The sequence below is a fragment of the Hyla sarda genome, chromosome 3 (genome assembly GCF_029499605.1).
Source record: "Hyla sarda isolate aHylSar1 chromosome 3, aHylSar1.hap1, whole genome shotgun sequence".
Taxonomy (NCBI): Eukaryota; Metazoa; Chordata; class Amphibia; order Anura; family Hylidae; genus Hyla; species Hyla sarda.
The window spans coordinates 433,874,940-433,944,884 of NC_079191.1; the positions used below are offsets into that span (position 1 = coordinate 433,874,940).

At 45.7% G+C, this 69,945-nt stretch overlaps 5 protein-coding genes across 7 annotated transcripts; 2 read left to right on the forward strand and 3 right to left on the reverse strand.

The window, feature by feature from the left end:
- Positions 1–3,625: 3,625 nt before the first annotated feature.
- On the reverse strand, positions 3,626–11,562 carry LOC130360884 (hemoglobin heart muscle subunit alpha-type-like). 2 transcript variants are annotated; one of them, XM_056563429.1, is made up of 3 exons: positions 11,448–11,562; positions 6,833–7,037; positions 3,626–3,809 (listed from the first exon to the last, which is right to left on the reverse strand). In XM_056563429.1, exons 1-3 carry the CDS (start codon positions 11,486–11,488, stop codon positions 3,687–3,689), a joined length of 369 nt encoding a protein of 122 aa, XP_056419404.1. In that variant the 5' UTR covers positions 11,489–11,562; the 3' UTR covers positions 3,626–3,686. The 2 variants fall into 2 exon arrangements, with proteins under 2 accessions (XP_056419404.1, XP_056419403.1); XM_056563428.1 differs by lacking the exon at positions 11,448–11,562 and adding an exon at positions 8,979–9,261.
- A 5,884-nt stretch (positions 11,563–17,446) lies between these two features.
- On the reverse strand, positions 17,447–24,934 carry LOC130360885 (hemoglobin heart muscle subunit alpha-type-like). 2 transcript variants are annotated; one of them, XM_056563431.1, is made up of 3 exons: positions 24,872–24,934; positions 17,974–18,178; positions 17,447–17,600 (listed from the first exon to the last, which is right to left on the reverse strand). In XM_056563431.1, the coding sequence occupies exons 1-3, from the start codon at positions 24,901–24,903 to the stop codon at positions 17,478–17,480; spliced, it is 360 nt and encodes a 119-aa protein (XP_056419406.1). In that variant the 5' UTR covers positions 24,904–24,934; the 3' UTR covers positions 17,447–17,477. The 2 variants fall into 2 exon arrangements, with proteins under 2 accessions (XP_056419406.1, XP_056419405.1); XM_056563430.1 differs by lacking the exon at positions 24,872–24,934 and adding an exon at positions 22,110–22,399.
- A 2,955-nt stretch (positions 24,935–27,889) lies between these two features.
- Positions 27,890–29,639, forward strand: LOC130360886 (hemoglobin heart muscle subunit alpha-type-like). Its single transcript, XM_056563433.1, has 3 exons — positions 27,890–28,039; positions 28,927–29,131; positions 29,505–29,639. The coding sequence occupies exons 1-3, from the start codon at positions 27,945–27,947 to the stop codon at positions 29,625–29,627; spliced, it is 423 nt and encodes a 140-aa protein (XP_056419408.1). The 5' UTR covers positions 27,890–27,944; the 3' UTR covers positions 29,628–29,639.
- Positions 29,640–40,153: 10,514 nt separating this feature from the next.
- Positions 40,154–43,253, forward strand: LOC130360887 (hemoglobin heart muscle subunit alpha-type-like). The gene is made up of 3 exons (XM_056563434.1): positions 40,154–40,311; positions 42,490–42,694; positions 43,068–43,253. Exons 1-3 carry the CDS (start codon positions 40,217–40,219, stop codon positions 43,188–43,190), a joined length of 423 nt encoding a protein of 140 aa, XP_056419409.1. The 5' UTR covers positions 40,154–40,216; the 3' UTR covers positions 43,191–43,253.
- Positions 43,254–58,326: 15,073 nt separating this feature from the next.
- Positions 58,327–60,130, reverse strand: LOC130360888 (hemoglobin heart muscle subunit alpha-type-like). Its single transcript, XM_056563435.1, has 3 exons — positions 59,981–60,130; positions 58,896–59,100; positions 58,327–58,522 (listed from the first exon to the last, which is right to left on the reverse strand). The coding sequence occupies exons 1-3, from the start codon at positions 60,073–60,075 to the stop codon at positions 58,400–58,402; spliced, it is 423 nt and encodes a 140-aa protein (XP_056419410.1). The 5' UTR covers positions 60,076–60,130; the 3' UTR covers positions 58,327–58,399.
- Between the last annotated feature and the right edge of the window lie 9,815 nt (positions 60,131–69,945).

Here is a 69,945-nt window from a genome sequence, read left to right on the forward strand (position 1 = left end):
TTGTTACAGTTAAATTGTTATTTATATAAGTAATTTTATAAATAAAGCTGTGGCCGATCCCCACCCATAAAAAGTTAAATTGTTGTTGTGTCAGTTATTATTTAAGTATTTATTGTAGTAAGGGGGAGGGGTAGTTATAGCCTGCTAGGAGCTAATTGGGTCTCAGCAGTCTGCGGAACAGCCAGTATAAAATAGCAATAAAAAGACAGCGTGGACACGTTTTGGGGAAAACCTTTCGTCTATGCACACAGAGGCCCTCATTTACTATTCTAAACCTGACTACTTTTGTCGGGTTTTTTTTATCGCATCTTTGTCTGCGCCAGTCTGCGACACTATGCGACATTTTTTCCCGACGGACCCGATGTGGATTCTCCCAAACCCGAAAAAGGGGCGTAACCCGACATTTCTGAGCTTTCCCACGTATTTATAAAGGTTTCCAACCCGAATTTGTTGAATTGTTGTGGATTTTTTCCTGACAGCTCAGAGGAGTTGGAAACCAAAACCAACAAAACCCACGTACGACAAACAGGATGCGACATAATAAATACCAGGGGGAAAAAAGCAGTCGGGTAAGAAAGCAAGATAGACTAACAACCCGATTTTCTTAGTAAATGAGGGCCAGAGTCTTCGGTACAGTCAGGTATATATAAGTAGTATAGGTCAGCGGTTCCCAACCAGAGCACCTCCAGCTGTCGCAAAACTACAACTCCCAGCATGCCAACTGCTGTCCGGGCATGCTGGGAGTTGTAGTTTTGCAACAGTTGGAGGCAGGACCGTTTGAAGGAATTTGGGGGCCCCCCCAGCAAAATGGGCATGGAGGCACAATTTCCCCCTGTATATGTTTATCCTTTGATGTTATGCATATATAAATGGATATGCAAATTAGCATGGCTGGTATTTTATTTATTTTTTGCAAGAAAGGTGGCAACCCTAGCCCCACTGCAAGACCCAAAATAAAGCTTCCTACACTATGGTGTGTGGCAGAAGGGTATTTGGGCCCCGTGGCTGTAATATCTGGGCCCTGTACAAAGGTGATGCAGCAGAAAAACCACCAGCATCCTGCTATACCATATTTGAGACTTTTGCACTTGAAGACCACCATTTTTGGATTCATAGGGGGGGGGGGACATCAAAACCAGTCCAGAAGAAAAGTTGCCCATAGCAACCAGATCGCTTCTTTCATTTTTCAGAGGCCTTGTTAAAAGTGAAAGAAGCAATCTGATTGGTTGCTATGGGCAACTCAGCAACTGACAGGTTTTGATAAATCTTCCCCATTGACTCCACGACCATTGCCCATGACCTGTGAGTAAAGAAGAACATAGGGAGAGATTTCTCAAAACCTTTTGAGAGGAAAAGTGGCCGAGTTGCCCATAGCAACCAATCAGATCGCTTCTTTCATTTTCCAGAGGCCTCCTTAAAAAATGAAAGTAGTGATCTGACTGGTTGCTATGGGCAACTGAGCTTTTTTTCTGGACAGGTTTTGATAGATCTCCCCCATAGGGCCTCAGGAACAGTCTAGCAAAGGCAACTATCTGCCCTTTGAACTACATCTCCCATGATGCTCCTACATCCAAAGCATCATGGGAAATGTAGTCAAACATCTGTAGAGCTGAAGGTTGGCTAAGCCTTGTCTAGTAGCTCCATGCAGTGCCATATGTATCCATGAGCTGCAAGAGTTGGGTTCAGTAGACTTGGGGTATGTTCACACTACAGAGAGGGAACGGAATCTCTTCGCCGAATTCAGTGAGCGGAGATTCAGATTGGCAGCCGGCGGTAGGACCGCGCGGCACTGCGCCTTCACCATTGATGGATATACAGTGCTCGCGGACTTCTGTGCAAAGAATGAACATTCTTTGCGCGGAACAATTTCAGCAGCGGAATTGTCAGCAGTGTGAACTGGTCTTGCGGAAGACCCATTCACACTGATTGTAATGTTCACTGTGCGGACTTTTACTCGCGGAATTCTGCAGTGTGAACTTACCCTTAGGGTAATAGTGTATATCCTTGAGACCTCCAAAATAGTGCATGGAGTCTTACAAGCTGTGCAATGCCCTATGGGAAAACATGCAAACTAGCTGTGGTAGAGGGTGTGATGCAAAGGGCAGGTGGAATTACCCCTAGGGGCAGATGGCATTAACCCTTTGTATTTGTGACACCAGGGCATAGTTTATCCTCAATACCGCTGGATCCTGGGCTTGGCATGGAGGCAATATTGACTCCGACGCCAAGTTACTGACAATGGTAGCTTTACTGAGGGTAGACAGGTGAAGAAGTCTACACAGTTCAGCCAAGGCCCCAAGGAGGTGACCAGTGTCTCAGACTTTAAGGGCTTGCTGGGACTTGTAGGTATGTAGCTTTCCTACAATCAGTGTATGACCCTTAAAGGGGTACTCCGGTGAAAACCTTTTTTCTTTTAAATCAACTGATGGCAGAAAGTTAAACATATTTGTAAATTCCTTCTATTAAAAAATCTTAATCATTCCTGTACTTATTAGCTGCTGAATACTACAGAAGAAATTCTTTTTTGGAATGCTCTGACAACATCACGAGCACAGTTCTCTCTGCTGACATTATTATAATAATGCTTTATTTATTGTGGTCCTTAGTGGGATTTGAACCCAAGTCCCCAGCACTGCAAGGCAGCAGTGCTAACCACTGAGCCACCATGCTGCCCTTAGCATACATTTGCTATGCATGGTTGCTAAAATGGACAGAGATGTCAGCAGAGAGCACTGTGCTCGTGATGTCATCAGTGTTCCAAAAAGAAAGGAATTTCCTCTGTAGCATTCAGCAGCTTATAAGTACTGGAAGGATTAAGATGTTTTAATAGCAGTAATTTACAAATATGTTGAACTTTCTGCCACCAGTTGATTTATAAGAAAAAAAGGTTTTCACCGGAGTACCCCTTTAAAACATGATTGGGGATTATATGCCAAGCAAGAATCGGCTCCACTTGAAGGAAATTCTGAGGTAGCATACAATCCCCAATCATGTTTTAAAGGGGTACTCTGGTGGAATTTTTTTTTTTTAAATCAACTGGTGATAGAAGTCATTTACAGATCTGTTCAACTTTATTAAAAACCATCTTTACTCTTCCAGTACTTTTTAGCAGCTGTATGCTACAGAGGAAATTCCTCTTTTTGAGTTTCTTTATTGTTTTGTCCACAGTCCTCCCTGCTGACCCCTGTCTGTATCAGGAACTGTCCAGAGCAGGAGAAAATCCCCATAGCAAACTTCTACTGCTCTTTACAGTTCCTGACATGGACATGTGTCAGCAGAGAGCACTGGACAAGGCAAAAAAAAAAATTTCCTCTGTAGCATACAGCTGCTAAAAATTACTGGAAGGTGAAAGATTTTTTTATAGGATAATTTACAAATCTAACTTTCTGGCATCAGTTAATTTAAAAAAATTAAAAGATTTCCATCGGAGTACCCCTTTAAGGCTGTTGGGAGTCAGCTGCCTTCAGTAGGTGGGTCTATAGAGAAAATTATTTGCCTTCTGGGAAGGAGCGACTTTGTATGTTCAGTAGAATTGTACTAATGGGATCAGATGTAACTCCCAATACAGGGACACCACATCCATTCACTGGAAAGAAGCAGAGAGAGTTCTTGAAATTTCTGCGGCTTAGTTTATTCAGACATTTCAAAAAATTTACACTCGATGAAGCCTCAGGTATTGTCCCAGCTCAGCTGGAGGTCAGGACACTGGCGACCTCACAGAAGTACTTGTCACAAGCCGCCCGGGTGTCCTCATTGAAGTCACTGGGGAAGGTCTCTCCGATGAGGTCTCGAATATCATCCAGCAGCCACTAGAAGAGACAAGAGTCCATGTTGTATTAGACAGAATTCCATCTATATAGGGCTTAAAGGGGTTATCCAGGAATTTTTTGTTTTGTTTTTTTATTATATATCAACTGGCTCCAGAAAGTTAAACATATTTGTAAATTACTTCTATTAAAAAATCTTAATCCTTTCAGTACTTATGAGTTGCTGAAGTTGAGTTGTACTTTTCTGACAAGTACTGAAAGGATTAAGATTTTTTAATAGAGGTGTGGTAGCCCTTGGGGTGGTGGTGTATGGTATCGGTATATGAGGGGTTAATGTTACCCCTATAGTTCGTGACGCCAGGCTGAGGGCTAGTATGCTGAATCAATGTTCCGGCCTATCGCAGCCCTTCCCAGTAACGATAGGTGCATGAAATGACTGAAGGTCCAAAAAGAGATTTAACTTGAACGTGAATAACTTTACTGAAGTGCTTGCAATATCCACGGCACAGTAACAGTCTCCTATAAACAGTCCTTAGGTTACTTAGTGACTGACAGTTGTTGCGGACCTTGAGTTAGTGATACAGTCTGAATTTAGGGAGAGATTTGCAGATCTGTCCGGATTTAGGGAGTTATTAGGTTCGGTGATGCTGCAGAGTGTTTGGGAATTGATACACTCTATAATTAGACTTGTTCAGCCATCGCCGCAAGGCTCGGGCCTAACTCAATGCGTCAGTTGCTGTACAGGTCTTGTTTGCCCAGGAACAAGAGAGCGAGAAGATGGCCGCCGCTCCCTTATATGGGCAGGGGGCGGAGCGAATCTGATTGGTCCGAACATCTGCCATTCACCATTACATGGTGTAATGGGATTGCTTACGTCACAGGGCCTCCAAAGGTCCTTAAGCTTAATACCATAGAGTTCACCTAGTCACATGACCCACAGGTCCTGCAACACTATGGAAACAAGTAATTAACCGTTTATTTACAAATCCATTACATTTACATTATTTCTACTAGTAGACCAGTGGTCTATATAAAGGTTAGAGGCGACAAGGGGTAAACTGGATGAAAGGGATCCCTAAGTCCTAGGGACTCTGGCTATGGGGACCCATACATAAATAGGTACTGTATAGAATGCGGTACCGGGACACCACAGAGGTAATCAGTTTACCTTTCTGGAGCCAGTTGATCTATAAAAAAAAATAAAAATAAAAAAAAAACTCATGGAATACCGCTTTAATGGACAGAGCAGGGCCTGATACACAGGACTAGAGATGAGCGAACTTACAGTAAATTCGATTCATCACGAACTTCTCGGCTCGGCAGTTGATGACTTTTCCTGCATAAATTAGTTCAGCCTTCAGGTGCTCCAGTGGGCTGGAAAAGGTGGATACAGTCCTAGGAAAGAGTCTCCTAGGACTGTATCCACCTTTTCCAGCCCACCGGAGCACCGGAAAGCTGAACTAATTTATGCAGGAAAAGTCATCAACTGCCGCGCCAAGAAGTTCGTGATGAATCGAATTTACTGTAAGTTCGCTCATCTCTACACAGGACAGCTAGGAGTCATGTGTTAAAGTAATGGCTGTCAAGATATTTGATAGTGGGCATCATGTGCCAAGAGCCCTTGTCGCCACAACTGTCCAAAATCTGATAGGACATGCTCTCCAATAAAACTAACATTATGATTGGATTACCAAAGGATATATGGGAAATTGGTCAATTGGGCACCATCGGACCTTATGGTAAGAAGACTATGGGGGTATACAGGGAATCTTGGCTATGATGGCAACCATTTCACAGCAGCAAAGAACTGTCAGGTAAAAGGTTCCTCTCTATGTATCACAGCAACTGAATTTAACCTTTTTCTAAAACATATATACTTTAATGATATGCCTTAAAATACGAATAACTAAAGCAAAGAAAATTAATAAACTATAATTAGTGACCTATAGGTGAATAAATAAGTCAAAAAACGGGAGACACAGGTCCTATTCATAAATGGGCAGCCCCCTATGAGAGAAGCAATGTACCACAAGCATCGATCACTAAGGATATATCAGTGGCCTAATTAGATACATTCTCATATATGTACAATGGTGCTGCTCATTACTTAGGACCTCTCCCCACACCACGTGAGAAAAGTGATAAGATAAATATTACAATTTGGTATCCGTTCCGACGCGTTTCCCCCCAACTTGTGGGGTTTCTCAAGGAACTAATGGGATACAATCATCAGTCATAAAAATCGTCTCTGGTGTTTTAGATTGTCTCTGATGCAATAGGTGCCAAAACTTGATTGACACCACTCTCAAGGCAGATAACTTATGGACAATGTATTGTACTGCATCTCCAAAGTAGAAACACGATCTTATGCCCGCCTTGTACCAACGATGGATACCTAGCGCCAAGATGAGCGCACTGTTTAAACACAGGCGGCCTGTGTTTAAACAGTGCGCTCATCTTGGCGCTAGGTATCCATCGTTGGTACAAGGCGGGCATAAGATCGTGTTTCTACTTTGGAGATGCAGTACAATACATTGTCCATAAGTTATCTGCCTTGAGAGTGGTGTCAATCAAGTTTTGGCACCTATTGCATCAGAGACAATCTAAAACACCAGAGACGATTTTTATGACTGATGATTGTATCCCATTAGTTCCTTGAGAAACCCCACAAGTTGGGGGGAAACGCGTCGGAACGGATACCAAATTGTAATATTTATCTTATCACTTTTCTCACGTGGTGTGGGGAGAGGTCCTAAGTAATGAGCAGCACCATTGTACATATATGAGAATGTATCTAATTAGGCCACTGATATATCCTTAGTGATCGATGCTTGTGGTACATTGCTTCTCTCATAGGGGGCTGCCCATTTATGAATAGGACCTGTGTCTCCCGTTTTTTGACTTATTTATTCACCTATAGGTCACTAATTATAGTTTATTAATTTTCTTTGCTTTAGTTATTCGTATTTTAAGGCATATCATTAAAGTATATATGTTTTAGAAAAAGGTTAAATTCAGTTGCTGTGATACATATGATGGCAACCACCAAGACCCTAGTGCCTCACCTTGATCTGTTCTTTGCTCAGTTTCAGCGTGTTGGTGTGCTGGTCTTGGAGCTTGGCCATGTGCTCTTTGAGGCTGTCCGCATGGTTTACTTCATTTACTAGTGCTTGGCAGTACTTTCCTCCATGAGTCTTCAGATCCTGAGAACCAGGAGTCAGGTCCATGTGACTAAAGTGGGACTTCAATTCCTCATGGTCCTTCAGGAGCCTGAGATACAAACATGGGGAGTCACATCAGTCCCGCACATTTATAGAGACGGCCGCACATCCACATTTATTCATTGATCTACTGCTCCTCAGTTTACAGGACATGAGGTCGGTCATGTGGTGGCCCAGTACGGTAGGTGTTCCCAGTGCTCCTGCTGTCCTGTCAGGCAGCCTCCAGAGTCCCCAAGGCCCCCTGCACACCCCCCCCCCTCCCTGCTAGTCTCCCCATATAAACCCTGGGTGGAGCTTCTCTCTTCTGCTGAGGTCCAGTGCAGTCACCTAGTGTGTGTCCAAAGTGTTGTAGCCACCATCAAGTCAAGAAATATAAAGTCACAGCTTTACGAGTCAAGTCAGTCCCTGTCATCTGTCAAGTCAGTGTGGTCTGCATTCAGTTGTCCAGTATACCTTCGGGTGGTTATAGGCTAAACCACGCCCTGGCACCACTAATACAAGGGGTTAATGCCATCTGCCCTACACCACATAGTCACTTCTACAATCTGATCAAGATCTTTCACTTCTCAGCTGCCTCATTCAGCCAAAGGCTGTCCAGGCATGCTGGGAGTTGTAGTTTTGCAACAGCTGGAGGCACCCTGGTTGGGGAAAAACTGCTAAAGGTATAGTGCTACATGATGACCACCACCACTACACCACCAGCATCCACAGGGGGAGCCACCCAGTCACTAGGCAACTGCTGCCAGACCAAGTTACTTATTACCCCACCCATGAGGAACCCAGTCAAGTTTGACATTACCAGCTAATGGATAACAAGGACAAAGCAGAACCCTAGAATAGAGTTCAAAAGGTTAGGAATTAGGTCTGCACTCTATTGTAGTTTAAAGGAGATCTGCGAAAATAGAATTTCCCCCTAACCACAGGATAGGTGATATAAGTAGCTGATTGTGGGGGGTTTGGGGGCCCCCCAGCTATCAGCTACTTACATCACCTATTCTTTGGGGGAGGGGGGGGGGATTTTCGGAGGAGATCCTTTAAAACTACAAGGGACCCCATGCTCAGTGAAGACCATATGCTGCAGCCGTCACACGTTCCATTCATTCCTATGGAAGCACTGAAGAGACCGGAGTACAGCTCTCAGGAATCAGCACAGGTGTCCTCTACCATTACACACACCTGACTTGGAGTACTGGGGGTCCTGTCCCAGTGATTGCAGGGGGCCCCAGCAGAGTACTCCTTTAAGACCCTTCATTACTTCTAGACACCCCCCCAGTCCAATCATACAATGTAATGGCTGACAGGATAGAGGTCTGTGAACCTTCAGACAACAAGGGTCTCCATGTGGTCATCCGTCCTCTCACCAAGTATATACACAGTGCAGAAATAGGTAAGTACAACCACCACATGGAGAATGCACCAACAGACTGGAGAACCAGCTCCACCATGGAAATCCTTATCACTAATGGACATCACTGGAGGAGGCACCAGATTCATAGCATGTGGTGGTTTTTGTCTAGGACCAAAGCCATAGACTTATTTTAGCCTCATTCATAGAATCTCAGTCCTCCCCAAGACTAAACACTACGACCACTACGTGGGCCATTATTGGCCAAACAGATATAGCAGAGCCAAGGTTGTCATTTGGTTCAAGTCATGACACTAAGCTACAGGGTTATACACAGGGCTCAAGTCCTGAAGGAACACAAGGGAACTGCATTCCTGCACTTTTTCCACAGCAGGAACACCATTCCCATTAGCAAGAGTCCTGCAGGAGCAGCCCTTGAGTGGAAATCTAGGGCGAGTTCCCACACTTTATATCAGGACTTGACCCCTAGTTATACATTAACCAATCAAACTAGCCAAAACAGACCTAGTAGTGACTCAGCTCTGCTATATCTGCACATAACATCAATAATCAGAAATATACAAATAAAAGATTTTAGTCCTAAACTCCCAAACCTAAACCCTCCCCCCAGTGAAGTCTTCTCACCTGGTGATGGCCTCAGATCCAATGTCCTCCTTCTTCTCTGCTACTTTGGCCATCACAGCAGACAACAAAGCCTTCTCCCCTTCTGATAGCCCCATCCTGCCTGATACTGAGACCCTACTGATGCCCCCAGACTCTATGAGCCCCTTTATATAGGTAGTAATGGGGGAGGATCATGTGACCAGCGCACCTGGGATCATACAGGATCCCCCCATAACCCGGCCTGGCTGACATCTCCCGGGACCGGAGTCTGGACATGACCATTAGATAACCAGCGAGGGGTCATGTGATGTCCTGTCATACAAGTGCGCGGCGGAGACACTCGATTGCCTTCAATAATCACCAAACGTACAATTTTGTTGTTTTTTTTGCAATCATGAAATTGTGGACATGTGACCTCGTACGTGATGTAATGCGATTTGAATGGCACATTCCGTATCACGTTAGGCTGCGTTCACACGGTGCTGCAGAAAACTGGAGAATTGTGAGGCAGTTTGGTAATAATTTTGACAATTGGCCAAGATTTAACCGCACTGTGTGAACGCGCCCTAAAGGTTCTGCATGAAATCCTGTACAGTGACCCCCTCGACCTATGATGGCCCCGACATACGATCATTTCAGCATACGATCACTCTCAGAGGCCATCGCAGGGTGAAGGCAGCATCAATATACGATGCTTTTGTATGTCGGGGCCATCGCATAAACGGCTATCCGGCAGCTCAGACTACTTCTGCTGCCCCCGGATAGCCGTTTACGGTGCCCCGTGTGGTCCGCTGACGATCACTTACCTGTCCTCGGGGCTCCGGCGCGTCCTCTTCGGGATCCCCTGCATCGTCGGCGCTCTCCATGGTCGTCATCACGTCGCTGTGCACGCCGTCCCGTCATCTAATAGGAGCGGTGTGCGTAGCGACGTGATGGCAGCGACGGAGTGTGCGGATGCTGGGGAAGCAGAGGCCTTGCCGGAGCGTCGGGGACACCTCGGGGATGCGGCGACAGCGATGGACGGCGACATCCAGGGCAGCGGTGACGAGCGGTGACGGTCTGGAGCGGCGGGGACAGGTGAGTACAACTTCCTCTAACAGTGGTCTTCAACCTGCGGACCTCCAGATGTCGCAAAACTACAACACCCAGCATGCCCGGACAGCCAACGGCTGTCCGGGCATGCTGGGTGTTGTAGTTTTGCAACATCTGGAGGTCCGCAGGTTGTAGACCACTGTCCTATACTTTACATTGCACGGATCCCTCAACATGCGATGGTTTCAACAAACGATGGTCCATTTGGAACGGATTACCATCGTATGTTGAGGGACCACTGTATATTTGATGTTATAATGTGGGAGATCAAATACACAAAACATCCAGGAATATATTTATATTTTTAATTATTATTATTATTATTAATATACCGGTATATATATTTTTTTAAATCAGATATCAAATGTAATCTTTATGTTATCAGGATTTAACACAATCGCAATGAAGTTTTAATCTTTTAACTTCAAAACCCTGGCTCCTCCCCCTAAATCACATGACAGGGTTAGGGTAGGTTCACACTAGGTTAGTGCTCCAGCTAGTCACATCCATCAGCCTCCCACCGAAAACAGGAGGCTGTACACTGATATTAGGGGCAGCGGACCCCATTGATTTCTATGGCCCTGTTGAGGCACCTTGTTGCCCATAGCAACCAATCAGATCGCTTCTTTCATTTTGCAGAGGCCTTGTTAAAACTGAAAGAAGCGATCCGATTGGTTGCTATGGGTAACTTTTCCTCTGGACAGGTTCTGATTAATCCCCCCCCCCCCCCCCCCCATATTGACTCCGTTTGGGATGCACTATTTTCAGAGGACTCAAAAGTGCAGACGTGACTCAGCACGACCATAGAAATCAATGGGGTCCGCCGCTCCTCAGTGTACATGGGCCTCCCGCTTATGGTGGGATGCTGACGGATATGATTAAGTGGAGCCCTAACACAGTGTGAACGTACACTTAGAAGTGCGGTGAGGCTCGGGCTACACAGCTACTTCAAGTCTCAAATTTGCGCAATTTGTGATTTTTCGTTACTATGATATTTGCAAAACGCAACTAAATCCCAGACAGGTTACAATCGCCAACGCTTTACATTGCAAAGTCACGTGAGACTTGTGACCGAGCAGCTGGATGTTAATAAGATTGTCGTGTCTTGATTACGTTGTGTCGCAACATGACCTCTTTTGTAATAACTAGGTGCAGTGTCGCAACGTGACTACAATTTTCATGCTGCACAACCAAGGTCTCTGTTGCTTGCATTAAAAAAAATCTCACTAAATGTACTTCATATGCACATTTCTTTTTATTGAAAATACTTGCGTAAAATAAAATACATCACTAAATTTTACAAGGTGTGAACTTAGCCTTACTGTAATTTGTCACCCAGCTTTCCTATGCCGACAAATGGTAAATTCTCTTAGTTATTTTATTTCAGTGTTTACCAACCCGGGTGTCTCAAGCTGTTGCAAAACTACAACTCCCCACATGCTAAGCAGCAGATATCATGGTCTGGGCAGTGGATGGGAGACCTACAGCAATTCCCAGAGCAGGGTTACTGGGAGAGTAGTGGATGCATGAAAAAGTCTTCCTGCAAATACAGTGAAGGAATTTAAGCATGCATGGGATAGGTGTACGGCCATCCTTCATATAAGATAGAGCCAGAGAGTATTGAGAATATTGGGCAGACTAGATGGGCCAAATGGTTTTTATATACCGACACATTTTATGTTTAACTATTGAATACAAAGGGGGACACGAAGTATAACCCTATAATATTATACACTGCTCAAAATAATAAAGGGAACACTAAGATAACACATCCTATATCTGAATGAATGAACTAATTGTATGAAATACTTTCGTCTTTACATAGTTGAATGCGCTGACAACAAAATCACACAAAAACTATCAATGGAAATCAAATGTATGAACCCATGGAGGTCTGGATATGGAGTCACCCTCAAAATCACAGTGGAAAACCTCACTACAGGCTGATCCAACTTTATGTTATGTCCTTAAAACAAGTCCAAATGAGGCTCAGTAGTGTGTGTGGCCTCCACGTGCCCGTATGACCTCCCTACAACGCCTGGGCATGCTCCTGATGAGGTGGAGGATGGTCTCCTGAGGGATGTCCTCCCAGACCTGGACTAAAGCATCCGCCAACTCCTGGACAGTCTGTGGTGGATGGAGCGAGAGGTCCCAGATGTGCTCAATCGGATTCAGGGGAACGGACAGGCCAGTCCATAGCATCAATGTCTTCCTCTTGTAGGAACTGCTGACACACTCCAGCCACATGAGGTCTAGCATTGTCTTGTATTAGGAGGAACTCAGGGCCAACCGCACCAGCATATGGTCTCACAAGGGGTCTGAGGATCTCATCTCGGTACCTAATGGCAGTCAGGCTACCTCCGGCAAGCACATGGAGAGCTGTGCAGCCCCCCAAAGAAATGCCACCCCACACCATTACTGACCCACCGCCAAACTGGTCATGTTGGAGGATGTTACAGGCAGCAGAATGTTCTCCACGGCGTCTCCAGACTCTGTCACGTCTGTCACATGTGCTCAGGGTGAACCTGCTTTCATCTGTGAAGAGCACAGGGCGCCAGTGGCAAATTTACCAATCTTGGTGTTCTCTGGCAAATGCCAAACATCCTGCACAGTGTTGGGCTGTAAGCACAACCCCCACCTGTGGACATTGGGCTTTCATAGAGTCTGTTTCTGACCGTTTGAGTGGACACATGCACATTTGTGGCCTGCTGGAGGTCATTTTGCAGGGCTCTGGCAGTGCTCCTCCTTGCGGTCCTGCTGCTGGGTTGTTGCCCTCCTCCACGTCTCCTGATGTATTGGCCTGTCTCCTGGTAGCGCTTCCATGCTCTGGACACTACGCTGACAGACACAGCAAACCTTCTTGCCACATCTCGCATTGATGTGCCATCCTGGATGAGCTGCACTACCTGAGCCACTTGTGTGGGTTGTAGACTCCGTCTCATGCTACCACTAGAGTGAAAGCACCGCCAGCATTCAAAAGTGACCAAAACATCAGCTAGGAAGCATAGGAACTGAGAAATTGTCTGTGGTCATCACCTGCAGAACCACTCCTTTATTGGTGGTGTCTTGCTAATTGCCTATAATTTCCACCTGTTGTCTGTTCCATGTGAAATTGATTGTCCGTGTTCTTCCTGAGTGGACAGTGGGATTTCACACAAGTGTCAGTGACTTTGAGTTACATTGTGTTGTGTAAGTGTTCCTTTGAGCAGTGTACAGTGTGTCTATTTTCTTTGAGAAGACCACCCCCATAGGATACCATGTGTACAATGTATAGACTGGATACAACTGTGAAAACTACTAGTAGTGTGAACAGTGACCTCCCTCCGCTCAGATCTGTAACGTAAGACGTGAGGGGCTCAGTTATTCTTGTAGACCGGACATTTCTTGCTGTCACCATTTTTCTCAGGATGTTTTCAGGACATTTATTCTTTCATTCGTTGGAGTTTTCGTGTCCTTTCTTCTTCAGATCATCTTGCTGCAAGTTATCTACGAGCTGAGTGCCCAATGTTGCCCAATTTCCCTACCTAAACCTTGTGGGAGAGGAAAACCAACAATGGCGCTCGTCCTCATATCTCGTCCTCTGCTCTGTCTGTTCACGTGACCGGCGCAGTCATCTCACCGCAACTGACCCCAAGAGTGCAGGAGTAGTTTAGGATGTAGCATTCATTATTGTATATACAGGGAGATATTTTCCTCCGTCCGGCGTCCATGCTGTGTGTTCTAAATAGATGAGATCAACTCTACAATGCCGAGAAAAAAAACTTTATGCCATAAAAGAAAACCCAGAGGGAGCACTCACATTATGGAGATAACTACAAGTGGTATCTTTATACAACAGTGCAGTACATATGCTCCATAGATGCGGGATGCCAAGAGACAAGGTCGGCCCGTGGACTCTCAGCGCCCCACATTTATGGAGAATATTCACCGCACCATTGTACAAATAAAATATATAAGATACCACTTGAAGACGTTCTCCTAAGGGGGCGTTCACATATTACTAGGTGCAGGTTGCCCGCTCCAAGTTATGCTACCAATTATTTAAATGGGTCCACAGACAGTCCGCTATAGTGTCAGATTTTCAGACTGTCTGCTGACCCATTTAAAGGGGTACTCCACCCCTAGATATCTTATCCCCTATTGAAAGGATAGGGGGATAAGATGTCAGATCGCGGGGATCCCGCCGCTGGGGACCCCCAGGATCTCAGCTGCAGCTCCCACCTGTTGTGGCTTCCGGCAGCGCTGGAGGCTCTCATCCCGATTCCCAACGCCTCACGACCACGGTGACGTGAGATCTTGACATCACAATTTCCCCCCCTCTCAATGCAAGTCTATGCCATAGACTTGCATTGAGGGGCCGGGTGTTACGTCCCACAGGGGCAGAGTCGTGACGTCACCGTATTCGGGAGCCGAAGCCTCCAGCATTTCCAGAAGCCGCAACTGGTGAGTGCTGCAGCCGAGATCCCAGGGTTCCCCAGCAACGGGACCTCGCGATCTGACATCTTATCCCCTATTCCTTTCGATAGGGGATAAGATGTCTAGGGACGGAGTACCCCTTTAAATCAATGGTAGTGTAACTCATCAGGTTTCCTGCAGCAGGAAACTCGCTACTAGCATGTGAATTCACCCTTACCGTGAGTGCTCCCTCCGTTTCTCTTTATTGCATAAGATGGACTGTCTTCACTAAGGGGTTGAGCATGGGAAGATTTACACCAGTGGTCCCGCTTACAAGTTCTGCTGCTGTTGCTAATATGCACCTGGAGAAATTATATTGGGAACTATGGCAGTACCGGCCGCTGTTTTCTTATTACATCTTTGCTAACACTGTTTGTTATTGGAAAAGAGGGGAGAAGCTTATACTTTTATATAAAGAAATTTTTGTTAATCTTTTAGTTACAAATACTGAAGACTTATGTTTAGCTCTAACATTGATCAGCATTTTCTGTGATCTACTTCTCTGGTCTGATAGAAGGCAGACCAGAGATAAAGGTGGAGATTTATCACAACCTGTGTAAAGGAAGAATGGCGCAGTTACCTGTAGCAACCAGATGTTATTTTTATTAAACCTAAAATATAAAAGCAGAAATTTGATTGGTTGCTAGAGGCCACTGCACAATACCTTCCTATACACATGTTTCGTCTCCCCCAGAGAAAGACAGCGCTGTAGTGGAGAGTATGGGAGCGGAGGGGCACATGACAGGGGGAGACTGGGCTGGACACATGACAGGGATGTTACGTAAGGGGAGGCGTTAGGAGGGGGTCAGTCGGCACAAGCCAACGGGATTTGGAGGCAGGAGTGGCAATTTTGGTGGGAGGCTGGAGACAGTACTCAGCCTGGTGAAGGATTCTCGGTGGGCATGGACCCCAGGGAGAGGATTGGGCCTCTGAAATTGTGTCCCTGGGTCTGTTGCCTTATGGCTAGGGGCAAATGTAGGAGGCTTGGCACATTGGTTCACTTGGGGTTAAAGAGGGGATGTTGCCTCCAGATCTTTCTTCCGCTGTAGGGTGGTTATGTTGTATGGTTTTTGGATGATGTTCCAACATGTTATGACAATGTTTAAATTGTTAAATATGGGCTGCTGTGGCCTTTTGTACCACTAACCGGTGTCAGTCATTATTGGGAGTTCTGGGGTTGGGCAAAAAGGTAAACAGCTAAGATATCCCCTAGTCAAGTGAATGGGGCTCCAACAGCAATCTTGGTACATCAGCCCACAGATTGATGCGGTGTACACCCCTGTAATACTTCAGATGCAGTGATAATTAGTGATGAGTGGCATAGGCCATATTCAAAATTGTGATATTTCGCGAATATATGGACGAAAATGTGTCATATTTGCATATTGTTTTTTCCACATATTCGAAAATATATGCGCATATTTGCGAATATTGAGCCCTCCCTTCTTTAATGGTATAGGGAACTGTGACTGGTGCATTAACTGATTTTTTGCCCATTGTGGTCTATGGGATCTCACAGCATGTAAAACAGTTAGATAAGCAGGACTGTCTCGGCAGCACAGTGGATGGGAGACCACCACTGGTGTGAGTCCTGGGGTGGGACAGAGTGTTAGTGATTTGGTTTAACTTTACTGGAAAAGCAGCTGAGTTGCCCATAGCAACCAGATTGCTTCCTTTATTTTTCACAAGGCCTCTGCAAAAAGAAGCGATCTGATTGGTTGCTATGGGCAACTCAGAAACTTTTCCTCTGGACAGATTTTGATAAATCTCCTATGGGGGAGATTCATCAAAACCAATGTAGAAAAAGAGTTGTGCAGTTGCCCATAGCAACCAGATTGCTTCTTTCATTTTGCAGAGGCCTTGTGAAAAATAAAAGGAAGCAATCTGATGAGTTGCCCATAGCAACCAAGCAGCTTTTCCAGGAAAGTAAAATTAAACCACAACACTGTCCCACCCCAGGACTTGAACCCATGGTGGTCTCCCATCCACTGTGCTGCCGAGACAGTCCTGCTTATGTTACTGTTCTACATGACGTGAGATCCCATCGACCACAATGGGCCTAAAATCACAGAGTTAATGCACCAGTCATAGATTCCTGATCATGCACACGGCACCCCATCTGTAATCAGTCCCCGGAGCGTGTTCGCTCTGGGTCTGATTACAGTTGACCGCAGGGCTGGTGGCATGTGACGTCACGCTCCGCCCCTCAATGCAAGCCTACGGGAGGGGGCATGATAGCCATCACGCCCCCTCCCATAGGCTTGCATTGAGGGGCGGAGCGTGACGTCACATGGGGCGGAGGCGTGATGTCACACGCCGCCGGCCCTGTGGTAGACCATAATCAGACCCGAGCGAACGTGCTCTGGGGACTGATTACAGACTGGGTGCCGCGTGCATGATCACGGGCGTCCCCAGCTGCGGGACTCCCGCGATCAGGCATCTTATCCCCTATCCTTTGGATAGGGGATAAGATGTGTAAGCACCGGACTACCCCTTTTAAAAAAAGGGAGGACTCAATATTCGCAACTATGTGCATAAATTTTTGCATATGCGGAAAAAAAATGAATATTCGTAATTCCGAATATATAGTGCTATATTCGTAATATTCGCAAATATGTGATATTTGTTAAAATTCGAATTGGGAATATTTGCGAGCAACACTAGTGATAATTATCACAGCATTTGAAGAGTTAATGGCAGACAGTGGGATCACTGAGGTCCGCCACTGTCCAGAAGATCCCAGTCGCTATATTAAGAAAAAAAAACTTTACATATGTTAGCTACATTATATAAAAAAAATGTTTAAAACCACAGGTACACTAACTATGCATAACATTTGCTATTACAATATACAGTAGGACCCAACAGTCTAATTTGTATAAATAACATTATTAGAGACATTTTGAAGGTTTCCATCTGTTTATTTAGACATTTCTAGATTACACTCGATGAAGCCTCAGGTATTGTCCCAGCTCAGCTGGAGGTCAGGACACTGGCGACCTCACAGAAGTACTTGTCACAAGCCACCCGGGTGTCCTCATTGAAGTCACTGGGGAAGGTCTCTCCGATGAGGTCTCGAATATCATCCAGCAGCCACTAGAAGAGACAAGAGTCCATGTTGTATTAGACCTGATCACAACTATATAGTATACAAGTCAGGACCTGGTCCCTCTGTCCATTAAAGAGGACAACTAAAGTAGGAGAGAAGTGTTCAGTAATGGAGTCATAGTACCAGGTATCCTGACCACCATTACTCTATAGTGTCATTGGGCATCATGTGACTGTACAGAGTCTGATAGGAAATGTTCTCAGATAACACTGATCCATTATGGCCGGATTACCAAAGGCCTATGGGAAAAGTCATCAACTGAACCAAGTATGGAGAGAACTGCCCCATTGTGAGAAGACAAGGTAGGGTATACAGGGAATCTTGGCTATGACGGCAACCACCAAGACCCTAGTGCCTCACCTTGATCTGTTCTTTGCTCAGTTTCAGCGTGTTGGTGTGCTGGTCTTGGAGCTTGGCCATGTGCTCTTTGAGGCTGTCCGCATGGTTTACTTCATTTACTAGTGCTTGGCAGTACTTTCCTCCATGAGTCTTCAGATCCTGAGAACCAGGAGTCAGGTCCATGTGACTAAAGTGGGACTTCAATTCATCATGGTCCTTCAGGAGCCTGAGATACAAACATGGGGAATCACATCAGTCCCGCACATTTATAGAGACGGCCGCACATCCACATTTATTCATTGATCTACTGCTCCTCAGTTTACAGGACATGAGGTCGGTCACTATTACAATCGGATCCAGATCTTCTCTTACTTCTCAGCCGCCTCAGTCAGTTGGGTTCTGAACCTAAATGTATAGAGCTACATGGTGATCACCACCGCTACACCACCAGCATCCACAGGGGGAGCCACCCAGACCAAATTACTCATTACCCCACCAATGAGGAACCCAGTCAAGTTTGACATTAACAGCTAATGGATAACAAGGACATAAAGCAGAACCCTTATATAGTTCAAAAGGTTGTACATTAGGTCTGCACCATTTTGTAGTTTAAAAAAAGATCTCTGGCAAACACTTTCCCCTTACCACAGGATAGGGGTTAAGTAGCTGTTCGCAGGGAGTCCAGCCAATGGGACCCCCCCAATCCCCAGGACAGGACCCCAGTGCTCAGTGAGGAGCAAGTGGCATCTACCTGTTGACAACATGCGCTCATGATTAAGCGCATCAGGGTCCCATCCTGGTGAATGCAGGGGCCCCCCCAACGGAGTACGCCAAGACCCCCCCCCCCCCCCCCCAATCCAATCATACTATGTAATGGCTGACAGTGTCCCCACAGGATAAAGGTCTGGAAGCCTTCAGACAATAAGGGTCTCCATGTTGTCATCCTTCCTCTCACCAAGTATATACACAGCGCAGAAATAGGTAAGTACAACCACCACATGGAGAATGCACCAACAGACTGGAGAACCAGCTCCACCATGGAAATCCTTATCACTAATGGACATCACTGGAGGCACCAGTCATATATAGGGGAGATTTTCTAAAACCTGTGTCAAGGTAAAGATGACCAGTTGCCCATAGCAACCAGATTGCTTCTTAAATTTTTTCAGAAGCTTATTAAAAAAAATGTAAGTAGCGATCTGATTGGTTGCTATGGACAACCAGTCATCTCTTCCTCCGCACTTGTTTTGGTAAGTCTCCCCATCATGTGGTGGTTTTTGTCTGAAACCAAAGCCATAGACTTATTTATAGAATCTCAATCCTCCTCCCCCTGATAACATAAGACTAAACACAACAACCACTACATGGGCCATTATTAGCCAGACCTACAGATGTAGCAGAGCCAAGGAGGTCATTTGGTTTAAATCATGACATTAAGCTACAGTTATACATTAAAGGGGTACTCCGCCCCTGGTATCTTATCCCCTATCCAAAGGATAGGGGATAAGATGTTCGATCGCTGCGGTGCCGCTGCTGGGGACCCCGGGGATCACTGCTGCGGCACCCCGCTATCATTACTGCGCAGAGCGAGTTCGCTCTGTGCATAATGACGAGCGATACAGGGGCCGGAGCAGCGTGACGTCATGGCTCCGCCCCTAATGACGTCACGGCCCGTACCCTTAATGCAAGTCTATGGCAGAGGGAGTGACGACCGCCACGCCCCCTCCCATAGACTTGTATTGACGGGGATGGGCTGTGACATCATGAGGGGCAGAGCCGTGACGTAACGATGCTCCGGCCGAACTCGCTCTGCGCAGTAATGATAGCGGGGTGCTGCAGCAGCGATCCCCGGGTCCCCAGCAGCGGGACCCTGGCGATCTGACATCTTATCCCCTATCCTTTGGATAGGGGACAAGATGTCTAGGGGCGGAGTACCCCTTTAAAGGTACTCCGCTGCTCATTGTTCCAAACAAACTGTTCCAAACACTGGAGCCGGGAGCTCATGATGTCACAGCCCCACCCCCTCAATACAAGTCTATGGGAGGGGGCATGACAGCCATCACACCCCCTCCCATAGACTTGCATTGAGGGGGTGGGGTGTGACATCATGGGGGCAGGGCTATGACATCACAAGCTCCCAGCACCAACATGCAGAACAGTTTGTTCCAAACACTGAGCAGCAGAGTACCCCTTTAAGGTCTCTACATCACAGGTCACCTCCTTGGGCCCTGGCTGAACTGTATAGACTTTACCAACTGTCTACCCTCAGGAAAGCTACTATTTTCCATAATTTGGCATCTTAGTCTTTAGTGCCCCCCATGCCTAGCCCAGGAGCCAGCGGTATATCTTCAGGTGGTTTTAAGCTATACCACACCCTGGCATCACAAATACAAGGAGTTAAAGGGGTACTCCAATGGAACATTTCTTTCATCAACTGGTGCCAGAAAGTTAAACAGATTTGTAAATTACTTCTATTAAAAAAAATCGTAATCCTTCCAGTACTTATTAGCTGCAGAATACTACAGGGGAAATTCTCTTTTTGGAACACAGAGCTCTCTGCTGACATTGTCCATAGTAGGAGAAAATCCCCATAGCAAACATATGCTGCTCTGGACAGTCCCTAAAATGGACAGAGATGTCAGCAGAGAGCTCTGTGTTCCAAAAAGAATAGAATTTCCTCTGTAGTATTCCACAGCTAATAAGTACTGGAAGTATTAAGATTTTTTAATATAAGTAATTTACAAGTCTGTTTAACTTTCTGGCACCAGTTGATTTAAAAAAAAAATTTCCACCAGAGTACCCCTTAACGACGCAGGACATATTTACGTCCTGCTCCCGCATTATGAAGTGGGATCGCACCGCGATCCCACGTCGGTCCTGGCACTCATCAACAGCCGGGACCCGCGGCTAATACCACACATCGCCGATCGCGGCGATGTGCGGTATTAGCCCTTTAGAAGCGGCGGTCAAAGCTGACCGCTGCTTCTAAAGTGAAAGTGACCTGGCTGCTCAGTTGGGCTGTTCGGGACCGCCGCGGTGAAATCGCGGCGTCCCGAACAGCTTACAGGACACTGGGAGGGCCCTTACCTGCCTCCTCGGTGTCCGATCGACAAGTGACTGCTCCGTGCCTGAGATCCAGGCAGGAGCAGTCAAGCGCCGATAACGCTAAGCACAGGCGTGTTCATACACGCCAGTGATCAGCATAGGAGATCAGTGTGTGCAGTGTTATGGGTCCCTATGGGACCCATAACACTGCAAAAAAAAAAAAAAAAATGTAAAAAATAAATAAAAAAATAAAAATAAATAAAAAAGTGTTAAAGGTCATTTAACCCCTTCCCTAATAAAAGTTTGAATCACCCCCCTTTTCCCATAAAAAAAATAAAGTGTAAAAATATAAAAACAAATGTGGTATCGCCGCGTTTGTAAATGTCCAAACTATAAAAATATATAATGAATCAAACCGCACGGTCAATGGCGTATGCGCAAAAAAATTCTAGAGTCAAAAACAGTGTTTTTGGTCACTTTATACCATTTAAAATAAATAAATAAATAAATAGTGATCAAAACAAAGATACCGATAAAAACTTCAGATCACGGCGCAAAAAAATGAGTCCTAATACCGCTCTGTAGGTGAAAAAAAAATGAAAAAAAGTTATAGGGGTCAGAAGATGACAATTTTAAATGTATTAATTTTCCTGCATGTAGTTATGATTTTTTTCCAGAAGTGCAACAAAATCAAACCTATATAAGTAGGGGATCATTTTAATCGTATGGACCTACAGAATAATGATAAGGTGTAATTTACACTGCATAGAAACAGGAGCCCCCAAAACTGCATTTTTTCTTCAATTTTGTCGCACAATGATTTTTTTTTCACATTTCACCGTGAATTTTTGGGTAAAATGACTGATGTCACTGGAAAGTAGAATTGGTGACGCAAAAAAATAGGCCATAATATGGATTTTTAGGTGGAAAATTTAGAGGGTTATGATTTTTTAAAAAGGTGAGAAGGAAAAAACAAAAGTCCAAAAACTGAAAAACCCTGAGTCCTTAAGGGGTTAATGCCATCTGCCCTCATCACACCCCACTACCACATAATCAAATATAGGGACAAAAGATTTTAGTCCTAAACCCTCCCCCCAGTGAAGTCTTCTCACCTGGTGATGGCCTCAGATCCAATGTCCTCCTTCTTCTCTGCTACTTTGGCCATCACAGCAGACAACAAAGCCTTCTCCCCTTCTGATAGCCCCATCCTGCCTGATACTGAGACCCTACTGATGCCCCCAGACTCTATGAGCCCCTTTATATAGGTAGTAATGGGGGAGGGTCATGTGACCAGCGCACCTGGGATCATACAGGATCCCCCCCATAACCCGGCCTGGCTGACATCTCCCGGGACCGGAGTCTGGACATGACCATTAGATAACCAGCGAGTGGTCATGTGATGTCATACAAGTGCGCGGCGGAGACACTACATTTCCTGCAACAATTCCCAAATATACAACCGTGTTAAATAGAACTTGTGGACATGTGACCTGGTACCTGTCATGCAATGCGATTTACGCGGCACATTCCATATTGCGTATTAGGCTGCGTTCACGCAATGCTGCAGAAAACCGGAGAATTGTGATGCAGTTTTGTGATATTTTATGACAATCATCCGAGATTTGACCGCACCGTATGATCGCGCCCTAAGAGCCGGGGTCCACACTGCGTTACTGCGCCGAAATCAGGATGCCAATGTCTACTTTTAATGGGAACAGCGGACCCCGTTCACTTCTATGGTCACATATTCTCTATTACAGTGGTCTTCAACCTGCGGACCTCCAGATATTGCAAAACTACAACTCCCAGCATGCCCGGACAGCCGTTGGCTGTCCGGGCATGCTGGTAGTTGTAGTTTTGCAACATTTGGAGGTCCGCAGGTTGGAGACCACTGCTCTATTATGACTGGTAGAGATGAGCGAACTTACAGTAAATTTGATTCGTCACGAACTTCTCGGCTCGGCAGTTGATGACTTTTCCTGCATAAATTAGTTCAGCTATCAGGTGCTCCCGTGAGCTGGAAAAGGTGGATACAGTCTTAGGAGACTCTTTCCTAGGAATTTATCCACCTTTTCCAGCCCACCGGAGCACCGGAAAGCTGAACTAATTTACACAAGAAAAGTCATCAACTGCCGAGCCGAGAAGTTCGTGACGAATCGAATTTACTGTAAGTTCGCTCATCTCTAATGACTGGGACTGCACTTTAAAGGGGTACTCTGGTGGAAAACTTTTTTTTTTTTAAATCAACTGGTGCCAGAAAGTTAAACAGATTTGTAAATTACTTCTATTAAAAAATCTTAATCCTTCCTGTACTTATTAGCTGCTGAATACTACAGAGGAAATTCTTTTCTTTTTGGAATGCTGTCTGATGACATCACAAGCACAGTGCTCTTTGCTGAAGTTATAATAATAAGTCTTTATTTATTGTTGTCCTTAGTGGGATTTGAACCCAAGGCCCCAGCATTGCTAACCACTAAGCCACCATGCTGCCCTTAGCATATATTTGCTATGTATGGCTGCTAAAATGGACAGAGATGTCAGCAGAGAGCACTGTGCTAGTGATGTCATTAGTGTTCCAAAAAGAAAGGAATTTCCTCTGTAGCATTCAGCAGCTAATAAGTACTGGAAGGATTAAGATTTTTTTTAATAGAAGTAATTTACAAATATGTTTAACTTTCTGGCACCAGTTGATTTAAAAGAAAAAAGGTTTTCACCGGAGTACCCCTTTAAACAGATTTGTAAATTACTTCTATAAAAAAAATCTTAATCCTTCCAGTACTTATTAGCTGCTGAATACTACAGAGGAAATTCTTTTCTTTTTGGAACACTGTGCTCTCTGCTGAATCACGAGCACAGTGCTCTCTGCTGACATCTCTGTCCATTTTAGGAACTGTCCAGAGCAGCATATGTTTGCTATGGGGATTTTCTCCTACTCTGGACAGTTCTTAAAATGGACAGAGATGTCAGCAGAGAGCACTGTGCTCGTGATTCAGCAGAGAGCACTGTGTTCCAAAAAGAAAAGAATTTCCTCTGTAGTATTCAGCAGCTAATAAGTACTGGAAGGATTAAGATTTTTTTTATAGAAGCAATTTACACATCTGTTTAACTTTCTGGCACCAGTTGATTTAAAAAAAAAATTATAATTTCCACCGGAGTACCCCTTTACATATAGTGCATATGTCCCGAACTAGGTGACTCTATTTAGCCATAGCGGTAAATGGGGCCCGCTGCTCCCGTTAACAGTATATGTTGGCATTCAGTTTTCGGAAGGACGCCGACAGATACAATTAAAGGGGTCAGAACGGAGTCACTGGGGGAGATTTACCAAAATCTGTCCAGAGGAAAAGTTGCCCAGTTGCCCATAGCAACCAATGAAATCGCTGCTTTCATTTTTAACAAGGCCTCTGCAAAATGAAAGAGGCAATTGGATTGGTTGCTATGGGCAACTGGGCAACATTTCCATCACATGACCCCTCGCTGGTTATCTAATGGTCATGTCCAGACTCCGGTCCCGGGAGATGTCAGCCAGGCCGGGTTATGGGGGGGGATCCTGTATGATCCCAGGTGCGCTGGTCACATGATCCTCCCCCATTACTACCTATATAAAGGGGCTCATAGAGTCTGGGGGCATCAGTAGGGTCTCAGTATCAGGCAGGATGGGGCTATCAGAAGGGGAGAAGGCTTTGTTGTCTGCTGTGATGGCCAAAGTAGCAGAGAAGAAGGAGGACATTGGATCTGAGGCCATCACCAGGTGAGAAGACTTCACTGGGGGGAGGGTTTGGGAGTTTAGGACTAAAATCTTTTGTGCCATATTTCTGATTATTGATGTTATGTGCAGATATAGCAGAGCTCAGTGGGGGAGACTTATCAAAACCTGTGCAGAGGAAGAGTGGTGCAGTTGCCCATAGCAACCAATCAGATTGCTTCTTTCGTTTTCCACAGGCCTCTAAAGAGGCCTGTGGAAAACGAAAGAAGCAATCTGGTTGCTATGGGCAACTGCCCCACTCTTCCTCTGCACAGGTTTTGATAAATCTCCCCCAGTATCACTATTAGGTCTGTATTGATGGGTTGATGTATGATATTGTAGCTTATGGAGCATCATGACTTTACCCAAATGCCAATCTTGTCTCTGCTGCCCCTGTAAGGGCGCGTTCAGCCGTCTGTCCCGTGTTTTTCCTTTTTTCCTTGTCTTAGGTTTTGTTGCTTGTACGTGGACTCCAAATGGCTGTAAAATCCCATTGTCATTGGAATTATTTTACAATCCTCTCACATCTGTCTGCACTCGCTTCGGTTTTTATTTTTATGGGAGAAGAATGTGCATGAAATGGATACAGTAAACTTAACACTGAAGTCTATGGACAATGGATGAGCCTTTAACCCCTAAATGACCATGGATGTAAATGTATGTCCTGGTTTGGTGGTTCTTCATGCACCAGGATGTACTTGTACGTCCTGTATGACTGCGAGCATCGGAGCTATCAGCAGCCGGGGCCCTGCTGGTAATGGCTGACATATGCGATCGCACGGATGTCTGCCATTAACCCCTCAGATGCAATGATCTGTACAGATCGTGGCAATGCACATGATAAAACAATGATTGGACCGCCCGCGGCTATCCGATCATCTGTAATGGCGGTCGGAGGTCCCCTCACCGGCCTCCATCCGTCTACTGCTCTGGTCTGAAATTGAGCAGAGCAGAAGATGACCAATAATACTGATCAGTGCTGTGTCCTATGCATAGTACTGAACAGTATTAGCAATCAAATGATTGCTATAGATAGTCCCCTATGGGGACATAAAGAGTGTTTAAACAAAAAAAAAATTTGAAAAAATATAAATTGAAGAATCTCTTCCCAATAAAAAAATAAATAAAATTGTCTGCTTTTTCCCATTTTACCCCAAAAAGCGTAACTTTTTTTTTAATAAACATATTTGGTATTGCCGCATGCATAAATGTCCGAACAATCAAAATATGGTAATGATCCTGAACAGTGTAAACATAAAAAAATGTAAAAGTCCAAAAATGCTTATGTCATCTTTTAATAAAATTTTTTTTTATATATGCAAATGTGGTATCAATAAAGTACAGATGATGCAAAAAATGAGCCCTCATACCGCCCTATATATGGAAAAAATTAGTTATATGTGGTCAAAATAGGGCGATTTTAGATTACTGATTTTGTACAAAATGTTTTTTGTTAAGCAGTACAAAAAATATAATTATCTAGCCATGGGTATCATTTTAATCGTATTGACTAACCGAATAAAGATCACATGTCATTTCTACCATAAAGTGTACAGTGTGAAAACAAAACCCTCCAATGCTCAAAATTGTGGTTTTCATTTAAATTTCCTCCCTAAAAATATATTTTTGGGTTCGCTGAACATTTTAAGGTAAAATGAGAGGTTTCATTACAAAGTACAATTGGTCACGCAAAAAACAAGCCCTTATATGGGTCTGTGGATGGAAATATAAGTTATGGCTTATAGAAGGCGAGGAGGAAAAAAAATGAGAGCGCAAAGATTAAATTGGCCTGGTCCTTAAGGGGTTAATGTCATCCATTTTTACTTCTGAGCATGCTCAGAACAATTTTTATTTTATTTTTTTGTTTAACTGAATAATAACAGATCCAAATGGTTAACATCCAATTGCATCTGTTAGTGTGTTTTATTTATTTTATTTTTTTTGTTTAAGTCAATTTTTATTTTTGGAAGAACGGGACAGGTCTAGATGGCCGTGTGAACGCAGCCTAAGTAATGGGCCATGTAGTTGTTGCGATGTTTAGTCTTGGTCAGGAGGGGGGATAAGACCATAAATAAGTTCCTCATGGGTGGGGTAATGAGTAACTAGGTCTGGCAGCAGTTGCCTAGTGACTGGGTGGCTCCCCCTGTGGATGCTGGTGGTGTAGCGGTGGTGATCACCATGTAGCACTATCTTTAGGCTCAGAACCCAACTGACTGAGAAGTGTAAGAAGATCTTGATTAGAGATGAGAGAACTTCCAGTAATTCGATTCGCCACGAACTTCTCGGCTCGGCATTTTCTGACTTTATTCTGCATAAATGAGTTCAGCTTTCAGGTGCTCCGGTGGCTGGAGAAGGTGGATACAGTTCTAGGAAAGAGTCTCCAGCCTCCAGAGCACCTGAAAGCTGAACTAGTTTATGCAGGATAAAGTCAGCAACCGCCGAGCTGAGAAGTTCGTGACAAATCAAATTACTAGAGATGTGAGGGCGAAAACTTCAGGGGTGCAGGAATGCAGGCGCTGACCAAGAAGGGGACCAGTGAAGCCAGGTAGGTAACGAACAGCTTTAATCCAATGACGCGTTTCACCACGCTTGCGCGGTTTCTAGAGATGAGCGAACTTACAGTAAATTCAATTTGTCACAAACTTCTCGGCTCGGCAGTTGATGACTTATCCTGCATAAATTAGTTCAGCCTTCAGGTGCTCCGGTGGGCTGGAAAAGGTGGATACATTCCTAGGAAAGAGTCTCCTAGGACTGTATCCACCTTTTCCAGCCCACCGGAGCACCTGAAAGCTCAACTAATTTATGCAGGAAAAGTCATCAACTGCCGAGCTGAGAAGTTCGTGACGAATCAAATTTACTGTAAGTTCGCACATCTCTAGCGGTTTCATCAGGCATGCCTCACATTTGATTAAAGCTGTTTATTACCTACCTGGCTCCACTGGTCCCCTTCTTGGTCAGCGCCTACATTCCTGCACCCCTGAAGTTTTCGCCCTTGCATCTCTATCGTTTCCAGGAAGGTTGCAGACCTATTTCACTACAGCCAAACGCATATCCTTGTTGTGTAGGAATTTGCACAACTTGGCAGGGTGAGCCTTCATTTTACCCTCCCTCCCACTGGTCACATGATCCTCCCCCATTACTACCTATATAAAGGGGCTCATAGAGTCTGGGGGGCATCAGTAGGGTCTCAGTATCAGGCAGGATGGGGCTATCAGAAGGGGAGAAGGCTTTGTTGTCTGCTGTGATGGCCAAAGTAGCAGAGAAGAAGGAGGACATTGGATCTGAGGCCATCACCAGGTGAGAAGACTTCACTGGGGGAGGGTTTGGGAGTTTAGGACTAAAATCTTTTGTTCCTATATTTGTGATTATTGATATGTGCAGATATAGCAGAGCTGAGAATGTCACTACTAGGTCTGTAAATGATCCTGTAGCTTAAAGATCATAATTCAAACCAAATGACAATATTGGCTCTGCTACATCTGTCAGTCCAGCCATTAAAGGGTTACTCCGGTGGAACATCAATTGATGCCAGAAAGTTAAACAGATTTGTAAACTTCTATTTAAAAAAAAAAAAAAAAAATGTTTTGGATTTCTCTTGTCACGACCACAGTGCTCTCTGCTGACACCTCTGTCCAGAGTAGGAGCAAATCCCCATAGCAAACCTCTCCTGCTCTAGACAGTTCCTGACATGGACAGAGGTGTCAGCAGAGAGCAGTGTGGTCAGACTGGAAAGAACTACACAACTTCCTCCGGAACATACAGCAGCTAATAAGTACTGGAAGATTAAGATTTGTATATAGAAGTCATTTACAAATCTGTTTACCTTTCCAAGATCAGTTGATTTAAAAAAAAAAAAATCTCTGGATAAGGTCCTAAATGGGTTCCTCATGGGTGGGGAAAGGAGTAACTTGGTCTGGCAGCAGTTGCCTAGTGACTGGGTGGCTCCCCCTGTGGATGCTGGTGGTGTAGCGGTGGTGATCACCATGTAGCTCTATACATTTAGGTTCAGAACCCAACTGACTGAGGCGGCTGAGAAGTAAGAGAAGATCTGGATCAGATTGTATAAGTGACCGACCTCATGTCCTGTAAACTGAGGAGCAGTAGATCAATGAATAAATGTGGATGTGCGGCCGGGTCTCTATAAATGTGCGGGACTGATGTGATTCCCCATGTTTGTATCTCAGGCTCCTGAAGGACCATGATGAATTGAAGTCCCACTTTAGTCACATGGACCTGACTCCTGGTTCTCAGGATCTGAAGACTCATGGAGGAAAGTACTGCCAAGCACTAGTAAATGAAGTAAACCATGCGGACAGCCTCAAAGAGCACATGGCCAAGCTCCAAGACCAGCACACCAACACGCTGAAACTGAGCAAAGAACAGATCAAGGTGAGGCACTAGGGTCTTGGTGGTTGTCATCATAGCCAAGCTTCCCTGTATACCCTACCTTGTCTTCTCACAATGGGGCAGTTCTCTCCATACTTGGTCCAGTTGATGACTTTTCCCATAGGCCTTTGGTAATCCGGCCATAATGGATCAGTGTTATCTGAGAACATGTCCTATCAGACTCTGTACAGTCACATGATGCCCAATGACACTATAGAATAATGGTGGTCAGGATACCTGGTACTAGGACTCCATTACTGAACACTTCTCTCCTACTTTAGTTGTCCTCTTTAATGGACAGAGGGACCAGGTCCTGACTTGTATACTATATAGTTGTGATCAGGTCTAATACAACATGGACTCTTGTCTCTTCTAGTGGCTGCTGGATGATATTCGAGACCTCATCGGAGAGACCTTCCCCAGTGACTTCAATGAGGACACCCGGGCGGCTTGTGACAAGTACTTCTGTGAGGTCGCCAGTGTCCTCGCCTCCAGCTGAGCTGGGACAATACCTGAGGCTTCATCGAGTGTAATTTAGAAATGTCTAAATAAACAGATGGAAACCTCCAAAATGTCTGTCTCTCCTAATTTATATACATAACACTAGACTGCTGGGTCCTACTGTGTATTACAATAGCTCCAAGTTATATATAGTAAACTCACGATGGTGATGTCTAATAAGGGACTGGCGCAAGGCGAATGTGGTACCAATCTTCAAGAAGGGCTCTAGGTCTTCCCCAGGCAATTATAGACCAGTAAGTCTAACGTGCATTGTGGGTAAATTGTTTGTATTCCTGTATGTAATCCCTTATAAGTCCTTCAAAGGGGATAATAGTATTATAAGTGATAGCCAGCATGGGTTTACTAAGGATAGAAGTTGTCAAACCAATCTAATTTGCTTTTATGAAGAGGTGAGTAGAAGCCACGGGAGAGGGAGGGGGGGGCTGTGGAGAGGGAGGGGGGGGCTGTGGAGAGGGAGGGGGGGGCTGTGGAGAGGGAGGGGGGGGGCTGTGGAGAGGGAGGAGGGGGGGGGGCTGTGGAGAGGGAGGGGGGGGGGGGCTGTGGAGAGGGAGGAGGGGGGGGGCTGTGGAGAGGGAGGAGGGGGGGGGCTGTGGAGAGGGAGGGAGTTTCTGGATTTTGCCAAAGTGTTTGATACTGTCCCGGTTATTAGTGGTGTACCCCAAGGTTCAGTACTGGACCCGCTGTTTAATTTATTTATCAATGATATAGAGGATGGTATTAACAGCTGTGTATATAGAGGATGGTAATAACAGCTCTGTTTCTATCTTTGCAGATGACACCAAGCTTTGTAGCACGGTACAGTCTATAGAGGATGTGTATATAGAGGGGGGGCTGTGTATATAGAGGGGGGGGTACAGTCTATAGAGGATGTGCATAGGTTACAAGATGACTTGGATAGACTAAGTGTCTGGGCATCCACTTGGCAAATGAGGTTCAATGTGGATAAATGTAAAGTTATGCATCTGGGTACTAATCACCTGCAGCATCGTATGTCTTAGGGGGGATTAAACTGTCAGTCACTGGTAGAGAAGGATCTGGGTGACTTGTAGATCACAGACTACAGAATAGCACAATGTCAGGCTGCTGCTTCCAAAGCCGGCAGGATATTGTCATGTATCAGAAGAGGCATGGACTCAAGGGACAGGGACATAATACTCCCCCTTAAAGCATTGGTACGGCCTCACCTGGAATATGCCGTTAATGTGAGGACTGTGAATTTATGGAACGGTCTACCTCAGGAACTGGTCACAGCAGGAACAATTAAGAGCTTTAAAACAGGGATAGCTACATTCCTGGAACAAAACATTAATGCTTATGCAGAATTATAAAACTACATCCCTTTCCCTTATCCCCTTACACCCTTCCCTTCAATACCCTGGTTGGACTTGATGGACGTATGTCTTTTTTTCAACCATACTAACTATGTAACTCTTCAGCCCCCCAGACAACTTTACTCTTTACTCTCCTCTCCCTATTCCCAGGCTGAGCAGCAGATCATGTGGTCTCTAGGACAGTGAGATCCTTAACTGGTCCAGAAGAAATAATGGGACACCGCATTCCCAAGGGGGGGGGGGTTGATCTCGTGTCGACATCATTTTGCAGGCTTGCACACTTTCAATCCTTTATTTTTTTTTTCATTTTTTTTCTGTTTAAACTTTGCAGTAAATAGTCCAATCTGTCGATTGCTAATACAGTTCAGTGCTTTCCATTGGGCATAGCACTGATCAGTGTTATCAGTGATCTTCTGCTCTGATCACTCAGACCAGGGCAGGAGATGGATGGAGGCCGGTGAGGGGATCTCTGTCCACAATTATAGATCTGATTCCTGCAGCAGCGCCATGGGCAATCTAATCATCTAGTTTAAGTGCCACGGGGGGTGGGGGGGATTGTTAAAAATAACACCCCCTCAAAAGTGAAAGGGGTGCTTTCTCCCTTGAGGAAAAAGTATCCAGGGTAACTATTTTAGTAATTTTTTTTTTTTAACCATAACTGAATTTATGGAAAAGTCTACCTCAGGAACTGGTCCCAACAGAAACAGGTGATTCAGCTAACATTCAACATAACAATGCATACGCAGAAACATCTGGTGTCGGTGCACGATGAGGAATAATTCTGTTATGCCGACTTTTGTGGTAGCCACAGGGTGTTAGTAAGAATATCTGATCACTTTGTGACGCCAGGGTACTGTTATCCCATACACGGTCCAAGGTTGGAGACAGCTTCTCCTGGACCAGACACAAGGAGTAAATGAACACAGATGTCAGGTTAAGGAGAACTGTCTTTACTGAGCTGGGTGCAGATGTTGTTACACATACAGCGGCTTTAGGTGAGAGGATGCAGCGTAACCCCTTGGGAGTCCTATTGCTTTGCTGAGACTTGTGGTGCTTCCACCAAACAGATAAATACCGACTTGTGAGACGGGTAGATGAATCCTGGTAGCTAGGGTCCTGTCAAGGTACTGAAGCCTTCTCCGCAGGGGCATGAGCTTCCACCGTGCAAGTAATCCTTACAGAATGACCAGTTGAGATTAGTTTCAGCTAGGCCTCTCCTCAGAGCACATGACACACAGCACACCTGAGCTAGGCCTCTCCTCAGAGCACATGACACACAGCACACCTGAGCTAGGCCTCTCCTCAGAGCACATGACACACAGCACACCTGAGCTAGGCCTCTCCTCAGCACATGACACACAGCACACCTGAGCTAGGCCTCTCCTCAGAGCACATGACACACAGCACACCTGAGCTAGGCCTCTCCTCAGAGCACATGACACACAGCACACCTGAGCTAGGCCTCTCCTCAGAGCACATGACACGCAGCACACCTGAGCTAGGCCTCTCCTCAGAGCACATGACATGCAGCACACCTGAGCTAGGCCTCTCCTCAGAGCACATGACACAGGACACCTGAGCTAGGGCTCTCCTCAGAGCACATGACACACAGCACACCTGAGCTAGACCTCTCCTCAGAGCACATGACACAGGACACCTGAGCTAGGGCTCTCGTCAGAGCACATGACACACAGCACACCTGAGCTAGACCTCTCCTCAGAGCACATGACACAGCACACCTGAGCTAGGCCTCTCCTCAGAGCACATGACACAGCACACCTGAGCTAGGCCTCTCCTCAGAGCACATGACACGCAGCACACCTGAGCTAGGCTGTTGCTCAGGAGCTACACTAGGGTGAACTAACTCCTCCCCTGCACCTCACTATATAGGGGAGACTTTAGGGGGTCACATGGGGTTCACTGCTCTCAATTAAGGGTACAGTAATATAGAAAACATATATACACAACCGTAAGATAACTTGAGAATATATTTGTGCAGTAAAGTACGAACATAATGAGTCCTTTGAGTGGTCCCAACACTTTAAGCCACCATGAGCTTGATGGACATGTGTTAGTGCGGAGGACAAGAGCGCCATTGTTGCTTTTCTTCTCCAAGGTTTAGGTAGAAGATCGGGCAACATTGGGCACTCAGCTCGTAGATAATGTGCAGCAAGAAGATGTGAAGAAGAAAGGACACGAAAACTCCATCAAATGAGAGGAAATGTCCTGAAAACATCTTGTGAGAGCCGCCCTGAGAGAGAAATGGTGACAACACGGAATGTCCGGTCTACAGGAATAACTGAGCTCCTCACTTCATACATTACAGATCTGAGTAGAGATAACACTACTAGTTTTCACAGCTGAGAGTTTGTTACAGTTGTGTCCAGTCTATACATTGTACACATGGTATCCTGTGGGGCTGGTCTTCAAAGAATATAGCAAAAATGTAAAATCTAGGGTTCTACTTGGTGCCTCTTTAGTATCCAATAGTTTAAAGGGGTACTCTGGTGAAAAAGAAATGTTTTCAAATCAAATGGTGCCAGAAAGCTAAACAGATTTGTAAATTACTTCCATGTAAAATCTTAATCCTTCCAGTACTTATCAGCTGCTGTATGCTCCAGAGGTAGTTGTGTAGTTCTTTCCAGTCTAACCACAGGAACTGTCCAGGGTAGGAGCAGATCCCCATAGCAAACCTCTCCTGCTCTGGACAGTTCCTGACATGAACAGAGGTGTCAGCAGAGAGAACTGTAGTCAGACTGGAAAGAACTACACAACCTCCTCTGGAGCATACAGCAGCTTAAAAGTACTGGAAGGATTAAGATTTTTCAATAGAAGTAATTTACAAATTGATAAACTTTCTAGCACCAATTGATTTGGGGAAAAAAAAATATATGTGAAAAAAGAAAATGGCAGCAGCACACTTGGTCAACAAAATGGAGGCTCTTAGCGCACTTTTTGATCAAAACGTGTCCCCCCATCCACCACGCGGAGGTGGCCTCTTATCGGATGGGTCCCTAAACACTCACCTACCTCAGGCTGGGTGACATGTTGGATCCACTAACGATCCAACTGGAAGGATTAAGATTTTTCAATAGAAGTAATTTACAAATTGATAAACTTTCTAGCACCAATTGATTTGGGGGAAAAAAAAAAAAAAATAAAATATATATATAATGTTTTCCACCAGTGTACCCCTTTAAGCTGCAACACAGGGGCAGGGAATGATAAGGCTGGGTTCACACTAGCGTAAGAAAGACACATATTAAAGTACGGTTGGGTGGGGACTTGTGACCTGAAACGACATAAAAATGTCTGTATTATGGTAGTGTGGTGACTGGTTGAGGCAATGATGTTACAGGGTCTGGTGGTATTAACCCTTGATTTGTCGTGACGCCAGGATGCAGTTGTTCTGTATAGAAGGCCCTGCCGACAACCGGACTAAAAATGGCAGGATAATAAACAATGTCCACAGCAGGATTTATGAGATAACTGGAACTTTTACTTAACTTCTTGTGCAAACAGTCTTTACAATTAAACAGTTTCTCTTGAGGTAACCGGGGTGCAGGTTCCTCACAGGCTTGGCTGGGACTAATAGTCTTGAGCTTTAAGCAGGTCACTGTGCTACTAATTATAGGATTTGAGTTGAATAGTAGTCACACAGGATTTGTAGGTTGAGCTTTATAACTCACGGTATTAGTGGCTGCTGGTTCTTTAGGCTTTGGCCTAGTAGAGATGAATGAGGATATGCTGATTGTGCTTGGCTTCATGTCCAGGTCCCAAAAGAGCAAATTTAGAAACTACAGGCCCTTGTATACTATGGAGGCTGGACCAATCCCATTGGTTGCAAAGCCTGTAGGTCCTGAACCCAGAGAACTCTGAGTACATCACATGACCCAGGAAGGTCCTATACATTTATACAACTTTGTATATAACTTTATACATAACGACCAATATACACTAAACCTTTATAATGCATTATACGAGGTGAGTAAAGGGTAAACCCTGCAGGAGAGCCCTCTGGAATGGAGGGACTCTAACGGAGGGGACTTAAAGGGGTACTCCCATGGAAAACTTTTTTTGTTTAAATCAACTGGTGGTAGAAAGTTAAAAAGATTTGTAAATCACTTCTATTAAAAAAATCTTAATCCTTCCGGTACTTTTTAGAGGCTGTATACTAAAGAGAAATCCAAAAAAGAAATGCATTTCTTCTGATGTCATGAGCACAGTGCTCTCTGCTGACCTCTGCTGTCCATTTTAGAGACTGTCCAGAGCAGCCTATGTTTGCTATGGGGATTTTCTCCTACTCTGGACAGTTCCTAAAATGGACAGCAGAGGTCAGCAGAGAGCACTGGTTATGACATTAGAGGAAATGCATTTCTTTTTTGGATTTCTCTTTAGTATACAGCCCCTAAAAAATACTGGAAGATTTTTTAATAGAAGTGATTCACAAATCTGTTTAACCCCTTAAGGACGCAGGACGTAAATGTACGTCCTGGTGAGGTGGTACTTAACGCACCAGGACGTACATTTACGTCCTAAGCATAACCGCGGGCATCGGAGCGATGCCCGTGTCATGCGCGGCTGATCCCGGCTGCTGATCGCAGCCAGGGACCCGCCGGCAATGGCCGACGCCCGCGATCTCGCGGGCGTCCGCCATTAACCCCTCAGGTGCCGGGATCAATACAGATCCCGGCATCTGCGGCAGTTCGCGATTAAAATGAACGATCGGATCGCCCGCAGCGCTGCTGCGGGGATCCGATCATTCATAACGCCGCACGGAGGTCCCCTCTCCTTCCTCCGTGCGGCTCCCGGCGTCTCCTGCTCTGGTCTGTGATCGAGCAGACCAGAGCAGGAGATGACCGATAATACTGATCTGTTCTATGTCCTATACATAGAACAGATCAGTATTAGCAATCATGGTATTGCTATGAATAGTCCCCTATGGGGACTATTCAAGTGTAAAAAAAAATGTAAAAAAATGTAAAAGTAAAAGTAAAAAAAAAGTGAAAAATCCCCTCCCCCAATAAAAAAGTAAAACGTCCGTTTTTTCCTATTTTACCCCCAAAAAGCGTAAAAAACATTTTTTATAGACATATTTGGTATCGCCGCGTGCGTAAATGTCCGAACTATTAAAATAAAATGTTAATGATCCCGTACGGTGGACGGCGTGAACGAAAAAAAATTTAAAAAGTCCAAAATTCCTACTTTTTTAATACATTTTATTAAAAAAAAAATTATAAAAAATGTATTCAAAGTTTTTTATATACAAATGTGGTATCAAAAAAAAGTACAGATCATGGCGCAAAAAATGAGCCCCCATCCCGCCGCTTATACGGAAAAATAAAAAAGTTATAGGTCATCAAAATAAAGGGATTATAAACATACTAATTTGGTTAAAAAGTTTGTGATTTTTTTTAAGCGCAACAATAATATAAAAGTATATAATAATGGGTATCATTTTAATCGTATTGACCCTCAGAATAAAGAACACACGTCATTTTTACCATAAATTATACGGCGTGAAAACAAAACCTTCCAAAATTAGCAAAATTGCGTTTTTCGTTTTAATTTCCCCACAAAAATAGTGTTTTTTGGTTGCGCCATACATTTTATGATATAATGAGTGATGTCATTACAAAGGACAACTGGTCGCGCAAAAAACAAGCCCTCATACTAGTCTGTGGATGAAAATATAAAAGAGTTATGATTTTTAGAAGGTGAGGAGGAAAAAATGAAAACGTAAAAATTAAATTGTCTGAGTCCTTAAGGCCAAAATGGGCTGAGTCCTTAAGGGGTTAACTTTCTGGCACCAGTTGATAAAAAAAAAAAAAAGTTTTGCACGGGAGTACATCTTTAAGACGGGGACAGGACAAGGTCCTGTACCGGGACACCACAGTAGTGTGAACCCAGCCTGTGTACAGTATATTCAATGTTATAATGTGGTCCCGTACATGTCATACAATATGTCTGTTTAGAATGCTGGGTTCCCGTGGCGGGGGTCGTGATGTCACGCCACGCCCCTTTGTGATGTCACACCCCCTCCATTCATGTCTATGAGAGGTTACGCCCCCTCTCATAGACATGAATGGAGGGGGCGGGACATCACAAGTGGGTGTTGCGTGACGTCATGACCCTCACTGAGGAAACCCAGAGTTCTTAACATACTGTTTAGAATGTCAGGTGCTTCAGAGAGATCGCGGGGGTCCCAGCGGCGGGACCCATCCAATCAGAAGGAAGACATCTTATTCCCTATGCTTTGGATACGGTATAAGATGTCTGGGGGCGGACTACCCCTTTAAATCCTGATAACATAACATTACATTTGATTTCTGATTTTTAAAATGAATAAATAAATAAAAAAATTAAATATATTCTTAGATGTTTTGTGTATATGATCTCCCACATTATAACATCACATATACCGTATATACTCGAGTATAAGCCGACCCGAATATCACCCCAAAAACCCAGGAAAAGTTATTGACTCGACTATAAGCCTAGGGTGGGAAATACATCATCCCTCCATGTCATCATCCAGACCACCGTCATTAACACCCTCATCATCATCATCATCATCATTACCTGTCATCATCCCCCCTTCATCATCATTACCTGTCATCATCCCCCCTTCATCATCATTACCCTGTCATCATCCCCCTTCATCATCACCGCCTGTCATCATCCCACCCTTCATCATCCCCTTCATCACCGCCTGTCATCATCCCCCCTTCATCATCACCGCCTGTCATCATCCCACCCTTCATTATCCCCTTCATCACCGCCTGTCATCATCCCCCTTCATCATCCCCTGTCATCATCCCCCTTCATCATCACCGCCTGTCATCATCACCGCCTGTCATCATTCCCCCCTTCATCATTACCCTGTCATCATCCCCCCCTTCATCATCATCACCTGTCATCATCCCCCTCCCTTCATCATTACCCTGTCATCATCCCCTCCTTCATCATCCCCGCCTGTCATCATCCCCTCTTCATCACCGCCTGTCATCATCCCCCCCTTCACCATCACCGCCTGTCATCATCCCCCCCCCTTCATCATTACCCTGTCATCATCCCCTCCTTCATCATCCCCGCCTGTCATCATCCCCTCCTTCATCATCCCCGCCTGTCATCATCCCCTCTTCATCATCACCGCCTGTCATCATCCCCCCCTTCATCATCACCGCCTGTCATCATCCCCCCCTTCATCATTACCCTGTCATCATCCCCTTCATCATCACCGCCTGTCATCATCCCCCCCTTCATCATCATTACCCTGTCATCATCCCCCCCCTTCATCATCACCGCCTGTCATCATTCCCCCTTCATCATCACCGCCTGTCATCATCCCCCTTCATCATCACCGCCTGTCATCATCCCCCCCTTCATCATTACCCTGTCATCATCCCCTTCATCATCACCGCCTGTCATCATCCCCCCCTTCATCATCACCGCCTGTCATCATTCCCCCTTCATCATCACCGCCTGTCATCATCCCCCTTCATCATCACCGCCTGTCATCATCCCCCCCTTCATCATCACCGCCTGTCATCATCCCCCCTTCATCATCACCACCTGTCATCATTCCCCCTTCATCATTACCCTGTCATCATCCCCCCCTTCATCATCACCGCCTGTCATCATCCCCCCTTCATCATCACCGCCTGTCATCATCCCCCTTCATCATCACCGCCTGTCATCATCCCCCCTTCATCATTACCCTGTCATCATCCCCCCTTCATCATCACCCTGTCATCATCCCCCCCTTCATCATCACCCTGTCATCATCCCCCCCTTCATCATTACCCTGTCATCATCCCCCCTTCATCATTACCCTGTCATCATCCCCCCTTCATCATTACCCTGTCATCATCCCCCCTTCATCATTACCCTGTCATCATCCCCCCTTCATCATTACCCTGTCATCATCCCACACCACCCCCTTCATCATCACCGCTTGTCAATGTCTGATTTAACAGTGGTCTTCAACCTGCGGTCCTCCAAATGTTCCCAAACTACAACTCCCAGCAGGCATGCTGGGAGTTGTAGTTCTGAAACATCTGGCGGTCCGCAGGTTGAAGACCACTGCCCGGGCCTTCGTCATCATCCAGCCCCCCCTCCCCCCTTTAGTTTTGTACTCACCTCCGCTCGGCGGGACGTTAGGGGGAGCTGGTCCGGGCCATCTGTGCTGCAGGGACCGTCCGGTGGGGAAGGATAGTCGTTCCAGGCTGTCCATCTTCACCGGGGGGGAGGGGGCCTCTTCTCTGCGCTTCGCGCCCGGCCCCGGAGTAATGATGTTGCCTTGACGACGACGCACAGGGACGTTCCTTACTCCGGGGCCGGCCGCGAAGCGCAGAGAAGAGGCCCCCTCAACCCCACCCCCCCCCCCCCCCCCCCCCCCCCCCGGTGAAGATGGACAGCCTGGAACGACTATCCTTCCCCACTGGACGGTCCTGCAGCACAGATGGCCCAGACCAGCTCACCCTAACGTCCCACCGAGCGGAGGTGAGTACAAAACTAAAGGGGGGAGGGGGGGGGGGCTGGATGATGACGAAGGCCCGGGCAGTGGTCTTCAACCTGCGGACCGCCAGATGTTTCAAAACTACAACTCTGTCCGGGCTTGCTGGGACTTGTAGTTTTGAAACATCTGGAGGTCTGCAGGTTGAAGACCACTGAGGGCAGAGAGTTCACTCGAGTATAAACCGAGGGGGGTGTTTTCAGCACGAAAAATACTCGAGTATATACTGTACAGGATTTCATGCAGAACCTTTAGGTCAAATCTCGGAGGATTGTTGCTTAGTTTTTTTCTGCAGCACCGCGTGAGCGCACCCTAACATGCGATACTGAATGTGAAATGTAAATCGCATTGCATCACATGTACGAGGTCATGCGTCCAAAATTTCCTAATTGCAAAAATAAATAAATAATAATAATAAATAATAAAAATACAAAAAGTTGCATATTTGGTCATTGTTGCAGGAAATGTAGTGTCTCCGCCGCGCACTTGTATGACAGGACATCACATGACCACATGACAGAACATCACATGACCACTCGCTGGTTATCTAATGGTCATGTCCAGACTCCGGTCCCGGGAGATGTCAGCCAGGCCGGGTTATGGGGGGGATCCTATATGATCCCAGGTGCGCTGGTCACATGACCCTCCCCCATTACTACCTATATAAAGGGGCTCATAGAGTCTGGGGGCATCAGTAGGGTCTCAGTATCAGGCAGGATGGGGCTATCAGAAGGGGAGAAGGCTTTGTTGTCTGCTGTGATGGCCAAAGTAGCAGAGAAGAAGGAGGACATTGGATCTGAGGCCATCACCAGGTGAGAAGACTTCACTGGGGGGGAGGGTTTGGGAGTTCAGGACTGAAATCTTTTGTTCCTATATTTGTGATTATTGATGTTATGTGCAGATATAGCAGAGCTGAGAATGTCACTACTAGGTCTGTAAATGACCCTGTAGCTTAACCCCTTAAGGACTCAAGGTTTTTCTGTTTTTGCACTTTCGTTTTTTCCTCCTTACCTTTTAAAAATCACAACCCTTTCACTTTTCCACCCAAAAATCCATATTATGGCTTATATTTTGTGTCACCAATTCTACTTTGCAGTGACATCAGTCATTTTACCCAAAAAATTCACGATGAAACGGAAAAAAAAATCATTGTGTGACAAAATCGAAGAGAAAATGCCATTTTGTTACTTTTGGGGGCTTCTGTTTCTATGCAGTGCATATTTCGGTAAAAATTACACCTTATCATTATTCTGTAGGTCCATTCGGTTAAAATGATCCCCTAATTATATAGGTTGGATTTTGTCGTACTTCTGGAAAAAATCATAACTACATGCAGGAAAATGTATACGTTTAAAAATGTCATCTTCTGACCCCTATAACTTTTTTATTTTTCCATGTACAGGGCGGTATGAGGGCTCATTTTTGTGCCGTGATCTTAAGTTTTTATCGGTGCAATTTTTGTTCACATTTTATTTTTTTATGGTATAAAAAGTGACCAAAATACGCTTTTTTGGACTTTGTTTGCGTGTACGCCATTGACCGTGCGGTTTAATTAATATATTTTTATAGTTCGGACATTTACGCACGCGGTGATACCACATATGTTTGTTTTTTTATTTACACTTTTATTTTTTTTATCGGAAAACTTTTATTAGGGAAGGGGTTAAATGACCTGTAACACTTTTTTTTTTTTTTTTTTTTTTTTTTTTTTTTTTTTGCAGTGTTATAGGTCCCATAGGGAGCTATAACATTACATACACTGATCTTTTATACTGATCATTGTTATCCCATAGGGACCTATAAAACTGCACACACTGATCTCCTATGCTGATCATTGGTGTGTATTAACACGCCTGTGATCAGTGTTATCGGCGCTTGACTGCTCCTGCCTGGATCTCAGGCATGGAGCAGTCATTCGTCGATCGGACACTGAGGAGGCAGGTAAGGGCCCTCCCGGTGTCCTGCAAGCTGTTCGGGACGCCGTGATTTCACCGCGGCGGTCCCAAACAGCCCGACTGACTAGCCGGGATACTCTCACTTTCACCTTAGAAGCAGCGGTCAGCTTTGACCGCTGCTTCTAAAGGGTTAATGCCGCACATCGCCGCGATGTGTGGTATTAGCCGTGGGTCCCGGCCGTTGATGAGCGCCGGGACCGACCCGATGTGATGCGGGGTCGCATCGCGACCCCCGCTTCATATCACGGGAGCTGGCGCAGGACGTAAATATACGTCCTGCATCGTTAAAGATCATAATTCAAACCAAATGACAAAATTGGCTCTGCTACATCTGTCAGTCCAGTCATTAAAGGGTTACTCCAGTGGAACATCAATTGATGCCAGAAAGTTAAACAGATTTGTAAACTTCTATTAAAAAAATATACTATTTTTTGGATTTCTCTTGTCACGACCACAGTGCTCTCTGCTGACACCTCTGTCCATGTCAGGAACTGTCCAGAGTAGGAGCAAATCCCCATAGCAAACCTCTCCTGCTCTGGACAGTTCTTGAAACAGAGGTGTAAGCAGAGAGCAGTGTGGTCAGACTGGAAAGAACTATACAACTTCCTCGAACATACAGCAGCTAATAAGTACTGGAAGGATTAAGACTTGTATATAGAAGTCATTTACAAATCTGTTTACCTTTCCAAGATCAGTTGATTTAAAAAAAATCTCTGGATAAGGTCCTAAATGGGTTCCTCATGGGTGGGGAAAGGAGTAACTTGGTCTGGCAGCAGTTGCCTAGTGACTGGGTGGCTCCCCCTGTGGATGCAGGTGGTGTAGCGGTGGTGATCACCGTGTAACTCTATACATTTAGGTTCAGAACCCAACTGACTGAGGCGGCTGAGAAGTAAGAGAAGATCTGGATCAGATTGTAGAAGTGACCGACCTCATGTCCTGTAAACTGAGGAGCAGTAGATGAATGAATAAATGTGGATGTGCGACCGTCTCTATAAATGTGCGGGACTGATGTGATTCCCCATGTTTGTATCTCAGGCTCCTGAAGGACCATGATGAATTGAAGTCCCACTTTAGTCACATGGACCTGACTCCTGGTTCTCAGGATCTGAAGACTCATGGAGGAAAGTACTGCCAAGCACTAGTAAATGAAGTAAACCATGCGGACAGCCTCAAAGAGCACATGGCCAAGCTCCAAGACCAGCACACCAACACGCTGAAACTGAGCAAAGAACAGATCAAGGTGAGGCACTAGGGTCTTGGTGGTTGCCATCATAGCCAAGCTTCCCTGTATACCCTACCTTGTCTTCTCACAATGGGGCAGTTCTCTCCATACTTGGTCCAGTTGATGACTTTTCCCATAGGCCTTTGGTAATCCGGCCATAATGGATCAGTGTTATCTGAGAACATGTCCTATCAGACTCTGTACAGTCACATGATGCCCAATGACACTATAGAATAATGGTGGTCAGGATACCTGGTACTATGACTCCATTACTGAACACTTCTCTCCTACTTTAGTTGTCCTCTTTAATGGACAGAGGGACCAGGTCCTGACTTGTATACTATATAGTTGTGATCAGGTCTAATACAACATGGACTCTTGTCTCTTCTAGTGGCTGCTGGATGATATTCGAGACCTCATCGGAGAGACCTTCCCCAGTGACTTCAATGAGGACACCCGGGCGGCTTGTGACAAGTACTTCTGTGAGGTCGCCAGTGTCCTGACCTCCAGCTGAGCTGGGACAATACCTGAGGCTTCATCAAGTGTAATCTAGAAATGTCTAAATAAACAGATGGAAACCTTCAAAATGTCTCTTAATATGTATTTTTTTTTTTTTAATATAGCGACTGGGATCTTCTGGACAGTGGCGGACCTCAGTGATCCCCCTGTCTGCCATTAACCCTTCAAATGCTGTGATAATTATCACTAGTGTTGCTCGCAAATATTTGCAATTCGAATTTTAACGAATATCGCATATTCGCGAATATTACGAATATAGCACTATATATATTCATAATTACGAATATTCGTTATTTTTCCGCATATGCAAAGATTTATGCCCATATTCGCGAATATTGAGTTCTCCCTTTTTTAAAGGGGTACTCTGGTGCTTACACATCTTATCCCCTATCCAAAGGATAGGGGATACGATGCCTGATCGCGGGAGTCCCGCAGCTGGAGACACCCATGATTATGCACACGGCCCCCCGTCTGTAATCAGTCCACGGAGCGTGTTCGCTCGGGTCTGATTACGGTCCACCGCAGGGCCGGCGGCGTGTGACGTCACACCTCCGCCCGCGTGTGACGTCACGCTCCGCCCCTCAATGCAAGCCTATGGGAGGGGGCGTGATGGCTATCACGCCCCCTCCCGTAGGCTTGCATTGAGGGGCGGAGCGTGACATCACACGCCGCCGGCCCTGCGGTTGACCATAATCAGACCCGGAGCGAACACGCTCCGGGGACTGATTACATACGGGGTGCCACGTGCATGATCACGGGCGTCCCAAGCTGCAGGACTCCCGCGATCAGGCATCTTATCCCTTATCCTTTGTATAGGGGATAAGATGTGTAAGCACCGGAGTACATCTTTAATGGTATAGGGATCTATGACTGGTGCATTAACTCTGTGATTTTAGGCCCATTGTGGCCGATGGGATCTCACAGCATGTAGAACAGTAATATAAGTAGGACTGTCTAGGCAGCGCAGTGGATGGGAGACCACCATGGGTTCGAGTCCTGGGGTGGGACAGTGTTGTGGTTTGACTTTACTTTCCTGGAAAAGCTGCTTGGTTGCTATGGGCAACTGCATAACTCGTTATCTACACTGGATTTGATGAATTTCCCCATAGAGGGAGATTCATCAAAACCTGTCCAGAGGAAAAGTTTCTGAGTTGCTCATAGCAACCAATCGGATCGCTTCTTTCATTTTGCAGAGGCCTTGTGAAAAATAAAGGAAGCAATCTGGTTGCTATGGGCAACTCGGCTGCTTTTCTAGTAAAGTTAAACCCCATCACTGTAACACTCTGTCCCACCCCCTGACTCACACCAGTGGTGGTCTCCCATCCACTGTGCTGCCGAGACAGTCCTGCTTATCTAACTGTTTTACATGCTGTGAGATCCCCATAGACCACAATGGGCAAAAAATCAGTTAATGCACTAGTCAAAGTTCCCTATACCAAGGGAGGGCTCGATATTCGTCCATATATTCACGAAATATCGCAAATTCGAATATGGCCTATGCCGCTCATCACTAATTATCACTGCATCTGAAGTATTACAGGGGTGTACACCGCATCAGACAATCTGTGGTCTGATGTACCAAGATTGCTGTTGGAGCCCCATTCACTTGACTAGGGGATATCCTAGCTGTTTACCTTTTTACCCAACCCCAGAACTCCCAATAATGACTGACACCGGTTAGTGGTACAAAAGGCCACAGCAGCCCATATTTATTAACATTGAACAATTTAAACATTTTCATAACATGTTGGAACATCATCCAAAAACCATACAACATAACCACCCTACAGCGGAAGAAAGATCTGGAGGCAACATCCCCTTTTTTAACCCCAAGTGAACCAATGTGCCAAGCCTCCTACATTTGCCCTTAGCTGTAAGGCACCAGACCCAGGGACACCATTTCAGAGGCCCAATCCTCTCCCCGGGGCCCATGCCCACCGAGAATCCTTCACCAGGCTGAGTACTGTCCCCAGCCTCCCACCAAAATTGCCACTCCTGCCTCCAAATCCCGCTGGCCTCGTGCCGACTGACCCCCTCCTAACGCCTCCCCTTACGTAACATCCCTGTCATGTGTCCAGCCCAGTCTCCCCCTGTCATGTGTCCCTCCGCTCCCATACTCTCCACTACAGCGCTGTCTTTCTCTGGGGGAGACGAAACCTGTGTATAGGAAGGTATTGTGCAGTGGCCTCTAGCAACCAATCAAATTTCTGCTTATATTTTAGGTTTAATAAAAATAACATCTGGTTGCTACAGGTAACTGCGCCATTCTTCCTTTACACAGGTTGTGATAAATCTCCACCTTTATCTCTGGTCTGCCTTCTATCAGACCAGAGAAGTAGATCACAGAAAATGCTGATCAATGTTAGAGCTAAACATAAGTCTTCAGTATTTGTAACTAAAAGGTTAACTAAATAGCAAACAAAGTGTTAGAAAAGATGTAATAAGAAAACAGCGGCCGGTACTGCCGTAGTTCCCAATATAATTTCTCCAGGTGCATATTAGCAACAGCAGCAGAACTTGTAAGCGGGACCACTGGTGTAAATCTTCCCATGCTCAACCCCTTAGTGAAGACAGTCCATCTTATGCAATAAAGAGAGACAGAGGGAGCACTCACGGTAAGGGTGCATTCACATGCTAGTAGCGAGTTTCCTGCTGCGGGAAACCTGATATGAGTTACGCTACCATTGATTTAAAGGGGTACTCCATCCCTAGACATCTTATCCCCTATCGAAAGGATAGGGGATAAGATGTCAGATGGCGGGGGTCCTGCCACTGGGGAACCCCAGGATCTCGGCTGCAACACTCACCTGTTGCGGCTTCCGGAAATGCTGGAGGCTTTGGCTCCCGACCACGGTGACGTGAGATTGTGACGTCACGACTCCGCCCCCGTGTGACGTCACACCCGGCCCCTCAATGCAAGTCTATGGGAGGGGGCGTGACAGCTGTCACGCCCCCTCCCATAGACTTGCATTGAGGGGGGGGCGGAGTCGCGACGTTATGAGGCGTTAGGATTAGAGCCTCCAGCGCTGCCGGAAGCAGCAACAGGTGGGAGCTGCAGCTGAGATCCTGGGGGTCCCCACCGGCGGGACCCCCGTGATCTGACATCTTATCCCATATCCTTTCGATAGGGGATAAGATGTCTAGGGGTGAAGTACCCCTTTAAATGGGCCCGCGGACAGTCCTCAAATCTGACACTATAGCGGACTGTCTGTGGACCCATTTAAATCAATGGTAGCATAACTTGGAGCGGGCAACCTGTTACTAGTAATATGTGAACGCCCCCTTAGGAGAACGTCTTCAAGTGGTATCTTATATATTTTATTTATACAATGGTGCGGTGAATATTCTCCATAGATGCGGGGCGCCGAGAGTCCACGGGCCGACCTTGTCTCTTGGCATCCCGCATCTATGGAGCATATGTACTGCCCCGTTGTATAAAGATACCACTTGTAGTTATCTCCATAATGTGAGTGCTCCCTCTGGGTTTTCTTTTATGGCATAAAGTTTTTTTTCTCGGCATTGTAGAGTTGATCTCATCTATTTAGAACACACAGCATGGACGCCGGACGGAGGAAAATATCTCCCTGTATATACAATAATGAATGCTACATCCTAAACTACTCCTGCACTCTTGTGGTCAGTTGCGGTGAGATGACTGCGCCGGTCACGTGAACAGACAGAGCAGAGGACGAGATATGAGGACGAGCGCCATTGTTGGTTTTCCTCTCCCACAAGGTTTAGGTAGGGAAATTGGGCAACATTGGGCACTCAGCTCGTAGATAACGTGCAGCAAGATGATCTGAAGAAGAAAGGACACGAAAACTCCAACGAATGAAAGAATAAATGTCCGGTCTACAGGAATAACTGAGCCCCTCACGTCTTACGTTACAGATCTGAGCGGAGGGAGGTCACTGTTCACACTACTAGTAGGAACACTTACACAACACAATGTAACTCCAAGTCACTGACACTTGTGTGAGATCCCACTGTCCACTCAGGAAGAACACTGATTGACAATCAATTTCACATGGAACAGACAACAGGTGGAAATTATAGGCAATTAGCAAGACACCCCGCAATAAAGGAGTGGTTCTTCAGGTGATGACCACAGACCACTTCTCAATTCCTATGCTTCCTGGCTGATGTTTTGGTCACTTTTGAATGCTGGCGGTGCTTTCACTCTAGTGGTAGCATGAGACGGAGTCTACAACACACACAAGTGGCTCAGGTAGTGCAGCTCATCCAGGATGGCACATCAATGCGAGCTGTGGCAAGAAGGTTTGCTGTGTCTGTCAGCGTAGTGTCCAGAGCATGGAGGTGTGGTAGCCCTTGGAGGGGTATAGTGTAGTTGGGGTGTTGCTTCAGAATATAAGGGGTTCATTTAACCCCTGTCACTCGTGATGCCAGGGTGAGGGTTAATAGGCTGAGGTAAATCTCCGGCCTATCGCCACCCTTCCCAGGAATGATAGGTGCGTGCTTAAATGAATGAAGGTCCACAATGGAGATGAACTTGCATAAACTTTACTGAGGTACTTGCGGTACATCCAATTAACAGCAGCAGTCTTAGTAATACAGTCTCTATATAGCACAGCAGTGATTGACAGATGCTGAGGACCATTGACTTTTCCAAAGAGTTATTAGATTTAGGACTAGACAAGAGGGACCCCGACGTCCTAGGGACTCTGGCTATGGGGACCTCTATACAGGTAACGTAGAGGATACAGTACCGGGACACCACAAACCCCCTTACTTAAAATAAGTTGACCTCGACGCCTGTCCCCTAAGGCAGAGGAACTAGGATTAAAACAGGATTATACCAATAAATTTGCTATACATCCTAAGTAAACATTGAACACATTTACATACTCTGATACACTTACTAGTATCTGGACTAGACAATAGGAATCTATCTAGACATTTGGATAAAGCTATCTAGACATTTGGATAAAGCTATCTGACCTTTAGTTTCTAGCTCCTTAGACATTTTTATTTTAGCTAACTATACAATTAGGCAGCTATCTGACATTTAGTTGCTAGCTCCTAAAACATTTTTTATTTTAGCTCTCTACACATTTTATGAGGCTAACAAGACATTAGTACTAGAGATGAGTGAATCAAACTTGACGAACCCGAATTCGTTACGAATTTCATGAAAAATTCGATTTGCAACGAATACGAATATCGCCGCGATTCTATCGCACGAATCGCTTCATTAAACTTCATTTTACAGCGTTGCAGGCTATTGAAGAGCTAAGATGGCGGATCCACATGTGAGCACATGGGGCAGGGGATTATGGGAGGGCGGGAAACAGCGGCGGGAATGAAGGTAGGCGGGCTGACCCAGAACCACATGTGAGATGCAGCCTATCAGTGTTCACTGACCCCTGTGATGTCACAGCCCCTATATAATCGGCGGCCATCTTGCCTCTCTTCATTTCATCTATGCACTCAGATGGAGAGGACGGGACTGTGTGTGTGTGAATAGCTCATACCACAGCGTTACACTGCAACTGCTAGTCACATCAGCATTAGGGAAAGACAGGAGTGCAGAGTGCTGTGCTGTTACACTGAGAAAGATCATTGATTGCTAAACCTCCTATTCCCGTTATTGAGCATTGCAGCAGAGAGGGGCAGATAGCTGTCAGCTGCCTCATACACATCTCCAAGCTGCCTGAACTTTATCTCCTCATTTTTCAGCTCTATTGAGTTTTTTTTTTTTTTGCTCCACAAATCTTCTGCTGCTCAGAATTGTGTGACAGAGTGCAATTTAGGGTTTAATCCCTGGATCTTTTTTTTTTTGGTGGTGCTGCACTGTTGGGTCCTGCTGCTGTTCAGAAATAAGTCATATTAGTGTGGACTTAAGTGCCTTTTTACCATTTTTCACCTGTTACTCTGTCTCTGTGCTAAATTCAGTGTTATACCACACGTTATACACCTGCCGGTGTATTAAAGAAACATTTTTTTTTTCCTGAGTAAAAATACGCTTAACAGTGGCCTTATCATTGCAAAGGGCCTAAATACAAGCAAATAGTGTACCATATACTACTTTTTTTTCTGTCTCTGTGCTAAATTAAATGTTATACCACACGTTTTATACCTGCCGGTGTATTAAAGAAAAAAAAAATGTTTTTCCTGCGTACAAATACGCTTAACAGTGCGCTCATCATTGCAAAGGGCCTACATACAACAAAGGAGTGTACTATTTAGTAACTGTTATTCTGTCTAGGGCCTATATACTTTGAAAGGACAGCCGTAAGTAATCGCCTGCTGCTGTTCTATACCCTCATAAACGCACACTCATCCCCATCATCACATGCGACATCTGACAACCCCAGTCAAGAGTCGGTGGGTTCCTCAGACACAACCCTCAGTTGGCATGGCCCGGGAGCAGTCCCTGTAATCCCATTGCCTTTGTCCTATGCTGTTCCCTCTCCCAAAGAAGTATCTCATGCTTTGGGTTCAGCTCCACTATTTAGCAAGGACGATGTAATAGAGGACAGTCAGCAGCTAATGGGCAGCCAAGAATGTGAGGAGACATGCGTCCCTTGCTCCGCAAGGCGGCCAAGTAGTGATGCGGAGAGTGACGTGGGAGGCGGTGTTTCAATTGTTCAGGGTCCTGAGGCAGACACTGTTGTGGAACACGAGGAGGACATCAGTGACGTGCACACATCTTTTGATGATGATGAAGCCGATCCAAATGGGAGCCGGGTGCAAAAGCGGGGTCTTCATCATCATCAGGAGAAGAGATTTGCTCTTTGTCTATGAGGCAGCAAGGCGGTAGCACGGTTGGCAATCAGCGTGGTAGTGGCAGTAGTGGAAATTCAGGAGCCAAACGTGCCAGGGGGAGACCACCTGCTTCGCGGCAAGCTACCATTCAGGGAGGGGGTTCCTGGAGACGGCGCCAATAGCAGTGAAATAGTGCGAACTGCGGGTGGGAAAATCAGCTACTCTGCGTTGTGGTTGTTCTTCATAAAGAATCTGGAGGACCTTAGCGTAGTCACATGCAAAATCTGTGGGCAGAAAGTGAAGCGTGGCCAGGGTCCAAATCTCGGCACCACGGACCTGCGTCAACACATGATTTGCCACCATAAAGCGGCCTGGGATAACCGTGGCTCCGAGGTAGTGGTCCAGCCTGCCGCATCTCCCAGTGGCCATCCGCTCCCTCCGTCATCCAGCCAAGGCTCCACCACCTCAGCCGAAGGGAGCATTGTGTCAAAACCTCCTTTCTTTGCGAAGAAGGCAGTACCAGCCCTGCATAAGTTTGTACAAGAGAAGGTGGGACAGTCCTTGAGCCTGTCGGTGTGTTCAAAAGTGCACGGCAGCGCCGACGTGTGGAGCTGTAACTACGGGCAGGGACAATACGTCTTTTACGGCCCACTGGGTAAATGTTGTTCCTGCACAGCCACAACAGCAACTTGGACAGGTCACACCTCTTCCTCCTCCACACTCTCGCTCCCGGGCAGTTGGTCCTTTTACAGTGTGCGCCTCCTCCTCCTCCGTGTCCTCGGCCTCCACTGCACATCCAAATCTCGGGGGCCCTTCATCATACCACGTGTGTAGGGCACAGCGGTGTCAAGCCGTCCTTCACATGGTTTGCCTTGGCGAACGGAGTCACACAGGGGAGGAACTGCTGAAGTTCATTAGGGAAGAAATCCGAGTATGGCTTACTCCACGAAATCTGGAAATGGGAACCATGGTGACTGACAATGGGAAGAACATTGTGGCCGCGCTGCGACAAGGAAGTGTGAACCATTCGCCCTGCATGGCACACGTGTTGAATCTGGTTGTCAAGAAGTTCATCAAGTCTTCACCCCATTTGCAAGACATCCTGACAATGGCAAGGAAACTGTGCATGCACTTCAGCCACTCGTACACCGCCAAGCACACTTTGCTTGAGCTGCAGCGTCAGAACTGTATCCCACAACATAGTCTCATTTGTGACGTTGCCACACATTTGAATTCCACCCTCCATATGTTGGACAGACTATACAAACAAAGAAAAGCCATCACAGATTTTTTGATGATACAAGCAGATAGGAGTACTCCCCTGTGTAACTTCTATGTGAACGAGTGGCAGCTCATACGTGACACCTGCCATTTGCTGAGGCCCTTTGAGGAAGCCACATTTTTGTTAGTTGCTCGAATTACGCCATGAACAACGTAATTCCACTCCTACATTTACTCAAAAAAATGATTGAAAACATGGCTGGTCACGGCAATGGAGATGTTGCGCCTACATCAGAAGGCTACATGAGTCCTGTGGGGAATGAACTGGAGGAGGATGATGAGGGGCAGAGCGGAGCACAGTTTACGGTGGATGAGATGGCTGGTGTTTCTGGTCATTGGACAGGAGGGGAGGAGCAGGAGCAGCCAGAGGAGCTGGAGGGTTATTACGAGGTAGGCAAGACAGAGGACCCAGACACACCGTGGCAGTATGCAGTGGAGATGGAGGCAGGTAGTCCCAGTGAGTCACTGTCACAAATGGCACGATGCATGCTGAGTTGCTTGCGTAGTGACCCCCGAATTGTCAAAATTCATCAGCGCTATGACTTCTGGATCTCCACCTTATTAGACCCTCGCTTCCGGCCCAGAATGGGGACCTTTTTTACACCCACTGAGAGGGAGGACAAACTGACCTACTTCAGGGAGCTTCTACGTAGTCGGTTGGCCGATGCCCATCGGCCACATGGTCCATCCATTCGCATGTCTGACTCGGGGGGACCTCTGCGCTCACCTTCCACTGCCACGGCTGCTGGGGAGGGGAGGGGTGGGGTGGCAGGAGCAGTACCGGCTCAATCAGCAGCAGCCTGAGTCTACAGTCGCTGATGAGTAGCTTCCTTCAGCCGCATAGTGAAGCTACTCATCAGCAGCAGGTGGACATGGAGCAGGACCTGAACCAGCAGGTGATGGCTTACCTCGACATGACCCTGCCAACAACCGTTGAAGATCCGCTGGACTTCTGGGCAGCCAAACTCGATTTATGGCCGCAACTAGCGGAGTTTGCCCTGGAAAAGCTGTCCTGCCCGGCCAGTAGTGTGCCATCAGAGCGGGTGTTTAGTGCAGCCGGGGCCATAGTAACCCCAAGGCGAACTCATCTGTCCACTAAAAATGTGGAGAGACTGACGTTTGTCAAGATGAATCAGGGATGGATCAGCCAGGATTTCCAGCCACCAATGACAGATGGGTCTGAGTAGATTGACCATGCTCCTACAACAACATTTTCTCTATTGTGGTTGGTTATGAAACCCTCTGGGGCAGACCTGGGGATTGTACGGCCCACTTGACACATACGGCCCTTTGATTGGCTCTGACCGACCCGCGCTGATTGGGGGACAACTATGCTGCCTAATCAGGGGGACATCTATGCTGCCTAATCTGAGGGACAAGTATGCTCCTAATCTGGGTGACATCTATGCTGCCTAATCTGGGGGACAACTATGGTCCTAATCTGGGGGACATCTATGCTGCCTAATCTGGGGGACAACTATGCTCCTAATATGGGGAAAACTGAAGCTTCTGGCTTTGGGCCTATAATTTTTTGAAGTTTAGCAGTAGCTAAATACATGCTTAATGCAAATTTCAACATTGATCTTTAAATGTAAGGGGTTATGAAACCCTCTTGGGTACTGCGAATGACTGCTCCAGACTCATTCTGTGTCTTTCACAAACTACTTGCCTCCCTGGTGCCTCAGGCCTTGGGCCTTACATTTTTGGATGTTTAGCAGTAGCTAAATACATGCTTAATGCAAATTTCAGCAATGATCGTTAAATTCTCGGCGCTCTGCCAGGGCCTTCTCCTACCCCGCCTGGGCCGATCCGAGGACCTCACTAACCAATCCTATCGCTTATAGCGACGGGCGGTGTGTACAAAGGGCAGGGACTTAATAAACGCCAGCTTATGACCCTCACTTACTGGTAATTCCTCGTTTTAAGATTAAATAATTGCAATCACAGATCCCTATCACGAACTGGTTTCAGCGTGCAACACGCACCTGTCCTTGAAAGATAGAGAGAGACGCTAATCCGTTCAGTGGAGCGCTAGTGCGGCCCAGGACATCTGAAGCCATAACACACCTGTTATTGCTCGATCTCGCAATTGATCGGGCAAGGTAAGGGGTTATTAAAGCCTCTTGGGTACTGCTGAGATCTACTCCTGACTGCTCCTGCAATGTATGGGGTAATTAAACACTCTTGGGTAGTGTTATTGTTAAATTTACTGGTAATTTTATCAGTAATAAAATTGAATTTTGCAGAATGCTAACCGTTACACAACGGAACGCTTGTTGCGTGTGATTTTTTAATGAAAAAAAAAATAGATGGAGAGGGATCAACTCTGCTTAATCATTTTTGGCGAATAGAATCCTTTTGCCATCTGATTTTTTGGAGACAGATGCACTTACACACATGTAATAATTTTTTTAACCAAATTTCAAACATTGTGTGGTTTATTACTTTTGAGAAGAATGTCTTTGGGTGGTCCACCATCCTGCATTATAGAGTCTTCTGAACTGCTGTATATGCGCTTGTTTTTTTTCTAAAAAAAGGTATTTTGTCCGACAATTTCAATAAAATTTTGCGTTTTTTTGGGGTGGATTGTGAAGCCCAGGTGACGGGTGTGTAGTGTGTACTCGTGATCAGTCAACTCCAGTCTGTGTCCATTAAGCAATATATGGGTTACTGATGCAGCAGAGGTGGGGCCTTGGTCTTGGAATTTCAATTATTTAAAAAAATTTGAACATATTGTGTGGTTTATTATATTATAGAAGAATGTCTTTGGGTGGTCCACCGTCCTGCATTATAGAGTCTTCTGAACTGCTGTATATGCGCTTGTTTTAACAAAAAGGTATTTTGTCAGACAATTTCGAAAAAAAATTGCGTTTTTTTGGGGTGGATTGTGAAGCCCGGGTGACGGGTGTGTAGTGTGTACTCGTGCATCAGTCAACTCCAGTCTGTGTCCGTTAGGCAATATATGGGTTACTGATGCAGCAGAGGTGGGGCCTTGGTCTTGGAATTTCAATAATTTAAAAAAATTTGAACATATTGTGTGGTTTATTATATTATAGAAGAATGTCTTTGGGTGGTCCACCGTCCTGCATTATAGAGTCTTCTGAACTGCTGTACATGCGCTTGTTTTAACAAAAGGGTATTTTGTCAGACAATTTCTAAAAAATGTGTGTTTTTTTGGGGTGGATTGTGAAGCCCGGGTGTGTACTCGTGCATCAGCCAACTCCAGGCTGTGTCTTTCAGGCAATCTATGGGTTACTGATGCCGCTGAGGTGGGGCCTGGGTCTAGGAATTTCAATTTTTAAAAAATAAATTCAACAATTATGTGGTTCATTATTTTTGAGAAGAAAGTCTTTGGTGCCTTATAGAGTCTTCTGAAATGTTGGATATGCGCTTGTGCTTACACAAAGTTGTAAATTAAAAAAAAAAATGTATACAATTTTGTTGATTTTGCGGTGGATTGTGAAGCCCTGTGTGTACTGGTGCATCAGCCAACTCCAGGCTTTGTCCTTCAGGCAATAAATGGGTTCCTGATGTCTCAGAGGTGGGGCCTGGGTCTGGGAATTTAAAATTTTTGGATTGCGGGTGCTACAAAAAAAAAGAGGGACACACCCTAATCCGTTCAGTGGAGCGCGCCTGCGGCCCCGGACATCTGAGGGCATAACACACCTGTTATTGCTCGATCTCAGTGTTACATTCTTATACTGGTCATATTAAATGACAGTCACCATTGGAATAAATTAATTACTCTGATTACTTCAATTTAAGTAAACAAAAATGACATTTATTATTAGGCTCATAGACAAATATGGTAAACAGAACAAACTAGTAAATCTTATGTAAATAACAGTTCTTGCTTAAGTATTACAATAATGACCGTAGGAAATGTAGCCATGTTCTCAGAACCATCTCACCAACTGAGGGTTGTGTGGGCTGGATCCATCATGGAAAGTTCATCTAAGATGGCTTCCTCCTTCATCAGACTGGTCTGGCTCCGCCTCCTTCCTCTTAGCTTGGCTTGGCTTACTTCAATGGTCTTGCTTCATCCTTGGTGCTTCCTTAATGATGCTGCCCCCTGGTGTTGCAGTCTTCTTTTATACCATACTTATGGGTGTGTTCTTTACATATGTGGGCGTGGTTATACTAAGCCTTATATCCATAAATATACTTATCTCTATATATCTCCTCCTAGTGGGTTGGTTTGAGTATATCTTTAACTTAAGGGTGTATACATTATGTCATGCTTAACTTGCATACTGATTGGACATTACTACCCTTCACATATATGGTACTGCTGTAGTTTCAACCTTAACATCCTAGAATAGTATAGTATGTTGTGCATACCTCAGCAATTCTATCTAAAGTATTCAGCTATAGCTTAACTGTTCCTAAAGGTCATGGCATCCATTTTAGGTTTGACTTTTTTCAGCCATCTTGTATACCCTAGAGTTATACCTTGCATGAGTTATACTGTATATTAAACATTTTAACACTCAGGAGAAGGGGGTTCATCATCGGGAGAAGAGAGTTGCCCTTGAGTCAGCAAGGCGGTAGCACGGTTGGCAGTCAGCGTGGTGTGGCAGTAGTGGAAATTCTGGAGCCAAACGTGCCCGGGGGGGGGGACCACCTGCTTCGCGGCAGCTTACCTTTCCGGGAGTTAGCGGGTTACCAGCTCCGGTCGATGAAAGATAGAGACACGCTAATCCGTTGAGTGGAGCGCGCCTGCGGCCCCGGAAATCAGAGGGAATAACACACCTGGTATTGCTCGATCTCGCAATTGATCGTGCAAAGGTAGGGGGTTATTAAAGCCTCTTGGGTACTGCTGAGGCCTACTCTTGACTGCTCCTGGTGCAATGTATGGGGTAATTAAACACTCTTGGGTAGTGTTTTTTTTTTTATTTACTGATAATTTTATCAGTAATAAAATTGAATTTTCCAGAATGCTAATCATTACACAACGGAACGCTTGTTGCGCGTGATTTTTTCTTATGAAAATTCAAAAAAAATACGGACAGGGATTAACTCTGCTTCATCATTTTTGGCGAAAGAAGTCCTTTGGTGATCTGATCTTTTGGAGACAGATGCGCTTACACACATATTGAATTCGTTTTTGTAAAAAAAAATTCAAACATTGTGTGGTTTATTATTTTTGAGAAGAATGTCTTTGGGTGGTCCACCGTCCTGCATTATAGAGTCTTGTGAACTGTTGGATATGTGCTTGTTCTTACACAAAGGTATTTCTTTAAAAAATGTCTAAAATGTTGTTGTTTTTTGGAGGGGGGGGGGGGGGGGGGGGAATTGTGAAGCCCGGGTGTGTACTGGTGCATCAGCCAACTCCAGGCTGTGTTCTTCAGGCAATATATGGGTTCCTGATGCCGCAGAGGTGGGGCCTGGGTCTTGAAATTTCAAATTTTTGGATAGTGGGTGCTACCAATGAGAAATCTTTGACAAAAATTTCATATACTGTTTTGGTTTTTTTTGGGGGGGGGGGGGGGGGGGGATTGTGAAGCCCTGGGGTGTACTCTTGCATCAGCCAACTCCAGGCTGTGTCATGCAGGCAATATATGGGTTACTGATGCCACAGGGGTGGGAGCCTGGTTCTGGAAATTTTACATTTTTGGATAGCGGGTGCTACCAATGAGAAATCTTTGACAAAAATGTCATATATTGAGTTGTTTTTTTGGGGGGGGATTGTGAAGCCCTGGTGTGTAGTGTACTAGTGCATCAGCCAACTCCACACTGTGCCATTCAGCCACTAAATGGTCTCCTCTTGCTGCCAACATGTCCACGCTGTGTCATTCAGTCACTAAATGGTCTCCTCTTGCTGCCAACATGTCCACGCTGTGTCATTCAGTCACTAAATGGTCTCCTCTTGCTGCCAACATGTCCACGCTATGTCATTCAGTCACTATATGGTCTCCTAATGCTGCCAACACCTCCCCACTGTGTCATTCAGCCACTAAATGGTCTCTTCTTGCTGCCAACAAGTCCAGGCTGTGTCATTCAGTCACTATATGGTCTCCGGACACTGATGCCCCCACCAGGCTCTGTCATTGTGCTGCTGTGCGGCAGTGATTCTAATAGCGATGCCGGTAATCTGCATGTTATTCTGAATAACAGTATTATTTCACTACCCCAGCACACTCCATATGCGTTTTAGGACACAGTAAAGTGTTCTACACCCCTATAGAGGCTGTATGTAGGATAGAAATAGCCTTTAACATTTTTGAAAAGTTCGCTCATCTCTAGTTACAAATACTGAAGACTTATGTTTAGCTATAACACTGATCAGCATTTTCTGTGATCTACTTCTCTGGTCTGATAGAAGGCAGACCAGAGATAAAGGTGGAGATTCATCACAACCAGTGTAGAGGAAGAGTGGCGCAGTTACCAGTAGCAACCAGATGTTATTTTTATTAAAGGAGTTCTCCAGCTGAAATCTTTTAACCCCCGCTGTGCCCGGGCTGTAAAACTATACATAGTAATCTTTCACTTACCTGCCTACGATCCCCCGTTGTTCCGATATCGCCGCCCGTGCTCCGGTCCCTGTCAGCTTCCTCTTCCTGCAGGTCGGTGACTTCACTCTGCTCAGCGGCCGCGACGGGTCATTGCTGCGGCCGCTGATAGGCTGAGCGCAGAGTGAAGTCACCGACCTGCAGGAAGAGGAAGAGACCGGGGCGGCGATATCGGAACAACGGGGGATCGTAGATTATTATGTATAGTTTTACAGCCCGGGTTAAAGGTTTTAGCTTCGAGAACTACTCAACTCTTCCTATACACAGGTTTCAATAAGTCTCCCCCAGAGAAAGTGAATGAGGCTACAACAGCAATCTTTGTATATCAGACCTTAGATTGTCTGAAGTATTACAGGGGTGTACACCGCATCAGATGCAGTGATAATCACAGCATTTGAAGGGTTAATGGCAGACAGTGGGATCACTGAGGTCCGCCACTGTCCATAAGATCCCAGCCGCTATATAAAACACAAACCTTACATATGTTGTTAGCTACATTATATAAAAATGTTTAAGACCACAGGTACACTAACTATACATAACATTTGATGGAGCTATTACAATATACAGTAGGACCCAACAGTCTAATGTTATGTATACAAATTGGGGACATTTTGGAGGTTTCCATCTGTTTATTTAGACATTTCTAGATTACACTTGATGAAGCCTCAGGTATTGTCCCAGCTCAGCTGGAGGTCAGGACACTGGCGACCTCACAGAAGTACTTGTCACAAGCCGCCCGGGTGTCCTCATTGAAGTCACTGGGGAAGGTCTCTCCGATGAGGTCTCGAATATCATCCAGCAGCCACTAGAAGAGACAAGAGTCCATGTTGTATTAGACCTGATCACAACTATATAGTATACAGGTCAGGACCTGGTCCCTCTGTCCATTAAAGAGGACAACTAAAGTAGGAGAGAAGTGTTCAGTAATGGAGTCATAGTACCAGGTATCCTGACCACCATTATTCTATAGTGTCATTGGGCATCATGTGACTGTACAGAGTCTGATAGGACATGTTCTCAGATAACACTGATCCATTATGGCCGGATTACCAAAGGCCTATGGGAAAAGTCATCAACTGGACCAAGTATGGAGAGAACTGCCCCATTGTGAGAAGACAAGGTAGGGTATACAGGGAAGCTTGGCCATGATGACAACTACCAAGACCCTAGTGCCTCACCTTGATCTGTTCTTTGCTCAGTTTCAGCGTGTTGGTGTGCTGGTCTTGGAGCTTGGCCATGTGCTCTTTGAGGCTGTCCGCATGGTTTACTTCATTTACTAGTGCTTGGCAGTACTTTCCTCCATGAGTCTTCAGATCCTGAGAACCAGGAGTCAGGTCCATGTGACTAAAGTGGGACTTCAATTCATCATGGTCCTTCAGGAGCCTGAGATACAAACATGGGGAATCACATCAGTCCTGCACATTTATAGAGACCCGGCCGCACATCCACATTTATTCATTGATCTACTGCTCCTCAGTTTACAGGACATGAGGTCGGTCACTTATACAATCTGATCCAGATCTTCTCTTACTTCTCAGCCGCCTCAGTCAGTTGGGTTCTGAGCCTAAAATGTATAGTGCTACATGGTGACCACCACTGCTACACCACTAGCATCCACAGGGGGAGCCACCCAGTCACTAGGCAACTGCTGCCAGACCAAGTTACTCATTATCCCACCAATGAGAAACCCATTTCGGACCTTATCCACAGAATTTATTTATTTATTACATTTTTTAAGTTAAACGGATTTGTAAATGACAATATTGGCTCTGCTACATCTGTCAGTCCAGCCATTAAAGGGTTACTCCGGTGGATCATCAATTGATGCCAGAAAGTTAAACAGATTTGTAAACTTCTATTTAAAAAGATATATATATATTTTTTTTTTTGGGATTTCTCTTCTGTCACAACCACAGTGCTCTCTGCTGACACCTCTGTCCATGTCAGGAACTGTCCAGAACAGGAGCAAATCCCCATAGCAAACCTATTCTGCTTTGGACAGTTCCTGACATGGACAGAGGTGTCAGCAGAGAGCACTGTGGTCATACTGGAAAGAACTACACAACAGCTAAGTACTGGAAGGATTAAGATCTTTTATATAGAAGTAATTTGATTTGAATTGATGTTCTTTAAGCTACAGGGTCATTTACAGACCTAGAGGGTGACATTCTCAGCTCTGCTGTATCTGTACACATCACAAATATAGAAACAAAAGATTTTAGTCCTAAACTCCCAAACCCTCCCCCCAGTGAAGTCTTCTCACCTGGTGATGGCCTCAGATCCAATGTCCTCCTTCTTCTCTGCTACTTTGGCCATCACAGCAGACAACAAAGCCTTCTCCCCTTCTGATAGCCCCATCCTGCCTGATACTGAGACCCTACTGATGCCCCCCAGACTCTATGAGCCCCTTTATATAGGTAGTAATGGGGGAGGATCATGTGACCAGCGCACCTGGGATCATACAGGATCCCCCCATAACCCGGCCTGGCTGACATCTCCCGGGACCGGAGTCTGGACATGACCATTAGATAACCAGCGAGTGGTCATGTGATGTCATACAAGTGCGCGGCGGAGACTCTACATTTCCTGCAACAATTACCAAATGTGCAACTTTTTATATTTTTATTATTTATGATAATTTTTTTTTCTTTTTTTGCAATTATGACATTTTGGACGCATGACCTCGTACATGTGATGCAATGCGATTTACATTTCACATTCAGTATCGCATGTTAGGGTGCGCTCACGCGGTGCTGCAGAAAAAAACAATTGTGATGCAGTTAGGCAACAATCCTCCGAGATTTGACCGCACTGTGTCAACGTGCCCTAAAGGTTCTGCATGAAATCCTGTACCGTATATACTCGAGTATAAGCCGAGTTTTTCAGCACGATTTTTCGTGCTGAAAACACCCCCCTCGGCTTATACTCGAGTGAACTCTCCGCCCTCAGTGGTCTTCAACCTGCGGACCTCTAGATGTTTCAAAACTGGAAGTCCCAGCAAGGCATGCTGGGAGTTGTAGTTTTGAAACATCTGGAGGTCCGCAGGTTGAAGACCACTGCCCGGGCCTTCATCATCATCCAGCCCCCCCTCCCCCCTTTAGTTTTGTACTCACCTCCGCTCGGTGGGACGTTAGGGTGAGCTGGTCCGGGCCATCTGTGCTGCAGGACCGTCCGGTGGGGAGGGATAGTCGTTCCGGGCTGTCCATCTTCACCGGGGGGGGGGCCTCTTCTCCGCGCCAGGCCCCGGAATAATGACGTTGCCTTGACGACGATGCACAGGGACGTTGCTCATGAACGTCCCTGTGCGTCGTCGTCAAGGCAACGTCATTATTCCGGGGTCGGGCGCGGAGGAGAGGCCCCCCCCCCCCCCGTGAAGATGGACAGCCCGGAACGACTATCCTTCCCCACCGGACGGTCCTGCAGCACAGATGGCCCGGACCAGCTCACCCTAACGTCCCACCGAGCGGAGGTGAGTACAAAACTAAAGGGGGGAGGGGGGGCTGGATGATGACAGGTGATGATGATGAAGGGGGATGATGACAGGTGATGATGATGAAGGGGGGATGATGACAGGTGATGATGATGAAGGGGGGATGATGACAGGTGATGATGATGAAGGGGGGGATGATGACAGGGTAATGATGAAGGGGGATGATGACAGGGTAATGATGAAGGGGGGGATGATGACAGGCAGTGATGATGAAGGGGGGGATGAAAGGGTGATGATGATGAGGGTGTTAATGATGGGGGTCTGGATGATGACAGGAGGGATGATGTATTTCCCACCCTAGGCTTATAGTCGGGTCAATAACTTTTCCTGGGTTTTTGGGGTGAAATTAGGGGCCTCGGCTTATATTCGGGTCGGCTTATACTCGAGTATATACGGTATATGTGATGTTATAATGTGGGAGATCATATACACATAACATCCAAGAATATATTAAATTTTTTTTATTTATTCATTATAAAAATCAGAAATCAAATGTAATGTTATGTTATCAGGATTTAAAAGGGTAGTCCGCCCCCAGACATCTTATACCGTATCCAAAGCATAGGGAATAAGATGTCTTCCTTCTGATTGGATGGGTCCCGCCGCTGGGACCCCCGCGATCTCTCTGAAGCACCTGACATTCTAAACAGTATGTTAAGAACTCTGGGTTTCCACAGTGAGGGTCATGACATCACGCAACACCCACTTGTGATGTCCCGCCCCCTCCATTCATGTCTATGAGAGGGGGCGTGACCTCTCTTAGACATGAATGGAGGGGGGGTGACATCACAAAGGGGCGTGGCGTGACATCACGACCCCCGCCACGGGAACCCAGCATTCTAAACAGACATATTGTATGACATGTACGGGGCCACATTATAACATTGTGGGTTCACACTACTGTGGTGTCCCGGTACAGGACCTTGTCCTGTCCCCGTCTTAAAGATGTACTCCCGTGCAAAACTTTTTTTTTTTTTTTTTTAACCTCTTAAGGACATAGGATGTTCTCTAACGTCCTCACTACCTGGGCTTTAATGCCCAAGGACGTTACAGAACGTCCTGTTGTATTTCCGGTCTCTGCCGCTCGCCGGGCAGAGATCGGAAGCGGATCCCTGCTGAAATCCTTCAGCAGGCATCCAGGGCAAACGCCGAGGGGGGCCATGTAGGCCCCCCATGTCGGCGATCGCCGCAAATCGCAAGGGAAATCGCCCTTGCGATCTGCGGCGATACCGGGCTGATCGGGTCTCTGGGACCCGACCGCCCGGTAATTTCGCATGATCCCAGCTGTCACAGACAGCCAGGACCATGCTGAAGTATCGGAGCGAGGTGGCAAGCCTGCCACCTCCTCCGATCCCCTGCGATCCGTCGGTTAACTAACCGACCAATCGCAGGAGGGGGGGCGGTTACTTCCTCCCGTCCTGCCCGGCCCCTTGAAGTCCGGAGAGGATGGGAGGAAGACCGGAGGACGCGGCGGGGGACGGGGGAGTGCTGGGGACCAGCCCCGGTACTTACCTCGTCCCTGAAGACGAGGAAGATGGCGGCGGCGGCGACAGGTGAGTTGATCTTCAGCCGCGGTCGGGCCCTTTACAGCAATGCACGTCGCCGTAAAGTGACATGCATTGCTGTATTGGGACCCTGTAAACTACAACTCCCAGCATGCCCAGACAGCCCTTGGCGTCTGGGCATGCTGGGAGTTGCAGTTTTGCAACATCTGGAGGTCCACAGTTTGGAGACCACTGTGCCCTTCCAGATGTTGCAAAACTACACATCCTCAGCATGCCCTTACTGTCCAGGCATGCTGGGAGTTGTAGTTCTGTAACATCTGGCCCTTCAGATGTTGCAGAACTACAACTCCCAGCATGCCTGGACAGTTTTGGCATACTGGGAGTTCTAGTTTTGCAACATCTGGAAGGGCACAGATTGGGAACCACTGTATTAGTGGTCTGCAAACTGTAGTCCTCCAGATGTTGCAAAACTACAACTCCCAGCATGCTGGGAGTTGTAGTTCGGCAACATATGGCTCTAAAGAAGTTGCCGAACTACTACTCCCAGCATGTCTGAGAATGCTGGGAGTTGTGGTTTTGCAACAACTGGAGGCACACTGGTTGGGAAACATTGTCTGTTTCCTAACTCAGTGTTTCCCAACCGTGTGCCTCCAGCTGTTGCAAAACTATAACTACCAGCATGCACTGATAGACCGTGCATGCTGGGAGTTGTAGTTTTGCAACAGCTGGAGGTCCCCCCCTTGTGAATGTACAGGGTACATTCACATGGGCAGGGGGCTTACAGTGAGTATCAGGCTGCAAGTTTGCGATGCAGCAAATTTTGCGCGGCAGCTCAAACTCGCAGCGGGAACTTGCTGTAACCCCCCGCCCGTGTGACTGTACCCTAAAAACACTACACTAACACAAAATAAAATAAAAAGTAAAAAACACTACATATACACATACCCCTACACAGCCCCCCTCCCCTCCCAATAAAAATGAAAAACGTCCGGTACGCCACTGTTTCCAAAATGAAGCCTCCAGCTGTTGCAAAACAACAACTCCCAGTATTGATGGACAGCCGTTGACTGTCCAAGCATGCTGGGAGTTTTGCAACAGCTGGAGGCACCCTGTTTGGGAATCACTGGCGTAGAATACCCCTATGTCAACCCCTATGCAAGTCCCTAATTCAGGCCTCAAATGCGAATGGCGCTCTCACTTCGGAGCCCTGTCGTATTTCAAGGCAACAGTTTAGGGTCACATATGGGGTATCGCCGTACTCGGGAGAAATTGTGTTACAAATTTTGGGGGGATTTTTCTCCTTTAACCCCTTATGAAAAGGTGAAGTTGGGGTCTACAACAGCGTGTTAGTGTAAAAAAATAAATTTTTTACACTAACACGCTGGTGTTGCCCTTTACTTTTCATTTTGACAAGAGGTAAAAAGGAAAAACGCCCCCCAAAATTTGTAATGCAATTTCTCCCGAGTACGGAGATACCCCATATGTGGGCGCAAACTTCTCTGGGGGCGCACAACAAGGCCCAGAAGGGAGAGTGCACCATGTACATTTGAGGTGATTTGCACAGGGGTGGCTGATTGTTACAGCGGTTTTGACAAACGCAAAAAAAAAAAAAAACCACATGTGACCCCATTTCGGAAACTACACCCCTCACGGAATATAATGAGGGGTGAAGTGAGAATTTACACCCCACAGGTGTCTGACAGATCTTTGGAAGAGTGGGCTGTGCAAATTAAAAATTTTGTACAGCCCACTGTTCCAAAGTTCTGACAGACACCAGTAAATGCTCACTGTACACCTTGTTACGTTCCTCAAGGGGTCTAGTTTCCAAAATGGTATGCCATGTGGGGGTTATTTTGCTGTCCTGGCACCATAGGGGCTTCCTAAATGCAACATGCCCCCCGACCAAAATTTGCTCTCCAAAAGCCAAATATGACTCCTTCTCTTCTGAGCATTGTAGTTCGCCCGTAGTGCACTTCAGGTCCACTTATGGGGTACCTCCATACTCAGAAGAGATGGGGTTACAAATTTTGGGGGGTATTTTCTGCTATTAACCCTTGCAAAAATGTGAAATTTGGGGGGAAACACACATTTTAGTGAAAAAAAATATTTTTTTTTACATATGCAAAAGTCGTGAAACCCCTGTGGGGTATTAAGGCTCACTTTATTCCTTGTTACGTTCCTCAAGGGGTCTAGTTTCCAAAATGGTATGCCATGTGGGGATTTTTTGCTGTTCTGGTACCATAGGGGCTTCCTAAATGCAACATGCCCCCCAAAAACCATTTCAGAAAAACGTACTCTCCAAAATTCCCTTGTCGCTCCTTCGCTTCTGAGCCCTCTACTGCGCCCGCCGAACACTTTACATAGACATATGAGGTTTGTGCTTACTCGAGAGAAATTGGGCTACAAATATAAGTATACATTTTCTCTTTTTACCCCTTGTAAAAATTCAAAAATTGGGTCTACAAGAACATGCGAGTGTAAAAAATGAAGATGGTGAATTTTCTCCTTCACTTTGCTGCTATTCCTGTGAAATACCTAAAGGGTTAAAACGCTGACTGAATGTCATTTTGAATACTTTGGGGGGTGCAGTTTTTATAATGGGGTCTTTTGTGGGGTATTTCTAATATGAAGACCCTTCAAATCCACTTCAAACCTGAACTGGTCCCTGAAAAATAGTGAGTTTGAAAATTTTGTGAAAAATTGGAAAATTGCTGCTGAACTTTGAAGCCCTCTGGTGTCTTCCAAAAGTAAAAATGATAACTGAAAGCATTCCAGAGTTATTAATGTTTAAAGTGACAGTGGTCAGATGTTCAAAAAACGCTCCGGTCCTAAGGTGTAAAATGGCCTGGTCCTTAAGGGGTTAATCAACTGGTGCCAGAAAGTTAAAAAGATTTGTAAATCACTTCTATTAAAAAATCTTAATCCTTCCAGTATTTTTTAGGGGCTGTATACTAAAGAGAAATCAAAAAAAGAAATGCATTTCCTCTAATGTTATGACCACAGTGCTCTCTGCTGACCTCTGCTGTCCATTTTAGGAACTGCCCAGAGTAGGAGAAAATCCCCATAGCAAACATATGCTGATCTGGACAGTCCCTAAAATGGACCTCAGAGGTCAGCAGAGAGCACTGTGGTCATGACATCAGAGGAAATGCATTTCTTTTTTGGATTTCTCTTTAGTATACAGCCTCTAAAAAGTACCGGAAGGATTAAGATATTTTAATAGAAGGGATTTACAAATCTTTTTAACTTTCTGCCACCAGTTGATTTAAACAAAAAAAGTTTTCCATGGGAGTACCCCTTTAAGTCCCCTCCGTTAGAGTCCCTCCATTCCACAGGGCTCTCCTGCAGGGTTTACCCTTTACTCAACTGGTACAATGAATTATAAAGGTATAGTGTATATTGGTCGTTATGTATAAAGTTACGTACAAAGTTGTATAAATGTATAGGACCTTCCTGGGTCATGTGATGTACCCAGAGTTCTCTGGGTTCAGGACCTACAGGCTTTGCAAGTATATAAGGGCCTGTAGTCTCTAAATTTGCTCTTTTGGGACCTGGACATTAAGCCAAGCACAATCCGCATATCTTCATTCATCTCAACTAGGCCAAAGCCTAAAGAACCTGCACCCACTAATACCGTGAGTTATAAAGCTCAACCTACAAATCCTGTGTGACTACTATTCAACTCAAATCCTATAATTAGTAGCACAGTGACCTGCTTAAAGCTCAAGACTATTAGTCCCAGCCAAGCCTGTGAGGAACCTGCACCCCGGTTACCTCAGGAGAAACTGTTTAATTGTAATGACTGTTTGCACAAGAAGTTAAGTAAAAGTTCCAGTTATCTCATAAATCCTGCTGTGGACATTCTGTTTATTATCCTGCCATTTTTGGGCCGGTTGTCGGCAGGGCCTTCTATACAGAACAACCGCATCCTGGCGTCACGACAAATCAAGGGTTAATACCACCAGACCCTGTAACACCATTGCCTCACCCAGTCACCACACTACCATAATACAGATATTTTTATGTCGTTTCAGGTCACAAGTCCCCACCCAACCGTACTTTAATAAGTGTCTTTCTTACGGTAGTGTGAACCCAGCCTTATCATTCCCTGCCCCCTGTATTGCAGCTTAAAGGGGTACACTGGTGGAAAACATTATATATATATATATATATATATATATATATATATATATATATATATATATATATATATATATATTATTTTTTTCCCCAAATCAATTGGTGCTAGAAAGTTTATCAATTTGTAAATTACTTCTATTGAAAAATCTTAATCCTTCCAGTACTTATAAGCTGCTGTATGCTCCAGAGGAAGTTGTGTAGTTCTTTCCAGTCTGACTACAGTTCTTTCTGCTGACACCTCTGTCCATGTCAGGAACTGTCCAGAGCAGGATAGGTTTGCTATGGGGATTTGCTATTACTCTGGACAGTTCCTGTGGTTAGACTGGAAAGAACTACACAACTACCTCTGGAGCATACAGCAGCTGATAAGTACTGGAAGGATTAAGATTTTACATGGAAGTAATTTACAAATCTTTTTAGCTTTCTGGCACCATTTGATTTGAAAACATTTCTTTTTCACCAGAGTACCCCTTTAAACTATTGGATACTAAAGAGGCACCAAGTAGAACCCTAGATTTTACATTTTTGCTATATTCTTTGTAGACCAGCCCCACAGGATACCATGTGTACAATGTATAGACTGGACACAACTGTAACAAACTCTAAGCTGTGAAAACTAGTAGTGTTATCTCTACTCAGATCTGTAATGTATGAAGTGAGGAGCTCAGTTATTCCTGTAGACCGGACATTCCGTGTTGTCACCATTTCTCTCTCAGGGCGGCTCTCACAAGATGTTTTCAGGACATTTCCTCTCATTTGATGGAGTTTTCGTGTCCTTTCTTCTTCACATCTTCTTGCTGCACATTATCTACGAGCTGAGTGCCCAATGATGCCCGATCTTCTACCTAAACCTTGTTGGAGAAGGAAAGCAACAATGGCGCTCTTGTCCTCCGCACTAACACATGTCCATCAAGCTCATGGTGACTTGCAGTGTTGGGACCACTCAAAGGACTCATTATGTTCGTACTTTACTGCACAGATATATTTTCTCCAGTTATCTTACTGTCATGTGTATATATGTTTTCTATATTACTGTACCCTTAATTGAGAGGAGTGAACCCCATGTGACCCTGCCAATGGGAACCCCTAAAGTCTCCCCTATATAGTGAGGTGCAGGGGAGGAGTTAGTTCACCCTAATGTAGCTCCTGAGCAACAGCCTAGCTCAGGTGTGCTGCATGTCATGTGCTCTGAGGAGAGGCCTAGCTCAGGTGTGCTCTGTGTCATGTGCTCTGAGGAGAGGCCTAGCTCGGGTGTGCTGTGTGTCATGTGCTCTGAGGAGAGGCCTAGCTCAGGTGTGCTGCGTGTCATGTGCTCTGAGGAGAGGCCTAGCTCAGGTGTGCTGCGTGCCATGTGCTCTGAGGAGAGGCCTAGCTCAGGTTTGCTGCATGTCATGTGCTCTGAGGAGAGGCCTAGCTCAGGTGTGCTGCGTGTCATGTGCTCTGAGGAGAGGCCTAGCTCAGGTGTGCTGCCTGCCATGTGCTCTGAGGAGAGGCCTAGCTCAGGTGTGCTGCATGTCATGTGCTCTGAGGAGAGGCCTAGCTCAGGTGTGCTGCGTGTCATGTGCTCTGAGGAGAGGCCTAGCTCAGGTGTGCTGCGTGTCATGTGCTCTGAGGAGAGGCCTAGCTCAGGTGTGCTGCGTGCCATGTGCTCTGAGGAGAAGCCTAGCTCAGGTGTGCTGTGTGTCATGTGCTCTGAGGAGAAGCCTAGCTCAGGTGTGCTGTGTGTCATGTGCTCTGCGGAGAGGCCTAGCTCAAACTAATCTCAACTGGTCATTCTGTAAGGATTACTTGCACGGTGGAAGCTCATGCCCCTGCGGAGAAGGCTTCAGTACCTTGACAGGACCTTAGCTACCAGGATTCATCTACCCGTCTCACAAGTGAGTATTTATCTGTTTGGTGTAAGCACCACAAGTCTCAGCAAGGCAATAGGACTCCCAAGGGGTTACGCTACATCCCCTCACCTAAAGCCGCTGTACATGTAACAACATCTGCACCCAGCTCAGTAAAGACAGTTCTCCTTAACCTGACATCTGTGTTCATTTACTCCTTGTGTCTGGTCCAGGAGAAGCTGTCTCCAACCTTGGACCGTGTATGGGATAACAGTGCCCTGGCATCCCAAAGTGATCAGATATTCTTACTAAGACCCTGTGGCTACCACAAAAGTTGGCATAACAGAATAATTCCTCATCGTGCACCGACACCAGATGTTTCTGCGTATGCATTGTTATGTTGAATGTTAGCTGAATCACCTGTTTCTGTTGGGACCAGTTCCTGAGGTAGACTGTTCTATAAATTCAGTTCTTAAGTAAAAAAAAATTGTGACCCTGGATACATTTTCCTAAAGGGAAAAAGCACCCCTTTCACTTTTGAGGGGGTGTTATTTTTAACAATTCCCCCACATGCCCTTCCGACGAAAAACCCACCCTCACGTGGGTTCTCATTGCTTTAACCCATTAAGGACAATGGATGTTAATGTACAGCCTGATGCGGTGGAACTTAACACACCATGATGTACATGACTGCAAGCACCAGACCAGTACTCATCATGCAGGCTAGCTCCTGGCTGCTGTCATGGCAGACATCATCAATCGAGCTGATGTCCACCATTAACCTCTCAGATGTTGAGATCAATACAGATCACAGCATCTGTGGCACTTAGATTGGCCATGGCGCTGCTGCAGGAATCATATCTCTAATGGTGGACAGAGATCCCCTCACCGGCCTCCATCCATCTCCTGCCCTGGTCTCAGTGATCAGACTAGAGCAGAAGATCACTGATAACACTGATCAGTGCTATGCCCAATGGAAAGCACTGAACTGTATTAGCAATCAACTGATTGCAGTAAATAGTCCCCTATGGGGGACAAAGTTTAAACAAAGTCAAAATAAAATTAAGTGAAAAATCCCCTCCCCAATAAAATTGTAAATTAATTTCAAATCTACACCTTGCCCTTTAAAAAAAATATAAAAATAAAATAAATGTATTGGAAGTGTACAAGCCTGCAAAGTGATGTAGACACAAGATCACCCCCCCCCCCCCCTTGAAACATCACCTTCACATTATAGTGGAATACATTTCTATCTTATATTGAA

What these genes read in the sequence shown, in the direction of transcription:
- LOC130360884 (XM_056563428.1), bottom strand. Translation starts at nt 9,073, where the DNA reads ATGGGGCTATCAGAAGGGGAGAAGGCTTTGTTGTCTGCTGTGATGGCC. An exon ending in GGATCTGAGGCCATCACCAG is followed by an intron (nt 7,038 to 8,978) that starts GTGAGAAGACTT and finishes TTTGTATCTCAG; the next exon opens with GCTCCTGAAGGACCATGAGG. An exon ending in TGAGCAAAGAACAGATCAAG is followed by an intron (nt 3,810 to 6,832) that starts GTGAGGCACTAG and finishes TGTCTCTTCTAG; the next exon opens with TGGCTGCTGGATGATATTCG.
- LOC130360885 (XM_056563430.1), bottom strand. Translation starts at nt 22,204, where the DNA reads ATGGGGCTATCAGAAGGGGAGAAGGCTTTGTTGTCTGCTGTGATGGCC. An exon ending in GGATCTGAGGCCATCACCAG is followed by an intron (nt 18,179 to 22,109) that starts GTGAGAAGACTT and finishes TTTGTATCTCAG; the next exon opens with GCTCCTGAAGGACCATGATG. An exon ending in TGAGCAAAGAACAGATCAAG is followed by an intron (nt 17,601 to 17,973) that starts GTGAGGCACTAG and finishes TGTCTCTTCTAG; the next exon opens with TGGCTGCTGGATGATATTCG.
- LOC130360886 (XM_056563433.1), top strand. Translation starts at nt 27,945, where the DNA reads ATGGGGCTATCAGAAGGGGAGAAGGCTTTGTTGTCTGCTGTGATGGCC. An exon ending in GGATCTGAGGCCATCACCAG is followed by an intron (nt 28,040 to 28,926) that starts GTGAGAAGACTT and finishes TTTGTATCTCAG; the next exon opens with GCTCCTGAAGGACCATGATG. An exon ending in TGAGCAAAGAACAGATCAAG is followed by an intron (nt 29,132 to 29,504) that starts GTGAGGCACTAG and finishes TGTCTCTTCTAG; the next exon opens with TGGCTGCTGGATGATATTCG.
- LOC130360887 (XM_056563434.1), top strand. Translation starts at nt 40,217, where the DNA reads ATGGGGCTATCAGAAGGGGAGAAGGCTTTGTTGTCTGCTGTGATGGCC. An exon ending in GGATCTGAGGCCATCACCAG is followed by an intron (nt 40,312 to 42,489) that starts GTGAGAAGACTT and finishes TTTGTATCTCAG; the next exon opens with GCTCCTGAAGGACCATGATG. An exon ending in TGAGCAAAGAACAGATCAAG is followed by an intron (nt 42,695 to 43,067) that starts GTGAGGCACTAG and finishes TGTCTCTTCTAG; the next exon opens with TGGCTGCTGGATGATATTCG.
- LOC130360888 (XM_056563435.1), bottom strand. Translation starts at nt 60,075, where the DNA reads ATGGGGCTATCAGAAGGGGAGAAGGCTTTGTTGTCTGCTGTGATGGCC. An exon ending in GGATCTGAGGCCATCACCAG is followed by an intron (nt 59,101 to 59,980) that starts GTGAGAAGACTT and finishes TTTGTATCTCAG; the next exon opens with GCTCCTGAAGGACCATGATG. An exon ending in TGAGCAAAGAACAGATCAAG is followed by an intron (nt 58,523 to 58,895) that starts GTGAGGCACTAG and finishes TGTCTCTTCTAG; the next exon opens with TGGCTGCTGGATGATATTCG.